At 39.1% G+C, this 72089-nt stretch overlaps 3 protein-coding genes across 3 annotated transcripts; 2 read left to right on the top strand and 1 right to left on the bottom strand.

The window, feature by feature from the left end:
* The first annotated feature begins 424 nt into the window (after positions 1-424).
* On the top strand, positions 425-4941 carry pglyrp6 (peptidoglycan recognition protein 6). Its single transcript, XM_067429032.1, has 5 exons — positions 425-540; positions 2958-3767; positions 4072-4282; positions 4387-4681; positions 4822-4941. Exons 1-5 carry the CDS (start codon positions 477-479, stop codon positions 4834-4836), a joined length of 1395 nt encoding a protein of 464 aa, XP_067285133.1. The 5' UTR covers positions 425-476; the 3' UTR covers positions 4837-4941.
* A 908-nt stretch (positions 4942-5849) lies between these two features.
* wizb (WIZ zinc finger b) lies at positions 5850-27595 on the top strand. Its single transcript, XM_067422069.1, has 17 exons — positions 5850-6141; positions 6638-6813; positions 7077-7254; positions 7532-7616; positions 7753-7922; positions 8020-9474; positions 10961-11437; positions 11598-11966; positions 14416-14559; positions 16192-16761; positions 17398-17862; positions 17983-18495; positions 18624-19145; positions 19493-19704; positions 21855-22146; positions 22239-22401; positions 22790-27595. Exons 2-17 carry the CDS (start codon positions 6709-6711, stop codon positions 23103-23105), a joined length of 6036 nt encoding a protein of 2011 aa, XP_067278170.1. The 5' UTR covers positions 5850-6141; positions 6638-6708; the 3' UTR covers positions 23106-27595.
* A 29185-nt stretch (positions 27596-56780) lies between these two features.
* Positions 56781-65744, bottom strand: LOC137049046 (uncharacterized). Its single transcript, XM_067427442.1, has 6 exons — positions 65713-65744; positions 62525-62736; positions 61248-62230; positions 61079-61148; positions 57805-57973; positions 56781-56943 (listed from the first exon to the last, which is right to left on the bottom strand). Exons 2-6 carry the CDS (start codon positions 62730-62732, stop codon positions 56781-56783), a joined length of 1593 nt encoding a protein of 530 aa, XP_067283543.1. The 5' UTR covers positions 62733-62736; positions 65713-65744.
* Between the last annotated feature and the right edge of the window lie 6345 nt (positions 65745-72089).

Genomic DNA, 72089 nt, shown 5'->3' on the forward strand with positions numbered 1-72089 from the left:
ATCATTTTTTAGTGGGAACCTTTTCAATTCACAAAAGGTTCTGTATAGTGGTAAAGGTATTAAAATGCTCTTTACACCAAGATAAAAAGGGCACATTTAAGAATTATTATACTATTCTTTCTGGGACCTAAATGGTTCTTCTATGGACTCACTGTTAAAAAAACAACAACTTTTGTAATCTTTATTTTTAAGAGTACATAATACACCTTTTTTGGCATCCATAAAGAAATTAAGATAGTTGACATATTTCTTTCTCTATCGTGTTTTTTTTGTTGTTTTTTTTACCAGTTTATCTGGGGCATACTGAAAGCAGCTGTTACTTTCACAAACCTAAATCGACCTTTATTATGGAACGCAGTTAATCAGTATGTGTTTACATAAGCATTAGCATGTATTTATAATGCGTATGAGGTGCAGGTAGACACACATCCATTCTGCCTGAACAGAGAATCTTTAGTGCTGTAAGATCCGTCCTCATGGCTTGGCACTTGGGCTTGCTTGTTTCTTTGCTTGTGGCGTTTGCCAGCCCCTTCACTGAAGGTAAGTCATATATTCAATCTTCTAGTCACTGTCCTGAATAATAAATGGCCATTTACTCTTCATCTGTGTGTACAGGCTGTTTTTTAAAGGGTTTATTCGCTTAAAAATTACATTTATTATCCTTCTTGTCATTCCAAACACCAATGACTTGTTTTGTTACGAACAACACTAAAGATGTTTGCACTTTTTTTATAAGGCCAAAAATGTTTTATTAAAAAGCGCCAGAAAAGTACAGTAAAAGTAATTTATGTGACTTGAGTTCTTTAAGTCTGCTGTAACTGTATGATTTTGCTTGAGGAAAAGACTCAAAAGTATTTGTTATTTACTTAAAATGATTTCCCGTATCGTAAGAAACTAATTTTGAAATATCAAAATCAAAACTCATCAAAATGAGTTGATTTTACAGTAACATTTTGCAATGTCTCATTTGTTAATATTAGTTAATGAAATATATATATATATATATATATATATATATATATATATATATATATATATATATATATATATATATACAGCATATATTAATATTTGTTAATTAGTTGATAAAAATCAACTAATAATTGTTCATCCATTGTTCATTCATGTTTACTTGTGTAGTTAACATGGGAAAAACACGTAAAAAACATTTTACGATTGTTCAGTATTCACTGGCTTTTAGATTGTGTTTTATCAGTTCCCGTGTTTCTTTGTTTGTATTTTAGTCACCATGTAATTAATGACAGCTGTGTCATTAATTATCTTGCTTGAGTCAGTTGCGTAGCGTTCTTCCTTCACAGTCATGCAGTGTCCGTTCACGTCTGCGTTTAGTGTGTGTTTGCCTGTCATCCTGTTTGCCTGTTCTTTGGATTATTGTTATTAAATGTTGTATTAAAACTCTATTCTTCATCTTTGTCTGTTTTCCTGCAACCACCCATGACAGATGACTGGATGTCCAAATGTGGTTTTAATAGATTTTCAGATTTCTTCCAGACAATTTTCATCTTGCAATCACCTGTTCTGGATTGGGACCAATTACCATCAGCAAGTTGCCTTGCCAGTTCTCTCTGAACTTAACTGGAGAGATGCCATCATTAAGTGGGTGTGGAGTGTTTTGCCCCAGTCCAGAGCACAGCCAGACCCAGATCCCGTATTCCTGTGAGACCCAGGATTCATGTGAGCCCCACACAGATGGAGAGCTATGGAGAGTCAGCAGAGCCTGAGGAGAACAGGACAGAGCTGACCCTCGCCCCAGAAGTGGAGTTCCATCGGGAGTCTGACCAGGGGTGTAAGCCCGTAACATCAGTGGACAAGGGAGTAGTGAGTGTGGAAAAGGAGGACTGGCTGATAGACTTTAATGAGGAAGTATTGACAGCACTAATGACTGTGAAACTGTGGTTTCCTAATTTCATTGATCTGCATGGTCTGTGTCTTACCATTGTTCTGACAAGTTTTGTGGCACCGCAAAGCTCAGCCAGTCCTCAAGCCCTGCTGCTGCCCAACGTCTGAAATGGAGTCTCTGTGACGTCGAGCTACAGGTCGTGCATCCATGCAGCGCCGGTGACAGAGGTTCCATTGTCCCACCGGACTTCTGCAACAGACCAACAGGCCGTCCTCTCAGCCCTCAGGTTCTCTGGCTCCGCCTTGGAGTTTTTTTTACAGTGCAGTGCCAACGATGTCGTTCGTTTCCATCGGCTCTTTGTCTGCACCTTTGAATCCACTGGCCTCGTCTCCTCCTGTGATCGCCCTCCAGCTGTCGTAAGCCACAACACCATCCTAACTCCTCCATCCCTCTACTTCACCGAGGAGACTGGTAAGCTCTGGGTCTGTGCCAGCTGACTATTTCCACCATGGTGGCCAGGGGATTGTCGTCCACTCACCACCATTTCAACGCCACTGCCTGCTCTCACCTTCTCCCAGTCCACCTCCAAAACCCCTTCCTCTCGGGGTCATTATTATGTTCAGTTCTCACTGACTTTCAGTTTATATTTCAAGAGTTCTTGTTTTGCTTTGTTTGTATTCCTTCCACTCTTTAGTCACTATGGTCACCGTCATTGAGTTTGTTTATATCAGATGTGTGTCATTAATTATCTTGTTTAAGTCAAGTCAAGTTCTCCCTTTAGAGTCATTCAGTGCCAAGTAACGCCTACATTTTAATGAGTGTTGCTCAACCTGTTGCCTGTTCTTTGGATTATTGCTATTATCTCTTTGTGTTGGAACTATTCTTCATCTTCGTCTATTTTCCTGTCCCCACCCATTACAAAAGTGTTTCACTAAATGTTTATGGTATTTTTTGAGGGATTATGGAGGACGTTTTGGATCTGAAATGCATATGTATTTTAGATCTTTGATTCCTCATGATAGGACTCCTTTAATAGCTGTGGTTGAATAAATATTACTATTTAAAGTGTCTGTGTTTTCTTAATTTCTTTCATTAGCCACCACCACAAGGCGCATGGATGACTTCATCAGTGCTGTGAAGAGAATTGAAGCTGAGAATCCAGGGCTTCAGATGCTCGATGTGGTCAAAGGTTTACGTAAGGCTGCTGGCTTTGAAACAGAGCTCATCAAGCGACACCTTGGCGACCTTAATGATGCACCCGACCTTGCAAGAGATCCATCAGTCATTTCATACTTAAGCAAGGTCATTATCCACGGCATATCTCAGTTGGGTGAGGAGGAAGGTGTAGTTCTGACTTTAGATGGTTCAAATGTGGCGTTGGCCCCAATGCTCCTCGGACTTGAGGCTGGGCTGCAGCGAACCATCCAAGGCCTGTACCCTTTAAGCCTGACCGAGAACCTGGTTGCCTCTTTGGTCCATCATGCCCACAATGAGCAATCAAGCGCTCCTCTGGGCACTAAAGGGTTTTGGGATAGCATTCAATCCCCAAAGGTGTACACTCTATCTGGTTTGCCCTCCTTAGCAACTGACGCCCTAATAACCGGAGGTATGGATGGGTTCATTCTTGGGTTGGCAGTTGCAACGTCTGACCTTCGTGAGGTTCCATTGAGTGACTTGCTGAAGAGTTACTACAGCCACCAGCTTGACGCCGCAGGGTTGGATGCAGCGCCTCGTCTGATTAGTCAAAATCGAAGGATGACCTTTAAAAAGTTCGTCAGCTTCTCTTTGCTGAAAAGCCAAGTGGTTCAGGCTATAACAGTTCGTCATAACTTACATGAGTCTGAGAAGAAGAGGCTGGATGATGTTGTGAACAAGGGGTTTGAGGAATTTGTCCATGTGTATGCGGGTAATTAAACCTATTTGTTAAACCTACAGACTAAAATATAAAAAAAGGATAAAATTAAATATATCTGTATAATTATATTTTTTTATACAAAATATAATACTTTTTAAAAAAATATATTGTAAATTTAAAGCTTACTTAAGTATTTAAATATTTTAACTGTTACATTATATATATTTTTACTGTTAAATTATAAATATTTTTGCAAACATATCATTTATGCACTACCAAATAAATCACTTTAATTATGACAAAATTTCAAAATTTCAATAGCAATTTTGTGCTCTCACATTTCTTCCCCCCAAAGTTTGCCCCAACATCATTACAAGGTCTCAATGGGGGGCTGCTTCTTTCATTGGTTCTCCCTCCTACCTGTCTCTCCCTGTGCCGTACCTCTTCATCCACCACACATATCAACCCTCTAAGCCTTGCACCACCTTTGAGCAATGTGCCAGTGAGATGCGGTCCATGCAGCGCTATCACCAGCAAACTAATGGATGGTCTGACATTGGATACAGGTAAGGGAAGTCCCAATGTGTATTCTGTACCATAAAGCCATTTAAACAGCTTTTCATGAGCTGTACTGACTGATTGCAATTTAACTTCTTTAACTTCCCTGAAGTTTTGTTGCAGGCTCTGATGGAAACTTGTATGAAGGTCGCGGTTGGAACTGGGTGGGTGCCCACACTTACGGGTACAACTCCAAAGGCTATGGTGTCTCCTTCATTGGAGATTATACCTCCACCCTTCCTGCAGGGAGTGCGAGGAACATGGTGCGATACGACTTCACAAGCTGTGCTGTGAACGGAGGTCGACTGTCTTCATCTTACTCCTTGTATGGACACAGGCAAGCTACTTCCACAGACTGCCCAGGAAATGCCTTCTACCGTGAAATCCAGACATGGGAGCGTTACCAGGTAACAACAAAAAGATAAACAAAAGATTAATGGGATTTATTGAACTCATGGGGTTCTGAACTTCTGACTGCTCAAAATGTATTGCTGTCCTAACAGTTCAGACCTTAACTGTGTGTGTATTTCTCTGTTTTGTCCTTTAGAGCTATTTGCCTTGATGACTGTGGCATCAACAATGGGCATCTGTTTGTGACTCTGGAACACATTACACAATGTATTCCATATATTGCTCATAATAAATGCAGAAATCATTTCAAAAATCATATCAGTTTTTTATTATTATTACACATTCATTACATTTAATCTATAGTCAATTTAAGGCAAAATCTAATTTGCCTTAAATATTTGGTCCACGCAAATTTTCTTTACAAAAATATGTTTAAGGACATTATTTTGATCACACACACACACACACACACACACACACACACACACACACACACACACACACACACACACACACACACACACACACACACACACACACACACACACGGGCCTCTCTCTCTCTCTCTCTCTCTCTCTCTCTCTCTCTCTCTCTCTCTCTCTCTCTATATATATATATATATATATATATATATATAGTATAATAACATTTCCAAACCTAGCTTATATGATTTGTTTAATATATTTACAAAACTACCTGTGCTGTTGTTAGAATTTAAACAGTATATTGCTAATAAATAGTTTGTACTCATTTTCTTGTTAAATGATCTAACTGTAGTTACACTGATGTATTAATTGTTACTGGCATGTGGAATTTTTACAATATGAGATAGATAGATAGATAGATAGATAGATAGATAGATAGATAGATAGATAGATAGATAGATAGATAGATAGATAGATAGATAGATAGATAGATAGATAGATGGATGGATGTAATAATACATTATATAGTACTTATACATTATATAAATACATGTCTTTACAAAAAGTTGCAATGTTTTCAATTTCACATATCTTGTGTATTTTAAGATGACGCGATTATTTTACAGTTTTTAAATGTAGCATTGTACTTTAATTTAATCTTTTAATTAGCGACATTTACAATAATGTCATTCAAGCACTGACAAATGTACTGAAATTTGGCAGCTTTGCGTACGCAACAGCGCCTTTATTACCGCATTGGTCAAGTGTCGTTCATTTCTCAACCTGCTGTGAAAGAGTTACACCGTGGCTGATACATAAACTCCTTTCCCCTCCCCACCAACGTCACCATCCCTCCGAAACTAACAACATGGAGTCCGGTGTTTAGAGTGCAAAGGCGGTCTTCACCGTTAGCTTAACCTATATGATTTTCCCGGTGCTTCTGAGAGAAGGCTGCGACGCTCCAGGACGCATAACGCGCAACGCTCACATGCTCTATAAGCGCCCGTGCGTTCGTGCCACTTGAATCCAAATAGGACATGGAGAAAGCGATGTGATTGGACGCAGAGGATTCCAAAGACAGGCCGCTTTCCGTGAGTGTTGCACAATTTCATCCTCACCCCACATATATCCTGAGAAATGTTTAACAGTGTCAGTTTGTGCTGCTGGGGAAGGGCAGCGTTTGCAGATGGTCCAGTTTTAGCATCGCAAGTTATAAACGCATGTGAACTACATAGACGAGCACCATATTTTCGGGAGCCGGTATATATTTTTTTCCAGTAAAAAAACGGCACCCTTTGATATTATCAACGTAGGAAATGAGGCATGATAAAATAGGTCAGAGTGATACTCCTCGGGAATTCAACACAAAGATTTAGTTATTCAAATGCACTCTTTCAAAGACTGAATAGCACAATGTATTTAACCCCACATTAACCTCCTGAATTTGAAAACATCTTGCAAATGCTCATCTGTAAAAAATAAATAAAAATACCCTATGAAATTATGAGACTTTTGTGGCTACTAGTTCATATTGCTTTTAGATGGCCAATCTTAGATCGCATCTTAGTTATGTTTGTGTTTGTCCAGAAATGGAATTGCTCTTCATAATGTAGGACAGGCAGACTGTAACTGCACACAAGCCAGTGCACCAGAGGATCATGGATCCTGAGGATGATCTGTCGATCAGGGACCCCCAAGATCTGATGTCCAACCAAGTGCTACTGCCTTCAACATCAACATCCTTACTCAACTGCACCTTCCTGGTAAAGCCAAGGCCCTAGATAATGGATCTCTTTAATGTTTTCCAATGGGGAAAAAAATGTTACTGTATGAATGAAAAAAAATATATGTGGGAGTCATTGTTTTGATAGTTAGATACCTTCTAATCATATTATTACACCGTTATTATATATATATTTTCCCAATTCCTATCTTTTATCTTTATGTGAGAAACTTGCTAAATTGTATCTTTCTCCTAAACAGAACTATGTAATGTTGGACTTGTTTCAACCCTCTGAACTCACAGGGGGGGTTATTGCATTGTGATGACGTGGAGAAGGGTGACGGAAATGGAGATTTAGAAGGTCCAAACTGCTTTTTCCCCACACTGGAGCATTGTGGTAAAGCACCGAGAAGTCCACGATCTTCAGCCTTTCCCTCATCTCTCACATGGGACTCGGACTCAGAGAAAGAAACCTTGGATGGTAATTGTCTCTCTGGTTCATTCCTACTTTTATGTCAGTAAAAAATTCACAGGGGTCTGCCTAAATCATAAATAAAAAAATAAATGACTGAGCAGTCATTTAGCTACATACAAGCTGATCTATTATGTGTTTGTACTGTGAAACTTGTCTCGCTGTGAAAAGTGTTTATGGTTTTGTTTGTCTACATGCTGTATTTATAACTGTGAGTCTACTGCTTTCTGTTAAGTCATGTGTATATTGTTTGTGTTCCTGTGTGGATTCCAATGGTTTATGTCAGAGGAAGAACTTCAGCACTTTTCTAACCCTCATGGTCTGGCTGCTCACAGCCCAGGGAGTCCCACCTCTGGACTACAACAAGACAGGTGAGATGCAGATGATTATATGGAAAAACAGGTTTACAGAAAGGTAAATACATGAGGATTTTAAATATTGAGGGGTGTGTTGGAGACAACTATAGAGCTGAAACCTATTTATCAGTCTTAATCGTTATGTTTGCAGCTTTGACATTGATTCCTGCCAAGAACCTGTGGAAACCAAGCACTTATTTCTTGATAAAAACCTACTTGCCCCCCTGGAGGTGGAAAATCAAGTAGATATTACATACAGGGAGCCAACAACTACAGTCTCCAGTCTACCGAAGCGTGCAGCAAAACGTAAAAAAATGAAAAGTACTGTACCTTAAACCATGTTTGAATTCATGTAAATACCACTATGTGTAATTTAAAAATACTCAAGTCAATAAAACCTTTACCTTTTTACTTGCAGTGGCACAAGACAAAGGGAGCCATCTAACAGATACTACACCAAAAGAGGGATGCCAAAAAGAAAAGAAAGATGAGCAGAAAGTCCTTAATCGTAGAGGGCGGGAAGAGAAGAACACCAAAGAGGCAGATGTATACACCTTCCCAGCAGACTCTGAGCCAGAGAGCCCACCACCTGGACCTTGGGCGCACTGCACCTTCATCCAACGCAGAAGGAAAAAGAGGGCCATACTGAGGCCTTTCTCTGGTTTAGGCACCTGGCAACGCACAGTGGGAGCTGGTAGAAAGACCAAGGGAAAGCCTTCTGGAATAAAGCAGCGTAAGAAAACAACAAAGGGTGGGGTAGAAATGTTTGATTTTAAAGAGGAAAAAACTGAGAAGGTAGGCAAGGTTAGGCAAAACTTAGTAGTAGACCACCAACTGGACGGAGACCTCTCCCAAGAGATTTTCACATGTGTAGAGTGTAGCATTTACTTCAAAAAACGTGCCCATCTACGTGAACACATGCAAGAGCATGGCCAGGTTGGTAGATCTGGGAAAAAATGGCAATGTGGAGAGAAAGACGCTTGGAGCAGACATCTTAATAAAAATGCATTTGAATGTATTGAGTGTGGTCAGGAGTTTGTAGACAAGGTACTGCTGCTAGATCATCACCGATGCCATGAGGAATCACGGCAGAAAATCCTTGAAGAGATTGGAAAATTAAATGAGGGGGAAAAGCGGGTGGCAGTGCAAGCCAGTTGCAGCAATTCATTGGAGCCAGTCATCCAAGAGTCAACAAAGGTCAAATGTGGCCAATTTGTGTGTCTAGAGTGCAACTTTAGCTCTGATGTACCTCAAGAGCTTTCCGAACACACCAAGACGCACACCACCCGAAAAAAGGCTGGTGTTTATCGAACTTCACCCCGCTTCCAGCAGAAATCCAGCAAGAATGAACAGGTCCAGTCCTCTGCAGATGTTACACCAACTTTAGTCACTTCTCCTCTCAACAAGAGGTACCCCATTAGAGCATCTAAAAAAACTAAAGAAACACAGCCCGACATTGCCCCTTCGCAGGAGGACTCTTGTTCATTGTCTTGTCAAAGTGCTTCTGCTATCCCAGAAGCCACAGACCAACCTGATAACGCAACCCTGCATGCAAATACAGACCATGCGGAGGAGTCGAGACAAATAGGAGAGACATCTCTGGTTAATCCTATGGAAGAGAATGTTCTAAAACCTCAGATGTCGTCTCCTCAAAATCCAAGGGCTGTTCCGCGGTGTAAGGATGTGGCATTCAAGACCATAGGAAAAAAGCGTTCAGCCCGGGCCGCAAAGAATAAACCGGGGCGCACAAGAGCGAGTACAAGACTTGATCCTAAGTCAACAAACCACCCAAACCAGACTGCAGATAAGGGCCGGAAAGAAGACAATCCAACACCAGAACCAGAGCATGATCCAAAACAAGACTCCAAAACAGGTAAATCAATAACAAGTTAAATCACCTAGACCAGTCAATGCTCAGCTGTGTAGATAAACTGGTAAGGTGGTAGCTATGGCAGGGATTCAGTTCCCAGGAAACAGATAATGTAGTCCATAAATGCTAACACTTAGCACTGTCAACAGCATTTGAGTCAAGTAAACTATACTTGTCAATGCAACACTTACATAGGCAAAATATCATAAACAAATGGTATATTTTTTGTTAAATCATTTATGCATTTTTTTTTTTTTTTTTTTAGAAATGTCTTGTTTTTATTTTCCATAATTTTCTCACCATCCACTTACAACATTGTCACATTACATAACTGTCATCAACCACCACAACAGAACAATTAGAATTTGCAGTCACAATTCTAATTTGAATAAATACCTGTACTTCTGTCTTTGGTCTTGTAGTGATGCATGCTTATATGTATGTGTACTGTATGCATTTTGTGTTATTGTGATGCATAGATTGTGTAGCGGAACATCCTGTTTGATTGACCTTTGGTTAAAGGAGTGACTCCCCCCATTCCATTGGCCAGTTATTATAGTTGTGAGGTGTAACTTTTCATGTTCCTTTGGCCAATGCTCACTGCTAGCCACTGTTGGTGGTATAGTGAGTTTCTTCCTTCAATTTTTATTGTAGGAGAGGAACAGTTAACCAAATCAGTGGCCATTGTCAGCAAGGACCAATATATGGATTGGCAGCAAATGCCAAGCCTTAAAATCCTAAAGGCACATAGTTTACACGAGTCGTGCTTGGCCATAAGCTTGGGGAAAGCCTAGGTGTCACCCTGGTCTGAACCTGGTCCCTTCCCCTGCAGACCCTGTGAAGGTGCCTGCCCTAGCCTTGCAGCTGAAGAGCAGCTTTTCAGCCAGCCTTCGAGGGGCAGCAGAGAGGCTGGGGTTGCTTGAGGGGCAGCAAGCCCAGCTAAGAATCAAGTTACCCCTCATCCTCATAGTCTCTCAGCTCTGACCTCCAAACTCCCCTCTCATACATCAGGGTGATGGGTGAGTGATGAGCAGAGCCACGGAGATCTTAAACGGTTGCAGAGTAGTCAGTAGTCAGGCCAGAATTCTGTTATTGTTTACTTACCATATTGTTGTTCCAAACCTGTGTGACTTTCTTTCCTCTGTGAAATGCAAAATGAGACATTATGAAGGGACATTCAAAATGCTTTACCTCTTTTTTGGAGCCCCTGAACCCAATATGTTTTTGTTATATAGAAAAGAGAAGCATGAACATTCTTCAAAATATCTTGTTTCATGTTTCATAGGAAGTAATTTGTGTTTGAGACAACATGAGGGTGAGTAAAAGAAAACAGAATTTCCATATTAGATCAACTATTTCTTTAACTCATTAAGCGTTGTCATTCTCATTGCATCCCACCCCATTTTGTATGCATTTAACCACCAAATTGTGCAATAATGGTCTTTTGTATAAAAATAAAACAAAATGTATAACTGCATTTTAATCTCAGGGGATGAGCCGCCTGCTTGTGCTCTGGATCTCAAAACCAGCTCCTCTCCATCAAAGAGCAGCTACAAAAAGCTTGAAGCACAGGAGGAGAAACCCAAACTAAAAAAAGACAAATCTGATAGTCTAGGGAAGAGCGGAGAAGACACACTTGTTACAGCAAAACTAGAGGATGGTGGTGATGATGATAATGATGATGAAGAGGATATTGATGAAGAGGATGAAGATGTTGTAAATCGACTTATTGGTGCTTTAACTGAGGAAGATGATGAAGATGATGATAGCGAGGGGTTGTTCAAGAGTGTGGAAAGAAAATGCCCTTATTGCCAAGATCGATTCCATAACGGCATCGGACTAGCCAATCACATTAGGGGTCACCTGAACAGAGTGGGTGTCAGTTACAATGTTAGGCACTTCATCTCCCCAGAGGAGGTTAATGCCATTGAGAAGAAATTCTCCTACCAGAAAAAGAAGAAAAAAGGTGAGGATACTTGTAAATGTAAATGCACATTTTTTTAACCTTCTATTGTTAATGTTTATGAACTTGATATCTCATGAAAGTTTATTTTCCATATTTAGGATACAGAACCAAAGGCTTGTGTAACTTGTTTTGATGTTATACTTTCCATTGCCACCTCTAGTTGCCAACTTTGACCCGTCGACCTTCAGCGTAATGAGATGTGAGTTCTGCAGTGCCGGCTTTGACACCAGGGCTGGCCTCTCCAGTCATGCCCGAGCCCATCTCAGAGACTTTGGCATCACCAATTGGGAAGTTACCGTTTCTCCTATTAATATTCTCAGAGAACTTTTTGCCAAGCATCCAGATCTTGTTCTACCCACTGCTCCCACCCATACTCTCCAGTCAAATCAAGAGCAAAACTCAGATGAAGAGCAAGAGAGCAGGGAAGATATGAAAGATGAGGAGAACATGACTGCAGATCTTGCCACTCTTTCCTCTGACTCTCCAAAACAGCACTGGAAAGAAAAGCACAATATCAGTCAACAAGAGGGTAAGTGAATGGGATTTACTCCTTGATTTCTCGAAGAACTGTAAAAAGATTAAGCCATGGTCATTACATAGATCTTATTAATTTATGTAATTTACTGCAAAAATAGCTGAGAAACAATGATGCACAAAGAAAAAATGCATGCATTTTTTCATAATAATTCTTACAGAAAACAATCAATTGATATTCTGGATTATTTCTGTCATCACTCAAATGTAAGTTTATTTGAAACAAAAAGGTCAGATGTTCTTGCTTCTATTGAAGCGCAAGGTGCTCTTAGGAACATTGTAATGACATGCTGGAAAACAAGTTGGTTTTGCACAAACTTGTGTGGTCCGTAGTTCTTGCATGCTGTCATTAAAGCTAAAGGGTGGACATTGAAATGATTGTAGCCAAAATATAATTTGCAATGGAAAATTTGCATTGCATTAGAAAAAAATACAAAGTCAACGGTCTCGGACTAGTTTAATTGTAGAGATGTCTTTTCAAAGGTTGATGTGATGATGTTATTGCTCATAAGTTAAGTTTCTTTACATTACATAAGTTACATAAATAGCCTGCCCTTTAACTCACCTGCTTTGTGGCCATAGAAGTCCAAAATACACGAAAGAGAGAAACCTCAAAAGCGTGTGGATGCCTTGGGATTTTTGTAATGCTGTCAGGGGCAGTTGTGAAATCAGTTCTAAAGATTGTTGTATGGTGGATAATTTCTTAATGCAACCTTCATTAATGTAATTGATGTCTGGTATTTAATATTTAGCTTAGTCTCCGCCTTTATTCGGCTCGTCACGCCTTGGTGCGTTAGTGCATGTGTGCGGGGCAAAATGGCTGCTTCCACCTCCCCGCAGACACAAACAATAGCGGAAAAATTGTCTGACTGTAGGTGCTGTAATAAGTCCGATGCGCTGCAGCCGCTGAATGGTGAGTGCATGCACTTCCGCGCCGTGCACAGGGATGCATGAGAGATGCATGCTCGGAGCTTCGACACTTTTCAAGCTTACATGGCATGCAATCGTGTTAACATTTAAGAAAGCTCCTGTCATACCCTATGTGTGTTTTAAATGACTGATGCCTGAAATGGTCTAGTGAGACAGCTAGAGTGCACGTACGAAAGCGACTCATCATTCCCCTGCTGTCTGACACTTTTCTTTTTATCTGAAAAGTCAAGATGTGTGTTATTGTGCGCTCAGGTAGGCTACTTAAACGCAGTTTTTGATGTCCTGTCAAAATGACGGCTTCTTTTTTCAGTGTCTGTATGATTACCGAAATTAGGCTCTCTTCGCCATTTTACTTGAGGTGCTTTTTTTAATGTTCAAATGGATCTCGCTAACGTTTTATTCTATTTCTTGATTCTTGTTTCATTTTCCCCCGCACTTTCAGAAAAAAAAACGTTTTTAAAAAGAATAATGACAACGCTGCTTTTTTGTTGTTGTCCTGAATAAGTTATTAAACGATGGATTTTCATGTTTAACTTATTAGCATTTCATGTCTTTTGTCTCTTGGTCTGGTTATTCCATGCGAGTACAGTGAATTTAAATTTTCAGTCTGAGGGGGAGAAAAAGAGCTGATGTTGCTAGAAATGTGTCTAGGACAGATCAAATGACAGAACAGAAACGCCCACCGCAGGAACGCGTTCAGAGCTTATTATATTGAATATGCTGAGAAGAGCAAGCTGCAGCAGCTTCAAAAGAAAGAAGAAAAAAACACTGTGCTGCTTGAATGTTTTAGGCATGCTGAATTTGCTTCTGGAGTGAATAAACTACTTGTATATGTTCATCAGAGACGTGAACAACTAGATTAACCAGTTGATAGTTGTAGTTAAACTAGTAAAGGCTTTTTGCTTAGCTGTACCTTATGATTTCATCTCCAAAGTTTGTCTGTTTTAAAAACACTAAATCCAAAAAATGCAATCAAAGCACTGTGAAAGCACAGGACTAAGCTTAGCAGGGTGCTGGGGTGGGCTATGTCCATTTAAGGTGCTTGTGAGACAAATAAATGAGTTCGAAATAATTGTTTAGACATATATATTTGTTACTCTTTTGCCAAAAGAAGTGGCAGACTAATGTTATGAAATCCGATCGGAAATGTTGGTGGATCTCAGAGTTTAAGAAAGAAGTTGATGTGAATTTTAAGAGCCATAAATGATTTACATTTCTTTTGTCTTTAGCTAAAATTTTCTGGAATTTTGTGATTGCCCTCTAAGTTTCTGTCCCCATAGCAAATAAATAAAAATATTTACCTGTTTGGGTTCTTTGAACAAATCTCTCAAAATCATGGTTATCCAGTTAAGCTTGAATTATTTAATTGTATTATTTATGTGCATACGGTTAAGGAAACGCTAGTTACAAGTTAGTTTGTGGTAAACATTCACTTGAGACCTTTGTGGTTGTCCTTGCAAGACTTTAATTTTTTAGCTAACTTAAACATGTTGTCTCTGTCTGTGCATATTCAGGTGGGGAGGAGGCAGAGGATGAGGACGAGGAAGAAGAGGAGGCCCATATGCCACTTTCAGATAAGTTGGACACAAGTCCAGAAGAGAAGACCCTTTTCTCTCTAGAGGAGCAGAACTCTGAATCTAAAGAGACAGATTCTCTGGGTAATTTACATTTTATTTTATTACAACTCTTTTAATCTATACTCTTAAAGGAATAGCTCACCCAAAAATCAAAATGTTTTGAATTAACTTTTTTTGTTCCACAGAAAAAAAAAGAAATTCATACAGGTTTGGAATTAGGGGTGGGCGATATACCAGTAGAAGCGATTAACCGGTAGAGATTTTGGACTATTGTCTCTATTGCGGTTACGCTCATGTGAAGTTGCTATGCTGCGCTGTCACGACTGCGGTTTAAAAACAGGTGATTTAAAGCACAATAAGCAGCGAAAGAGAACTCATTTCAGTATATGCGAAAGCTCTCTTTAAGAGACTTGCTTCATCCGAAATCGAATACTTCCCTACTATATAGTATGAGAAAAACAGTATGCCAAAATACATAGTATTAGAAAAACCGTTAGTGAAAAGTCATGTCCTTCGACACCCGTAAGACCCCTGTTTATCTACGGAACACAAATGAAGATATTTCTGTTGAAATCCGATGGCTCAGAAAGGCCTTCATTGACACCAATGTCATTTCCTCTCTCAAGACCCATAAAAGGCACTAAAGACGTCTCACTACATCTCACTACAGTGTCACTACATCTCACTACAGTGGCTCTACAATCATTTTATGAAGCAATGAAAATATTTTTTGTCCGCAAAAAAATGAAATGACTTGTATAGTGATGGGCCGATTTCAAAACACTGCTTCGTAAATCTTTGGAGCTTAATGACTCAGTGTTTTGGATCATATGTCAAACCGTCAAACTGCTGAAATCACGTGACTTTGGCAATCTGAATCATGAATTGATACACTGAATCATCATGCATTGAATCTTCAGGAAGCTGTGTTTTGAAATTGGCCATCACTATATAAGTCGTTATTTAGGGGTTTTTTGCGGCCAAAAACTATTCTCGTCGCTTCATAAAATGATTGTAGAACCATTGTAGTGAGTGGTTGAACCACTGTAGTGAGTTGAACAACATGAGGGTAAATAATTAATGACAAAATTTTGATTTTTGGGTGAACTAACCCTTTAATGCTAATCAAGCAACAAAAAAGAGAGAAAATACCTCACTGCTCTTGATAAAAATCATTATTGTGAAATAGAAATAAAATTACTCGTATTGTGATATAAGATTTTCGTCATATCTCCCACCCCTATTTGGACTTACTCGATAGTGAGTAATTGTAGACATGTTTTTTTTATTTTTGGATTAAGTATTCCTTTAAAGACACTATTGTTAATTTCATGTACATAAATATTTGAGCTGATGAAACATATCATGTATATTTGCTCTTATTAGCCTGGTCTGCCATTTGTCTTTTTATGTGACATTTATCAACTAATCAAAATTAGATTTGACTTCTACAGTGGAGTCAGTAAAGGACTATTTACAGATTTTACACTACTTTTTGATTAACTGTGCAATAATGAAAAGACCAAATGTTAATGCCCTCCAATAGTCAATTGGGAAGAAGGATAGTCTGCTCACCTCAGGAGGTGGTTTAAAATGCATACAAGATGAAACACATTCCAAGTGAAAATGCATTCAAAGTGTAAATTGGTTAAAAATCTATCAAAATTCATGAAGTGTAGATAAGTCTTGAATCACCATTTCTCTGTTTTCTAGGCTCCAACTTGTTGAAATGTGAGTTTTGTGGTGCTACCTTTGAGACACGTCGTGGTTTGTCTAGCCATGCCCGCTCTCATCTACGCCAGCTGGGTGTTGGCATGTCGGAGAACAGTGGAGCACCCATTGATCTCCTTTACCAGATCACTAAGGAACGATCCATTGATGCATGCTTCACTGGCACCTCCCCTTCTGTTGAATCATCTAAGAAGCCCCAGCACCATGCCTCTATTGTTCCTATACCTAGCCCCACAAAAGATGTTGAACCTGAAGAGGGACTGCTGGACACCAAGCCCCCTGTCCCGTTTTCTGTTGCTGGTTCTACTATTAAAGTGTCTTCTTCCCCAACTACTCCATCTGCAGCTGGCTCTCTGCCTTCCTCTCCATTTGTAAAGTCTCGCTCCCCTTCCCCAGTGCTGAGAAAGGCTCCCATCTCTTCCTTACTTCCCGTGTCTTCCCCACTGCGATCCCAAGAGCATAAGGTCTTAGGAAAGAACCAGTCTACAAACCTCTCCAGTCCAACCAAACCATTCTGGGCACCACAAGAGACAGATGCCCCTTTGAACCTTAGTAAGAATGCATTTAATGTGCTAAATACTAATAAAGAATTTCAACAAATTGTTTGCTATTTTTTATAGTGTTGGGGTCATCTATTGATCCTTGCACATTATGGGCCAGATTTACAAAACGGGACATATTAGCATGAAAACACAATTCCAAAAAAAAGTGCAGATGGGAGTGAAAAGTTCTGTATGTAATCTACTGATGACATGCAAATTAAAGAACACAGACAGTGGTGAATATTTTGCATAATGACCAACACAAACAACCAAGAGCAGCGCAAATTAGCGTCTGGTTTAAGACGTGCTTTTTTTGGGTGTTAAATAATAGTGCAAATGACAATAAATTGATTAGTGCAAAGTCCTGCAAACCTTGGTAAATAACGTTGCAGGATTAATTGAAATACTCTCCTTCCATAAATGTTTCGTCTGAAAGGGAAACTCCTACGAATGCATATGCAAGAAGGTCAGCTGCAAAAATCAACCTGTCTACCCATTTTTTAATCAATTAGGTTTTTTTTTTTTTTTTTTATTAAATCCTGACAGTTTTTTTTCTTAGCACAAGCTGTTAGTAAATCTGGCCCTTATTGTCTGTCTGTCCTTACAATCTTATCAACTTTTCTGTTCCTCTCACTTTCGTTTCTAGCAATGGACTTGGACTCTAAAGACATCATTTGCCAGTTGTGTGGTGCATGGTTTGAAACAAGAAAAGGCCTTTCGAGCCATGCTCGTGCCCATTTGCGCCATTTTGGGATTGAGTATTCAGAATCCAAGGGCTCCCCCATTGACTTACTCAACCGGTTCATCTTGACTGATGACTTTAAGCACAGAGCAAATTCTTTTCTCTCTGATGGTCCTGAAGACCTGAGGTCCCAGAAGACCAGCATGACTTCCCTCTTACCCTCCACTTCTACTTCTTCCTCGAAGAGACCTATTGCCTCCAGCCCTGTCCTATATAAAACAGCAACTTCTTCTTCGAAGACAACCATTGGCTCCAAAGCTACCTCATCTTCTGCCCACACCCTATTGGGCCCACCCCCAAAGAAGCTGAAACCCTCCTCTTTGCAGGTCCTTCGCTTCAGTGGTGGGGAAGTGATGTCCTTTCCTATAGGTAACAACTTTTACATGTTTTTGCATGTCCTTGTTTATTCTTTACTTCTTCATTTACATAAGGTAGTTTATACAAATAACTAACTTAAATCTGATGGATTGTTCTGTACACTTCTATCAGAGCCAATGAAAGATGTGGGCTGCGAATTCTGTGGAGAACTTTTTGAGAACCGCAAAGGCCTCTCCAGTCATGCTCGTTCCCATCTGCGCCAACTTGGCATCACCGAATGGTCTGTAAATGGCTCACCTATTGACACACTAAAAGAGATTATAGTTCGTAGAGGCCTACCGTCCATTATACCTCTGAAGTCCCCCAAATCCCCCTGTTCTTCCCCGGGCCTAGGGCTCCCTCGGCCCATGGCCCAGTCCTCTTCCCCACCAGGGAATGTTCTTGGGCGCCTGCCTTTCCACTTTGCCAAAACACCAAGCCACGATCAGCCTAACCGCAAAATGTCTCCTTTGACATCTGCTGCCAGTTCCCCCCCAACAGTAGAGTTGGTTAAGCCAAAACCAGAGCCTGAAATTGTAGAAGTTACCATGAAAGGATCAGACATGGGAGTAAATAAAGGCTATAGCCCAGAGCCACTACATTCCAGTTTAATTTCTTCAGATAATGTCTATCCAGTCAACTTGGGTAAGTTTTTTTTCCTTTTTCTTTTCCACACCTGTGGTGTATGTTTGTTTGTTTATTTTTATAATTTGTAATGATTTTAATGGATGACTGAATCATCTGTTCTCATTTTACTGTCGTTCCTCCTACAGTTATGACTCAGGAGAAGGAACCTTCCCGTGATATTCGCTGTGAATTCTGTGGTGAATTCTTCGAAAACCGCAAAGGCCTCTCAAGCCACGCGCGATCACACTTGAGGCATATGGGCATCACAGAGTGGTCTGTTAATGGCTCGCCAATTGACACACTGTGGGAAGTCATGAGGAGACAGGGCACAACCCCTGCATCTGTTGCCTTGGGCATAAAGGAGGAACCGGGACAGGATGGTGGTCCAGGCTATCAGACCTCTGCCCTGTCCCGCAAATCACCTCTTAATCTGCTCCACTCTGGTTCACGCCTTCATAAGCATGGGCTGGGAAGCATGGCCTTGTCCCCCACCTCACCTGTGGGGAAGATTTTTAGAGTGTCTCCGCTGAAGAAGAAGGTGCTGGTGGAGGAGGGAAAGCCAGGAGAGAAGACACTGCTCGTCCAATCTAAAAACTTCTCGCCTCCCCCACAGGACTATTCCTTAAAGGGTAAAGCCTCAACGGAGAAGCATGGAATAGGCCACATGGGTAAGCGTATTTTTTTGTAAGTCTCCTTATTTGGTTCTTCTCCATGATTTTGCTTAAACACTACAGTATTTGTAGTTCAATGTCTTTGTTGCTGCCATGTTTCCAGAATAATGACTCAAATAAACAAAAGATCCCCTCAGACTTAAAATAGTTGGTGGTTATAAGCAAAACAATGTATTTGTTTTTTATAGATGTTTCTTGTCCTATTGGGAAATATTCATTGTTTGTTTGACAGTATTATATTCTTTCCTTGTTGAATATTCTGATTTACCCAGAAATATATAAAATGCGTTGTGAATAATCTCAAAAACAGTGTGCCTTTATCTTTTTTTATTTTTCCTTTTCAGATGCTAGTTGTGAACTCTGTGGGTTCTACTTTGAGAACAGGAAGGCATTGGCCAGTCATGCTCGGGCACATTTACGACAGTTTGGCGTGACAGAGTGGTGTGTAAATGGTTCGCCTATCGAGACGCTGAGTGCCTGGATACGCAGCCGTCCACAGAAGGCAGCAGAGATGCAGCAAAGTTATGCGCAAGGAGCCCGCTATGCCCAAAAGAAAGTATGAAAGCAACTAGAACAATTTTGTGATGCTTTACCACTCTACACTAGGGGTGTCCCCGACTAAGGATTTACACATTCGAATCAGAATTGTCGAATCTTTCTATGGTCAACCGATAGTCTAATCATCTATGTGTGTGTGAATGGATTGGGAGGGGCATGACACTAGTCAGCAGGAGGGTAAAACTATTTTTATTTTCCTTTACACACTGCACACAGCAAATAATTAATAAAGCGACCAAAACTGCCTGCCAACTGACAGACAAACTGACAATGGCTTTCTTATTTAGGTTTAAATAAAAGGTAATGTGGTGGATAAACATTCGTAAAACGTTTTCTCATAACATGTTAAAGCCACGATCGAAATACAGAACATCACACAAATATATAAAAGAACATTTTGATAAATAAACCTAAAAAATACCTGCCTAGAGAGGAAAAGAACACCTTGAGTGCGTTTATATGCACGTTCTTAAGCCGATTGTGCCTAAAGGTGGTCTCACACCGGACGCGAAGCTCAGCGCCGCATCTCGGGTATCTCACACCGCCACCAGATGAGCACATTATATAAGCGCATGCTCAATTTTGAATCGACTTCTGACAAAAGAGCTGCACGATGGGTGTATCTTGTAGCACAGGGTGAAATCAGTATGTATATTGACGATTTGAGGGAAATATACAGTGCCTTGCGAAAGTATTCGGCCCCCTTGAACTTTGCGACCTTTTGCCACATTTCAGGCTTCAAACATAAAGATATAAAACTGTAATTTTTTGTGAAGAATCAACAACAAGTGGGACACAATCCTAAAGTGGAACAAAATTTATTGGATATTTCAAACTTTTTTAACAAATCAAAAACTGAAAAATTGGACGTGCAAAATTATTCGGTCCCCTTAAGTTAATACTTTGTAGCGTCACCTTTTACTGCGATTACAGCTGTAAGTCGCTTGGGGTATATCAGTTTTGCACATCGAGAGACTGAAATATTTGCCCATTTCTCCCTGCAGAACAGCTCGAGCTCAGTGAGATTGAATGGAGAGCGTTTGTGAACAGCAGTTTTCAGTTCTTTCCACAGATTGTCGATTGGATTCGGGTGTGGACTTTGACTTGGCCATTCTAACACCTGGATATGTTTATTTTTGAACCATTTCATTGTAGATTTTGCTTTATGCATCATTGTCTTGTTGGAAGACAAATCTTCGTCCCAGTCTCAGGTCTTTTGCAGACTCCATCAGGTTTTCTTCCAGAATGGTCCTGTATTTGGCTCCATCCATTTTCCCATCAATTTTAACCATCTTCCCTGTCCCTGCTGAAGAAAAGCAGGCCCAAACCATGATGCTGCCACCATGATGTTTGACAGTGGGGATGGTGTGTTCAGGGTGATGAACTGTCTTGGTAGATTTGCAGTGGTCTGATACTCCTTCCATTTCAATATTATCGCTTGCACAGTGCTCCTTGTAATGTGGGAAATCTTGGGAAATCTTTTTGTATCCAAATCTGGCTTTAAACTTCTCCACAACAGTAACTCGAACCTGCCTGGTGTGCTCCTTGTTCTTCGTGATGCTTTCTCCATGATTGTCCACTTGTTGTTGATTACTAAATTGTAATAAATAATAATACTAAATTAAAATTATTAAATTACTTTTTGTGAAAAAACATCTTTATGTTTGAAGCCTGATATGTAGCAAAAGGTCGCAAAGTTCAAGGGGGCCAAATACTTTCGCAAGGCACTGTAATATAAATTTTATATAAAACCTTGAAATGGTGCTCTGTACATGGTGCGGCAGGATTTTAAACAACTTCCTGAGTCGCCGCGGACAGGTACTGAATGCCGCCACCGGTTTGTGTACACTGTGAATTTGAATGTTGTTGAATGTGTTCGAATTTTAAAGGTGGCGCTTCGCTCCGCCCTTAAGGGGTCGCACACCGGACGCCAAGCTCAGCGCCGTGCCACTTATTTAAAATATTGAGCACCCCCATTTTGCTAAAATGGTATGATCCTTGTTTCATAATACCCGAATCCGTCTCCGCATATCGATGCATCAAATCTTCGACTATTCGGAGTCACCCCTACTCTCCAGTAATTGCAATTCTGTTGTTTAGCTGTAAAAATAGTCTTTTTATATCAAAAATGTATGTAATCTTTTACAGAGGTGCAGTTCCACTCTCTTAGCATCCTGCGACTCTGACCCTACAACTCCTGTTTCCTCAAAGCCTGCTGTGGCCAAATGGGCATCTCTCACTTTGCCTCAAAAGAGGGCAATAGGACGGGACGCCAACAGTTGTTCATGGGGGTTGTCGTCGCGGGGAACAGACGCAAAAAGCAAGAGTGGAAGTTCCGCTCAGCATGGCCTTATTCCACAGCCTGGCGGCCATCATTCCAATAATACACTTTCACATGCACAGGTGGCCCATAGCGAACTCAACGTGCGTTTGCCACGAGGTCTGAGCAAAACTACCTTAAGCTGTTCGTCTTCCTTTATAACTTATGCAATTGCAAGATTGTACCTAAGCTGCCGATTTTATTCTCTTAAGGATTTGAGAGACGGCCACTCAAACACCCGTCACATGCTGAAGGAGGGGAGGGAGAGAGTGGCCCCCCGAAGCCTCGCTCCAGTACCGTTCCTGCCCTTGTGCCAAAGCCTCCCTCCACCCCACTGGTTAGACTTGTGGGTAAAATTTACTCACTCAAGTGCCGGTAAGTTGTACTTGTATATTAAATCTTGTCCATAACCTAGTGAGCTGCCTGGATATATAGAGCCTGCTAACTAGAATGCTAACCGATTCGCAACCTAGTAAATTACTCTTGTAGAATGATCTGAAATCATAGATATAAATTGATAAATAAATTTACAACTTGTCTTGTCAAATCTTGTGTTGTGATCATGTCTATGATGTCTTAATACCTTGGTAGTCAGTTCATTTGGTTTTTGATCAGCTAGAGTACATGTGGTTTAAGATCATGTTAATGCCCTTAGTGTAGATGATGCCTTAGTGTGTCGATAGTATTTTTTAAAATAGCTCAGAATTTTCTTTTTACAAATGTGTAGGCCCACAGTACCTTATTTGTAATTAATTTCTTTTAGGTTCTGTGACATGGAGTTTCACGGCCCTCTCTCGGTACAGGAGGACTGGATCAGGCACCTGCAACAGCACATCCTCAATCTTAACTACAACAAGACTGCATCACACACAAACAACACTTCTGCCCAAAGTGACACTCCTGCTTTAAACCCCACAGTCTCAGCTGCTACTTCCACTTCCACTACAACCACAGCTCCAGCCGTGACCCCATCCACACCCTCCCCAATGCCCTCAGCCTCCACACCTACACCCACTCTCAATCAAGCCTCTGTGGGGCGGGCGGCCACAGTAGAGCCAATTCCTTCGCCTGCAAATTAGACCATGTTTCCCTCCTACATATGTATGGGATGCCATCATCTTCACCAGTTTATCCCTAATTTGTTCTTTTTAGTTTTTGTTTTGCTCATAATAATATCTCTGATCAAAGGCAGAGATTTTTTGAAAATTCTCAGCTAGCGACCTACTTACCCTGACCTACATCACAAGCATCTGTTATGATTCAGAAGCGAGGTAGGTGTGTTGCCATGACAGTTCTCATCTCCCTTTGGCTTGAAAGGATTGATAATTATTTATGAACAAAACAATTCACAGTATAATGCAACTTTTTCATGCATTTATGGTTTTGAAAAGGAGAAAGAGTATGTGGTGAGTTCAGTTCTGTAAGCTAACTGGCCCTTATCCCCAATGCCTAAAATTTGTTGTTCACGATGAACTCTACAGAAAAATCGTTTAGCTTACCAAATGTATTGTTAAATTGTCGACAAATCAGAATTACAATCAAAAAGGCACAGACACAAAACTATAAAGCACTTAAACAAAAGGCCTTGACCCTTTGAAACAAAGCTCATCTGTTTCTAGCATTTGCAAGTTCACAGTTTGTAGCTATTTTAACTGTGATAATTGAGTACAATCTTGCACTGCCATGCAGATATAAAAAGATGTGAGAAGTTTGTTTTAGGCAGACATAGGTCTTGTTTACACCTGGTATTCAAGGTGGGATTAGTGCTATCTGGTAACCGTTGTTGATATTTCAAATCACCAAAACAAACACCCCCCTACCCCCAAAAAGGGTCTTGCCCCTATTTTGATAGCTCCGCCCCACACATACGTAACCCAGGGAACGACTGTAGCAGAATCTGTTTAACTAATCCAGGTCGAATATTCAATGAAAAAGTCACCCCTTCTATCACAAAAACACAAACCGTTCTCATGAACAACTCGATAGAACACGAGCCGACGGTCTAGCTAACGACATATTACAGTTATGACAAGATTAGAGTTACAGCGATCACAAAAACACAAACCGTTCTCTTGAACAACTCGATAGAACACGAGCCGACGGTCCAACTGACGACATATTACAGTTATGACAAGATTAGAGTTATAGCGATCACAAAAACACAAACCGTTCTCATGAACAACTCGATAGAACACGAGCACGACAGTCCAACTGATGACATATTACAGTTATGACAAGATTAGAGTTACAGCGATCACAAAATCACAAACCGTTCTCATGAACAACTCGATAGAACATGAGCACGACAGTCCAACTGACGACATATTACAGTTATGACAAGATTAGAGTTATAGTGATCACAAAAACACAAACCGTTCTCATGAACAACTCGATAGAACACGAGCACGACAGTCCAGCTAACGACATATTACAGTTATGACAAGATTAGAGTTATAGCGATCACAAAAACACAAACCGTTCTCATGAACAACTCGATAGGACACGAGCACGACAGTCCAACTGATGACATATTACAGTTATGACAAGATTAGAGTTATAGCGATCACATAAACACAAACCGTTCTCATGAACAACTCGATAGAACACGAGCCGATGGTCCAGCTGACGACATATTACAGTTATGACCGGATAAGGGTTATATAGATCATGAAAAGAGGAAACAAACATATATTAGGAGTATAGTATCTTACTTGTCGGACACATTTTGTGAGCGGATGCTTGAAGCACAGTGATGAGATTTAGATGCTCCATACGGTGTGGAAATGAACGGGTCTTTATCATCGCTGAAGTGAGCCACAATACGATCACAAATGGACAAACAAGCGAACATGACACACGGCCATAGTGAAGCAAAAGCAGCATATATTAGGCTAGTTCTCGGCTAATGTCCGTCATGTGTGACCTATGTGTGTGACTCGTGTGTTTTGAATAATGACGTGCACAGAGCGAGAGCGAGCGCTCTTCTCACCATCATTAGTAGACACGCCCCTTACCTGCTGATTGGCTACAAGTTTGTTATTCCACTCGGCCCGAGGCCTTTTTCTAAAACGGTTTTAAAATAACACTTACCCCACCTTTAAGATGCATTTTGGTCGATCGGATCACAAGTGGACAAGTTTAAACGGGGTTGTAAATGGACCAAGTACATGTAATCAGAGTCTTAAATGGATTGAGCTTTTGACCACTTCCAGAGGTAGTTGAAAACGCATTCATCTGGATTGCTTTCATAGTGTAAACGCGCATATGGTCAAATGCATTCAAACAGCTGTTAAAGATGCCTACTCCGCCAACTGACCTAAAGCGTCAACATTATGGGAAACGCGCTATCCAGACAGGATTTAAACTTTGTCGGCTGAAGACCCAAGTTTTGTTTTGAAGACATAAAAAGGTACCAAGCACAATGTTCTCTCACCATTCCTGATTTCTAACACACACTCATCGCAGCGTGGTCTTGCAGTTGTCAGAGCCGAAACGAAAGCTGCTGCTCTCCATGTTTTTCAGTTGTTCATACATCAATTGCGTGAGCTTATTTTGTCAATTAAATTGAAAGAACTGAAAAAAACCCATATACATTTACCTGCCTATAGACCCTTTTTGCTCAAAGAAATTGGGACAGAAGTGGTTGAAAGTGGACAAAAGAGACCAGATGTAAACGGGAATGTGATCCGATTGACCAAAACGCATCTTAATACCAGGTTTAAACAGGGCCATAAATTGGTTCATGTCTTTTCCTTTTCTCTTAATGATCCCTCTGCAATCTAGATGTTTGTATTCTCAGTTGAATCTTGCCACTTAGAGATGATCAAATTTGTCTGGAACCATTTGCTGCTAAATATTTAAATAAGCTAAGCACACTTAGTTAAATGCATTGTTTTAGCACGTCCAACATTTGTACAAAATAAGCATGAATTCCGTCATGCCTTCCAGTTGTATTCAAACATACTGTACGTATTTATGCCTTCATTGCTCTTTCGTACGGCACATTATTTTGTAGCACGTTTGCACAAATTTATGCGATGCTTTGCATAATGCTTCTATGAATTTGATCCTAGATCGCTCCATTTTCACTACAGCTTTCTTGTTAATTCCGTGCTTGACACAATGTAAACTCCAAATGAAACAGTTGACACAGCTGTCTAAAAGACTTCTGGTTGCTTTTTAAATGTTAATGAAGCTTTCTGAGAAATTGCCTTGGAACAAGTTGATGAACTGAAGTATTTTAGTGTCATAAACGTGACTCTTTTTTTCCAGATTTCAAGAGAACCCAAATGTATGGCTCTTTTGAATGTTAAACTATTTGGCTACACTACATTGAATGTTTTACAAGAGTAAAAAGTCAATGCACTTTTATCTGCAACGAATTAGGGAGCGTTCGTGTGTTTAAACTCTTGTATATATAAATATATATATATATATTTTGTTTTTCTGAGCATAAAGTGCTAATTGCCTGTGTATGACGCTCTTTTCTTAAGAAGTTTTTCCCTGTACCAATCTGAAGGCGTTTTCACAAAACAAAAGCAAGAAATGAATTTTAAGAACTGTAAATTTGTCAGTGACAGAATGTGCCAAAGAGAACGTCACACATGTTTTGGTAGCTTTTCCAAGTTTTCAAGTCCCTGTTCTGTTTTGTCTATGAGCAGTAGACGGTGGCAGAGGATTTGCTGCTGTGCGTTTGCTTTAAAAGAAATAGACATTGACAATTGAGTATAGTCTACTATAGGTCTACTAGTATACTATACAAGTTCACCATAATTGTGGTGCCTGGTTCATTCAAGAATTGACTGTCGATTTTTACTGCAGATACAGTGACTGCCTCCCAAACATACGAGTGCTTTTGGTTATGTTTCCATATCTACACAGGGAAGCAATAACAAACCGGTCCACTATGGATGTTTGTTGCAGCTTTCACGACTTAACTCTGACTGTTAGGTTTTTAGTATTCCAAAAGGGAGTATTATTGATATATCTTACCTAACATATGTATAGACAAGAAGAAGATATTAACAGTTTAACACTTCAAATGTGATCTTTGTGAATTTATTTCAATTTTTAATGCTGTGTATTTTTTAATGAGATGTGCATTCCTTTACTTGCAGTTACATACCAGTGGAATAGATCAGTGTTTTATTTTTTATTCTGTCAGTTTCTCTTTTAAGTACATTGGTGCTCATGCGAAACGAGTGGATGTGAATGGATTTTTAATTGAAGATTGTTTTAAAGGGAGATTGTCAAGTCCTTGTGCGAGGACTCTAAAAACGTGTCTTAAATGCAACTGATATGTACGTTATGTTGTTGGTTAGTTGGGTCATTTTGTGACTGTTGCCCAGTTGGCATGTGCTTCACAGCTGATGGTGTAAGATCTCTTAAAGATCTCCGCAGCTGGTTTAGACTGCAGTCTCTGTACAAATATTTGTGTTGTGTGAGAGAGAGGAAAACATGACTTTTTGTGGCTGAAAGAGAGAAATGCCATGGAAGTGTTGACCAGAGAAAGATTCATGTGAATCTGAATCTCTTGAACGAAAATCATTAAATGTGATCTAAAATCCCAGCAAGTTGTGCACTCGTCATTTTTTTATTCATAGATGATGAACAACTCTCTGATTTCATTGGATGGAGTGGAACGTTCCTTTGCATAGTCTTATCAGTGCTCTTACTTGTAAACAGTACAATGGCAAAACAAACAGTTGGTAAATGGTTAAAGCGGATGTGATTGGAACAGTGATAACTAGCTTCCTGAACTGCTGTTGTAAATCTGTAAAATGCATGCCATTTTACATGATTATGGCACAAATCGTTGTTTTTGTAGTGAGAGTTGTAAAATAACGTTAAATTGGCATGCAAAGCAGAAAACATTGTATTCAATGTGTTGGCAAAAATCAAAATGGTCATTTGTTCTGTAGGGCTGGGGGTCAATTCCAAAAATAAATAGATTGTGAGGTGTTTGGAATTGAGAGTTCCAAAAAACATTGATTTGTCCAGCCTCTCGACTGTATTCAGTAATCATACAGCATCACAATATTGACATAATTTGTTTTAATACTTTGTTTCTTCTCATTACAGTTTTTACACAGACTGTAGGTTGATGCTGTTTATTCAATGTTTAATGCTAACACAAAATCAGACAAATCAGGCTTTTTAACATTATTTAGACGTGTTCTTAAATTGTATAGAAAATAAATGTAAAGTAAAATAAAAAGAATAGTAAAACCACTTATAATATTTAGTATAGATTATTTAATTATTATATATATATATATATATATATATATATATATATATATATATATATATATATATATATATATATATATATATATATATATATATGGTCACACTTTAGATTAGGGATTAATATAATTGATAAACAAAATCTATTCATGACATTATTTTTGAAATCATTCCCATTTTACAGTATTTTTACACTGTTCACACTACTGTAGCTTTGCAGAAGGGTTTCTTCAAGCGTCTTGGAGATGTCGCAGTTCTTGTGGATTTTGTTTCAGTTTCTTCGTGTAATCACAGATGGACTCGATGGTGAGATTAGATCTCTGTGTGGATCAAACCGCTGTTGTCAGGCTCTTTCTGCATACAAAAATCTCACTAGAATGGATTATTACAATTATTGAAAAAATAAATGTTTGAAAATGTAAACTGATATTACTTACTGACACACTATTGCAAAATGTATAAATAACTGGCTTAAAAACATTTTGAGGGGGTGAAAATACTCACGTGCTATATATATATACACACATACATACATGTACCAGTTGTAAACTCATACCAGACGAGGGTGCTATTGAGCCAATAAGCAAAACTGCAACCAACCCTGAATCATAATCATTAGACTAGAGAAATTACCTTGCCTTTGCTCGGCTGGGATTTAAAGTTAGTGTATATTTAGATATGTGTTAATCATATCTCTCCATAGTTGGATGCACTCTGGCTTTTGATGGCAGGAAGTGTGGGAAGCATCCCATGTTTGGTGATTTTGTGCAATTCACATTCTCAGATAGAACCGATAACTGAGTCAAATGGACCTTCTGTTTGGATGAAGATATATTTGAGCACATGGCATTTTAAGTATCTATTACATATGCTTTTACATAAGTTAAGCATTTTCACATAAGTTATACAAGATTCAACACATTTGTTTGAGCTAGTTTAATGTAATTTAAGGTTAGATGACTTCAAAGTTGATTGTAGTTAAATTTAAGGTAGCTACTTTTTTACAGTATTGATAGCATTTGTTTCTGGATAGGTTTGTCAGTATCAAACTATGAGGGTGTTTAATGTAGTACTCTGAGTGTGATACATTATATTCAATGTTTGTAATCATTTATAAGGTGTGAATGATCTTATGTAATTTACACAAAAGGAGGATCTCATTGGGTGACGCAGACATTTCCCAGCAACCTCGGTAAGAGAAATAGAAAGATAGATGAGCTACTGTGGATGCAGGTGCATATGTCAAACTAAAACAAACAGCTCGGACATGACTGCATCCGTAAAAGCCAAATAATACCAGACCCAGAGCAAAGGGGCGGGAACACATGCTGACATATACTATCGGAGAACTGGGGCTGACGGGATGGGGAAATAGCTGAAACATAAACTATACGGACACAATTGTGTCTCTTTTAAGTGCAGAAAAATTCCAGTCCTGTGTCTCACAGAAGGCGGAAAGACTCAAGGTGAAACCTATAAAGACATGTAAGCAACAATAGACCACGAGGCCTGATTCTGTGTATTTTACTCACAGCTTCTGAGAGTTATTAACATTATTAAAATCAAAAATTGTATCCGTTATTATTATGGTAATGTTTAACCTTAGAAGACTGACTAAAAGTAGAAACAAATGAAACAGGGAGAGAAAACTGCCTAACCAACTCAATATTAAACAGGTCAAACATAACCCTGACAATATCACTGTTTTTGGCCACCCTGCTTTTTTCTTTTATTACAAAATTAGACCTACGAGACAATCAAAAACTGAATATAATCAAAAACTAAAAATATACTGACAACAGAAATGTTCATTATAAAGTTTGTTGGTAAATTCTGGAATTGATACAAGGAGAAACTAACACTTATCTTAGTCAGCCAAGTAAGTTGGTGACTGCCTTGCAATTGAATCAGTTAAACTAACCGATTATCAAATGTTCCGTAAGTCTTTTGAACTTTAGGAAACCTTCATTTGTGATATTTATTTTATAGAAATAAACTAGGTGTGTGGATAATATAACTTGAGATGTCTAAATCTCTCACAAAAAGTGAATTTCCATCAAAAGTTGAGTTTAAAAAAGATTGTGATTGTTCTGAATTCAGGTTATGAAGTACTTTAGTACTACTTCACAGCAGTTTGTAATGGTACAGAAGGGCACTAACTCATCTAGCTCATGTCTTATGAAACAGCGATGTAAAAGGTCAATGTGCCACAATACTTCTACAGAATATTGACTGAATATAGTCTTGCTGGCTGCATATGTTTTGATCTATTTTTTGGGAAAAGTGTATGACCATGCTATTCCAAAACCTTAAACTATTTGCACATGTAGGGATTTTTATTGAGTGTGAGAGTGTGTGTGTGTGTGTGTGTGTGTGTGTGTGTGTGTGTGTGTGTGTGTGTGTGTGTGTGTGTGTGTGTGTGTGTGTGTGTGTGTGTGTGTGTGTGTGAGCCTGTTTATGTGGTTTATGAGGACACAAATTTGTATAACTACATGGGTATTACACTGGTATTACTCTATAAATGTGGTTTTTTGAGGTCATATCAAATGTCCTCATAATTCAAATGGCCTTAAAAACATACTAAATTATGTTTTTTTGAGAAAGTAAAAATGCAGCATGTTTCCTGTGATGGGTAGGTTTAGGGGCAGGGGCAGTGTAAGGGGATAGAAAATACGGTTTGTACAGTATAAAAACCATTACGCCTATGGAGAGTCCCTGTAAACCACATAGACCAACATGTGTGTGTGTGTGTGTGTGTGTGTGTGTTTGTTTGTTTGTCTGTGTCCAAGTGTGTGTGTGATTGTCTGTGTCTAGTTGTGTGAGTAAGTGTGTGTGTGTCCATGCATGTCTGTGTTCAAGTGTGTGTGTTTGTGTGTGAGAGCCTGTGTGTGTGAGTGTATTAGTGTGTGTGTGTGTGTGTGTGTGTGTGTGTGTGTAATTATATAATATATATTTTATTCCAGCTAGTTGCCATTTCTCATTTTGAAAACTAAAAATGAATATATAGACATTTAACAGCACACAGTGTATTTATCTTTTGTCAAATGAATCTGTATATAATCTATATATTTTCTTCATAGTTGTTTAGAGATGATGAGTGTGTGTCCGTGTCTGAGGACTGGCCGAGTTCTGTATAAGCCATCTCTCTAAGGGCAGCAGGATGTGTGTCTCTCCATCTCTGTCTAATCCCCCATCATTTATCTGCATCAGATCTTGGCAGCAGAACAAAGGTTTCTGAAGATCTCGCCGAGCTGCTGCTGTGATACCCTCTTGAGACATGGAGAGATTCTAGACATCTTGAAAGATGAAGTTTGCATTGATCCACCAGATTTTCCATCCGTGCCTTTATTTGAACCGTCCTATTAAATCAGAGCTGTTGTTCTGCAAGCAGACGTACATTTCCGTCAATTCCAGATAGTTTTTGTCGGCAGATCTAATTTAGATGTTATTGGGCTTTCAGCATTATATTGTCCTGTATAAGATGAATCTCTGATGGTTCATATTTAGTTTGAGTCTTATAAGTACTATGAGATGTAATATAGAGTCACCTTTCAAGTTGTATTCATAAAATGTAATGTTGTTTTTTAACTCGGGTCATACATTAGCATTCAAAAGGTTGGGGCTGGTATTATTATTTTCATGAAACAATTATTTTATGCTCACCAAGGCCGCATTTGATCAACAATAACAGTGTGAAATATTATTACAGTTTAAAATAACAATGTTTTCTATTGTAATATATTGTAAAATGTAATTTTGCTGTCATCAAAGCTGAATTTTCAGCATCATTACTGCAGTCTTCAGTGTCACATGATCCTTCAGAAATCAATCTGATATGATTTGATGCTGAAGAAACAGTTATGATTATTTTCAATGTTGAAAACAGATGTGCTGCTTCATAATTTTGTGTGAACTGAGGATTTTTGATGAAGAGAAGTCTTTACTGTCACATTTGATCAACTTAATGCACTCTCGCCGAATAAAACTATTCATTTCTCAAAAGACAATCATACTGACCCCGAACGCTTGAAGGCTATAGTATATTTTTGAATTTCATCTCAGGAAGCGGCTGTCTTTTGTGTGCATTTGCTGTTATTTGTTCACCTTGCATGCAGATGTCAGAGTTACGCTTCGTTTTCTATCAGTCTGTTTAATCACCTGTTTGCATGCTTTCCTTTATTCTTCTTTACCATGGATATTCATTTCATCATTTAGTCCATCGCCATGTGCATTTAAGTTCCTCAGCTTCACTTATTATTCGTCCAGTATTGTTTGTGCATGGAGTTGTTGACTTACGTTTAATAAAGACTCTCTTTATTTGTACCTTCTTCTTCATCTTCGGACTTAAACCGTGACAGCTGAAAGTGTCGCACCTGGGATTATTATTATTAATAAATATTTAAATATATGAAATATTAAAGAACCTTTTAAATTAATCCACATATCACCAATGCTGAAGGATAAAAGATAGTGTAAGAGTTAAATGCTTGAGTAAGAAGTTCATACATATATGATATTGTGTAAACTGGATGCAGGCGCCATCAACACATATCTGTTATTAATAATTCAATGCGGCGTTTGACCATCCATTTAACGTATGCTAATGGCCTCAAACCATTGTTATGCTAGATTGCGAGAGTGATGTTTATGTCAGACCACAGTTACCTTTTGGGTTAGTGAGTCATATTCGACTATTGCATTTGAACAAACACAGATTTCCTCTCTTCTACTGAATTGAATGTACTGATGTGGACAGTGTCTTACTGTAAGATTACTGTTAAATCTTGGCCAATTTATTCCACTTAACTCCTCTGATTTACAATATATTGTTATAGTTGGATGCTGAAGCATTCATTTATAACCATTTTTTCCCCTCAAATCCCACTACTCAAACTTTTTCATAAATCAGCTTTTGTTGATGTCCAAGGCCACAAAGTCCACATGACACGTTTCTCGTCAAAAAGTCCCAAACCTGTTGACATAAAATTGTGGTCAAGAAGCCTTCATGATGAATTCTACCATCTAAACACTGAAGTAAAGTGCAGGTCTTCTGTGCAACAAAGTGTCTTCTGTGGCTGTTTCCAGCTTTCCGAGGTCTCGTCCGTCACACAGCTGGAGAAGTGCCTCTTCCATGACTTCACCTATAGTAAACTCATCTGCTCAGCCTATTTTTCTCTTTTTTTCTTTGTCCACGTTTGAAAATCCAGACTCTACATGAGTTTGAGAGGGATTTCTATTTCCGCTTGTTGCAGGTGGCATCTGGTGACTTATGTGTTTGTAGAATAATATTTAGCTTGGCATCTGCTCATTTCTTTCCAGAAAGGATGCAGGTTAATTCCCTGGGAGTATGCTGTAGGAAAACAGAGCAACAGCTCAATGACACTGTTGTTTTGCTTTGCTTTGCTTTGTGTGCATGTTCATGTTTTTCTCTCCCGGTAGGGTACTTCTGAATGCACACTAATTCATGGGGACTATCACCGTGGGTGTGAGGGCTGGATGGAAGAACAGAACCCAAGAGCAGATCAGTTCAAAATATTTATTAGGACAAAAAGCAAAGTAAAAGAAAACAATATTTAACTGGGCAGCCGAGCTGCCACGTCAGGGGAAATAGCTGTAGACACAATCCAAGAACAGGCAGAAGTCAGCAACAGGTAGACAGTCCAGTGAGGCAGTAATGCAAGAGGGCAAGCCAGGAGAGTGATCGAGGGACAGGTAGGTTCAGGGCCAACAAAATGACACAGCAAGGTGCAGGGCAGGGAAAAGTCCAAGAACTGGCACAGACTCAATAACAAAAAGCCAATCCCCAAAATGGAGATGGCAACACCGAGCTGCAGGGCTGGACCAGACTAGGGAAAAACAAAACAGCATCAAAACTTGACAGGACAGAAAATAGATTTGACATCTAAGAGGCTGGAGCATGACAAAAAAGCAGTCAAAACACTCTGGCAGGGAAGGCAGATAAGAGTGGAAGCTAAATAGTGTGAGAAATTAAACGAAAGGAGAAACAGGTGAGAAGTGTGCAAGAGCCCTGATTATAATGCAGCACAGCTGCCTCCAAAATCAAGAGCGGGAAACTCAAATGAGGGACAGGTGAGAGAGTGGTGTGCAGTAGTGCTGATTAAGAATACAGCACAGCTGTGGTGCAATGGAAAAATACAGGGAAACAACTGAGAGAGCAGGAAAAGCAATGATCAAACCCGAGTCCTGACAGTGGGGACCTAAATTGAGTTCCCCATGAGGAAACAAGCTTATAAATAATTCAGAATGAGTTTTTGTGAAAATGTAAATGCTGAAAGCTTTGTGTGGTGGGTCGGTTTAGGGAAGGGATGTTTTAAGGGGATAGAATATACAGTTTGTATAGTATAAAAAGCATTATGTCTATGGAGAGTCCACCACAAGGATAATAAACCGTACACGTGTGTGTGTGTGTGTTTGCGTGTGTAGTAGTTGTCCAGGAAATAGCCGAAGACCTTTCATGCAATTTTGAGCTTTTGAAGGTTTTGCTGTTGACTGTTTTGCTATACATAAACAATACATGCCTTTATAACTACATCTAAAAATCTATATGCAAACATTTTCTAAATCATGAGGCACCATGTTAATTTTTTTAATATGATGCTACATGTTTGCCATGAACGTTATCGGAACTTTGGCAAGATACTGAACAAACATTCTTTCAGGAATGTTAATAGAATGTTTATTCAAAGTTATCTGGTCTTTAACAACATTCTCCAAATGTTAGCGCAAAAAACTATTATGTATGCATCATTAATGGATTGATTTATTTATTTTTAGTTGGATGTTCGTCTAAAGGTAAACCGATTTTTACCACTTCATAGAACATTCGAAAGATAACGTTCTCCTAATGTTTGAAAATTATAAAATGCAATTATTCCTTAATGGTTTCTCTGACAATTACTTGAAAAAAAATGACCTTAAATGGTTAGTTCACCCAAAAATGAAAATTATGTCAATAATTACTTACCCTCATGTCATTGGACACCCGTAAGACCTGTGTTCAGGACACAAATGAAGATATTTGAGTCCGATGGCTCAGAAAAGCCTTCATTGACACCAATGTCACATTCTACCTTAACTTTGCAACTAGGTCAACCCAAATACTAACCTTATAGTCTACAAATATTAATTTTGAACACATTGCATTGTGGGATATTACATGGAGGTTACTCTCTGTTCATTCTGGCAAAAGGTAAAAAAAAGCATGTTGTGCACATTATAGGCAACATATAATGCAGATATAGTTAAAGTATATTGCAGTTTGCTTTCCAAACTTAAAGGGTTACTTCAGCGATTAGCATATGGCTTTGTATCAGTAGAAACCCTAGAGTATATTCAAATGATTGTGCTTTCCCCCTCATATCCCCCTGAGACAAGAGATTTATGCATTTTATTTCTGGAAAAATTCCTCCCGTGACGCAAATTGACGATATTTGCGTCATCTTTGGGAATGGCCTCACAGGGCAGCGAAGCACTCTGGGAATTGTAGTCCTTCATCCCCATGAGACAAAAATACATTTGGGGTGCGTCTCAAACAGCTCCCTTGTTCAGTTGTCAGGGCACTGATCAGGGAGTCAGCCCATTGACTTATGTCCTGATCAGTGCCCTGACTAGTGAATTAGGGAGCTGATTGAGACGCAGGGTTAGTCTTTTCTCAGTCTAGAAGGCACCAAATTCAAAAATAATTTCACATTTCTACTACAATAATGACCCAGTTTAAATACAAATTCATCTTCCAAACACTGAAGTACCCCTTTAACTTGCTAATCATGGCTATGCATCTGTTTCACAGATGAATGGAGTTCAGGTTTGCACTTTTCACTATTGAAATGTGTTTTTTTCCTCAACAGTGTAATCCAGAAAATAAATCCAAGATCAAACCTCTGCTTATTAACGCATTCCTGAAAACCATCAAGCTATGAAATGCATAAAATGGGAATCAAACCGTTATAGTTTATGCTGAACGTCCAGCTCTAGTTTCAGCCCAGGATTCCCTCTTGAGTGTTGTGCAATGGATATTTCCATGATAACTCATTGTAATATGAAGGTGGTGACTGCTTCTCTGTCACCCATGAGCCTTTAAAGCTCAAACTCCAAACTAGAAGCCAAGCCAGAGTTATTCATACACAAATGTAACTTTTAAACAAAGAACAGGAGCACGTCCAACAGAGCATTCGTCAGTGTTATCGTCCCTGATGAATCTGACTTTCTTACATTTATGCATGCATCTTCTCTGCTAAGATTCACACCAGCACAAAGTCTTACTCATACGCCTACACAAAGCCTTCTTTCACAATGTCCCAAAGATTTAAACAGTTACTTGCCAAGATATAAACTGTTGGACTCAAGTTGTTCCAAACAAGGTTGACTTTCTTCTGTGATGAATGCTCTTTTCCATACATAAAGCGTTCTAGGCACAGTCAAGCTCTATAAAGGACAAAAACAGAACTATTTAAAACCTATAAAAGTATTAAATATAGCGTGTGCTATTTTTCTATCATCTGTATATCTCATTCATGTGTAGGGAAGCTATTCAACTAATAGCACCATTATACATTTATCTCTGTTCCTCAAAAAATAATAATACTGATTCCGAAGTCTATAGTTATAGTACTTTTATAGTGCTTTTTTGTTGTTTTTGGAGCTTGACGGCTCTTCTTCACTACACCGTGTAGAAAATAGCAGTATGAACAATATGCTAAAATGTATTTTACAATGTAACAACATGAGAGTATGTCAATTTTGGCAGACTTGCCCATTTAAAAAATAAACTTTTTGTTACGATCTCACTGAATGCATTTTTAGTTTGCTTTAAGAAATTTACTACATGGCCCTTTGGGGTTAAATGTCTTGCTCGTTGTAATAAAAGATGAAAGCCAAGGACAGAAATCCTTACAGAACAGACATTCCCCTTCCTGCATATGGGACCTTAGAGACAAACTTTCCTGCCAAAAATACTGTACACCAGATGCAGCTGTGTTAGAAGAACACCGGTGCATCTACCAAAGAACTAACCACATATTCAGAACCGGTAAAGGGAAAAATGTAAATTATTTTGAATTAAATAGATAGTTCACCTAAAAATGACCTTTCTGTCATTTTTTACTGGCATGTTATAGTTTTCTGTGGAACATAAAAGTGACATTTTTGAGCATTTATTCAAACAGTGACAATAGTGAGAAAAAAAACACAATGCATCTATATTCAAAGTTATACTATAGATCTATGAAACGAACACATCGAAATTTAAGTGCACAAATGAACTACTAAATTTGTTCTTTTGTGTTACATACTGTTTTTTTAAAGTTTTTTTTTGTGTGGAAATAAATTCATTTCTTAATAATATGAATAATAAAAAAAATATTTTAAATAAACTGTGTTCTTTTGACCCCTTTTTTTTACAGTATTTTTTTTTTTCATTAAACAAATATAGTCTTGGTGAGAATAAAAGAAAACTTTTAAAAATCTTAACTTTTTGAATGCAGTGCACATTTTTATTGTGGACTATTTTGTTTAGCCATTGAAAGACACATTGGTCAATATTTATCGGAATGTTTGTGTATATATGGTGGTTACGGCCGTTGACGTCTTAGGCTTGTTGTGTTGTTGTATTTTCTGTGTTGTTCACACTCTTTCTCCAAGACTTGCTAAGTGGGTTAGTGTTTATGTTGGCCAAGAGCTACGTTTCTGATGCAATTACGATAAAAACATGATGGAAAGTGAGTTTTTCTGAGCAAAACATGTGTTTAGAGAAGATTTGCCAGTGTCTAAACAGACATGACAAAGATAAAGTATCTCCACTGCTCTGAAAGTCTCAAAGGACCATCCCTGTTTTTTTTTCTTTCTGAAGTGTTTTATTTCTGTCAGTTTATTTCCCCATCATGTCGTTTACTCTATTCCTTCCTTCTCTTTAGAGGTTTGCAGCCAGATGTGATGATAGAGATCTGTGGTAGCCTAAATTAAATACGATTAAATAAGCAACAGCCTTAGACAGTTTTGGATGCGACTGTACACTCTTTGAAAAAATATTCGGTAACACTTTACTTGAAGGGGTGTGCATAAGACTGACATGACACCTTCATAATCATGACATGACATGTGTCATGAATATGAAGGAGTTTTTGTGCATGTTTATGACAACTGTCATTAAGTGTCATTCGCTTAATTATGTCATTTTTAATGCAATGATGACATTTCAGAGTTGTCTTTGTTATGACAACTTGACATAAACCAATACATCATAACCTGTCAGTGTCTTTGTCATGACAACTTGACATTACCAAGACAACATAACCTGTCATAAACATGACATAACAGATTATCAAATTTAAGAAACTACTTATCTTATAGGGTTAACCTTAAACTGCCATGTGGTTGGTAATGATGTTGACTGAGGCCATTATAATGTCATACATTTTTTTCAGTGGCACAAGTTTAATTTGTCATTAAAATGTAATTAGGTGTTAATACGCTGTCAAATAATTTTTTAATAACAGCATCGTTAATATTTTTCAGTTCATAATGTTTTATTTTATTTATTAAGTTTAAAAATAAAACCACCAGCTTCAACAGAAGGTTAGATAATAGACAATTTCAAATGTCTTAAAAATATGAAAAGGAGTTCGAGAAATAAAATCAATCATTTAATTTTTAAGACCTGCCCTCTCACAGAACTGACTCTTAAAAACACAAAGCATGAATTTATAGGTGACCAGCACCAATTAACGCAAAAAGGGGAAAACACGTACACAAATAATGGCCATTACACAAAATAAACATATATATATCAACATCATATGCACACATAAACAAACACAGAAAAATAACACTTTGTCAAATTACTTCACTTTATAAATTATCTTCCGATGTATAAAAATAAGAGGAATAGTCTTTAGAGCCCCACCCCGGGCTGAACAAGGAATTGTTGCCGCTACAGCCTAGGCGGAACATTATATCTATGGCCAACGTTTCCGCCCGAGCCCCTTTTGACGGTGCACCAGCACACGGGACTCCGACATAACAAACAGACAAACAAAGAAATGGTAAGAATAAACTCAAACTATTCGTTAAAGAGTGAGCGAAAGTTTAAATAAAGTATATTAAACCCAAAATAACGTTGTTGTGAATTGTTTTTACTTACTGCAAACTGAATTGACATTAAACACCTAAACAAACTAACCTGACTGAGTCTCTGCCAACATCTGTTACAGCGTACACATAACCAGTGGTGCCACCATAGACATCATCATATAGGTGTATGTCTATGCCACTCTATCATTTTGAGTTATATTAATAGTTTTTAATGACTCTGTACGATTTCCTCCATGATGCCTTATTTCAGGTCAAGCTAAATATTCATGACACTGTTATAAAATAATTTGACAGAGTATTGACACTTAATGACATGTTAATGACAAATTCAACTTGTACCACTGTAGTTTAGGTCAAGAAATATATTCATGACAATGTTATAAAATAATTTGACAGAGTATTGACACTTAATGACATGTAAATGACAAATTCAACTTGTACCACTGTAGTTTAGGTCAGGAAATATATTCATGACAATGTTATGAAATAATTTGACACGGTATTGACACTTAATGACATGTTAATGACAAATTCAACTTGTACCACTGTAGTTTAGGTCAGGAAATATATTCATGACAATGTTATGAAATAATTTGACACAGTATTGACACTTAATGACATGTTAATGACAAATTCAACTTGTACCACTGTAGTTTAGGTCAGGAAATATATTCATGACAATGTTATAAAATAATTTGACAGAGTATTGACACTTAATGACATGTAATTGACAAATTAAATTTATAAAAAAATCATGACATGATAGCCTAATGACAGCCAACGTCAAAACCAACCACATGACAGTTTAATAATAATAATAATAATAATAATAATAGATTTTATTTATAACGCACTTTTCATTCCGAAGAATCTCAAAGTGCAACAAAGGGAAAAAATAACAATACATGAATAACAAGTAAAAATTACATCTCAACATCATGCCGGATGCTGATGACGCTAGCCTGGTGCAAACTTCAGCCACCATGCAGTTCAAGCCCGAGGGAGACCACCAGTGAGCAGCCGACACCCAGAAGAGAGAGCAGCCGCAGCGAGCAACATCAAATGTCCTTCAAACCAAAACCATCCACAAATTCAAACAAAAACAGAAGAGAAGCGGTGAAAAAACGGCAAATAACGTCCTCTGAGTGGCTGCCAGCAATCAGCAACAGTCCCAATTGTAGCTCTGTTAGACTACTCACAAAAATAAGAAAATAAAATCTAAATTTAATAGTAAAGTTAACATGATTTGTGGGTGGAGAAGCGGCGAACAGACAACGCCAGCGTCCTCTCCCCCACGTTGCCTAGCAACTAATGTAATGTAAACCCAAAAAGCTAAGTAGTTTCTTAAATTTGATAATTAATCTGCTATGTCATTTCATGTCTGTTTATGACAGGTTATGTTGTCTTGGTAATGTCAAGTTGTCATGACAAAGACACTGACAGGTTATGATGTATTGGTTTATGTCAAGTTGTCATAACAAAGACATCTCCGAAATGTCATCATTGCATTAAAAATGACATAATTAAGCGAATGACACTTAATGACAGTTGTTATAAACGTGCATAAAAACTCCTTCATATTCATGACACGTGTCATGACATGATTATGAAGGTGTCATGTCAGTCTTATGCACACCCCTTCAAGTAAAGTGTTACCAAATATTCAATGGGGTTATATGTAGAACCCTTGTGTTCTTCAATGCTTTATGTCAAAAAGTTAAGTTAAGTTATCTTAACATCATAGTGATAAAGGATGTTTGCTAGCTGCTTAATTCATATAATTTCATTAAAATTAAAACTGAATTAAAACTAAATCCATAAGATGATCCCATGATGAAACCCAACAAAATATAAAGCACCTGCCAGAACCTTTATAGAACATTTTCTTCTGTCGTGAATGCGCTTTACACTGAATATGAATGTGTCAATCTAAATGCATGATCCTAATGAGGCTATTTGTTTATGCTCATTTGATATTTTCTTCCTTTATGGCATCTGACACTCATTTGTGCCCTCAAAGTGGGATGTTGGCACAAAGCGTTTGCATCTACAAACATGCGTTTATTGGTATGGAAATTGTCGTGTGTTTCTCAGCAGTCTCTGGAGGCGAGTGCAGATTGTGATTGGCTTTCTCGTAACTCTGATTCATAGTTTGGCCCTGATCTTGAGGGACATGGAAAGCTGCTTTCCTTGATAACCAGTTTTCACAGGCTTTTTCTTAAACCATTAGCTTATTTTACATGCATGGAAAGCCTTTGCTTTATATTGTAAGTGGAATTTGCTTGTGTTCTTGGTTGACAGGCACAATCGTGCAGCTGTGAGAGGATTAGGTCTGTTCTTCATGCTAGATGTAGGTTTTTAATGTTAACTGTAACAACTTATTTTAGTTTATTGGTTTCGAGGAGTCTGACATTGACAAAATGCAGCTGTGGGTGAAGAAGTTTTGTCTTGTTACTATCAGCAATATGTAAAGTCAGACAACTATGAATGTGGAATGTGCTGGACAATCCTGCTGAAACCAATTTAAGGTGGTAGCAGTGTTCCTTTCGAAAGGGAACTCGAGCTGCGTCAGCTGACGCTATGGGGAACGCCTCCAGCGTGACCGGTGTCTGAACTACTATCAAACCACAGCAATCCTATTGACCGGCGACAGCCTATGATGTCATCAAGGTGCGACCAGGAAGTATATAAGGGCGCCTTGCAAACATGACACCAGCATCTTCGTCTTCAGGGACTGTTTTTGTCTGAATGCTTCAAGTCAAAGGTAATCCAGATTCATTTATTTTCTGCCTGGGATTAAGAGCATGCACAGTCAAGCTCTTGTGGAGTCATTTGTTCGATTGTGTGTAATGTGAGCGAAGTTTTCAATCCGAAATCGCTCCGTTCTCGTCTAGCGCTCTTCCTGAGGGAAGAGCGTTTTTGCATCTGAGATTAGTGATGTGATCCCCGCTCACGCTGAGGCTGAGCGCGGATGCGCGTCACAGTCCCTCGGATGGGGTCGCCGATCGCCGCGAGGGGATGTTTCCCTCCGGCGATCTAGCGACTGACGAGACTAATCACGAATGCTCGGGGGGATGGCTGGTGAGAAGGGAAATTAATTTCTCAGCCATCCTGACTGTGTATGCTGAGCCGATGGCTGTTATGAGCGCGCTGCATGCAGGCTGCGGCCGTCATGTGGGCGCATTAAAGGAGAGATCGCTCGTTTAAACGGAACGATCGATTTCTCCCCGGCCATAAAACCGTCGGCTCAGTTGAGCTTTTCCATTCCTTCCTGATCTCCTGACTGAGATCGTGAGGGTATGGAAGAACCCATGTTCAGTGTATTCACGGACATCAGCGGGTGTTAAATGCTGATGTTTGGAGGATGGGTGGATATGGGTATGTGTTCTAGCTCCAACCCTGCCATCTGAGCTTCTTTCAACTATGTTTCAAGAAGTTTAGATGGCGGGGCATACACGGCAGCGGGTCAGCCTGGTGCTACTTTTACGCCGTGTCGGTGTTGCAAGTGTACTGGGAAGACCTGCTGAGGGATCTCAATCAGGGAAAATACCCTGACCCGCGGCGCAGCTGTGCGCCATATCAGCGATAGCAGGGCCTGAGGGCCAGTGTCACAGAAGCGCGGGTGGTGGTGTCCGAGGACCCTCACACCGCTGAGATCCGGGTCCCAGGCAGGCGGGAGGCGTCACGGTATACGGACCAGTGACGGGGCCTGAGTGCCAACATCGCCTCTCATGCTCCCCGCGGTTAAGGGCGGGGCGCAAAGAGGCGGACTCCCACATAAGAGGAATAGTATCACAACGCTGTTGGCGTGAATGAAATATCCCTCCCTTAGGTGGGTGAGTTAAGAATTACATCTCATTTACTGCTCTTCTTCATTTTTTCCCCAGGCGCTTCTTACATCCGGCCCTGAGGGGGGCCATGACGATGATACTCTAGACCCCGCCTGGCTGGGCCGTGAGAAGCGCACCCTCAGGCGGTTGCGCTCCTAAACATGCATACTGTGAGTAAAACTTATGTGTGGATATCGTCGCGCAGGAGGCGAGCTGGTAAGTCCCCCTTGCGAGGGAAACATTTATTATTTATGTTGTGTGAGACTTCATGCTCCCCGCCAAGGGTTTGGGGGTCACGGTATCGATGGAGGACACCATAGGGCCCTGTAGTTCCCCTGTCCGGTGGCTAGAACGATTTTTTAGATGCCGTTATGTGGTATGTCTGGAGCTAGCTTTGCTAGGAGAGAATAGCCGCCATTGTATGTACAGCTGTGCGAACAGTTTTTTTACCTTCTCTCTGTGTGATGAAGCAGTATTGAGGCAACCGCTCATTCTTGTAGGAATGTGCTGTTGTTTTAGGCGAGTGTGCTCTCCTAGTCAAACAGGAAGCTCTTAGCCACCCCAGGGTAAAGCGGTCAACGTTGCCCCTCGTGGAATTTCATAGACGGGAGGGTGAGTTTAGGCTTACGCACGAACTACAGATTTATGTCTAGCCTCGCAGGGCTTGGACGGAGTATTATTGAGGTTTTTTCGCTCCCCCGAGCCGCGTATAATACTCTTATGTAGGCTGGCCCTCTCCGGGCCACTGCATCGGTTGGCCTAGGCTTTTGCGGGATGGGGGGCATTTCTTTCCAAAGAAGGAAAGTAATTATCGCCCGAGGCCCTCGGTTTGAATATTGCAGGGCATTTTCTTTCGCATCCCTAGTCAGCCTCCTCTTACATTAGAGTCGTCCGGCAAAGGCCCACCCCCTTCTCTGCGTTTTGGGGTTTTTTAGTAATGCAGGTTGGTGTGAAGCAGAATGAACAGCGACTTAGCCAGTGGTCGTGGGGCGGGGTTTGGCGTCCCACGCTTGTACGCAGGTGGGCTAGTTTTGCTTAAACCCCGCTTTCCAGAGCTTGTTGTGGCTGCCACCTTCTGGCGGCCCCTGGCCCCATCCTGGAGGATGTTGGGCCAGTGGGTAGCATATTTGTGAATATTTTTTGCCCTCTGCTCTGTGTCTTCTGCTCCACCTTTTAGGGCTCGGGTTGAGCTGCACTCGCAACCTGCGTGCTTCGTAATGGTTCGGTCGGATGCTCCCCTGGAAGCCGAAGCATTGCCATGGCTGACGCCCTAGCGTGAACGGTAGGCCGCTGCATGAAGGAAGAGCGGCCGCCCTGACGCAGGTGACGTAAGTTGTACTCCCCTCGCTTTGAGGGTCTAGGTACTTTCTGCTGAGTACACTGCTTTTGGCAATGTGTTTAGGCTATGTCTGTAGGCACTGCCGGATGGGACTGCGTCATCGCATGGAGGACCCCGTGAGCCTCCGGGATGAAGCCAGCCCCGGGAGGGGCATGGGCTACCAGCTGGCTGTGAGCAGCCAGCTTGGGCAGTCCTGGCAGTGGACTCTGAGCAGGAGGCCTCAGCAGGCCTCCTTGCGGGTGAGTCGCGACATCGGGCCAATGTGCGCCTGGGAGGAATATCCCCGACGATGTCGGCTTCAGCAGTACCTCGTCGACAAGCAGGACCATCATGGCCTCCCTGGGGTGATTCCCCAGGTGGTAACTGGATGTCTAGGTCTTCGTCAGCCAAGCAGACAGCCACTGTCAGCCCGACTTGGAGCGGCCAGCATTCATCCGACCTGCCAGCGAGCATTTGTCGCTGGCATGGCTACAAGCCCAGTTAGTAGGCCTCCCTAGGCCTCCCTGAGGGCCTGCTGGGGTGCAGCAGGCCTTGCCGGGCTTCCCTTGAGGGGGTTTTCCCGTGCTTCAGGTGTTAGACGGCAGGTAGTAGGCCTCACCAGGCCTCCCTGAGGGCCTGCTGTGGTAGCAGTAAGCCTCGTCTGGCTTCCCCCAAGGGGTCGTTCCTGGGCTTCAGTCACTGGATGATAGGTAGTAGGCCTCGCGGGGCCTCCCTGAGGGCCTGCTGGGATGCAGCAGGCCTCATCTGGCTTCCCCTGAGGGGGTACTCCAGGGAACTAGCGCTGGATAACAGTTCCTGGGCTCCAGTCACCAGATGGCAGGTAGCAGGCCTCACCAGGCCTCCCGGAGGGCCTGCGGGGTTGCAGCAGGCCTCATCTGGCTTCCCCTGAGGGGGTGGTCCAGGGCCTCGGCCACTGGGTGACAGGGATTAGGCCTCGCTAGGCCTCCCGGAGGATGAGCCCCGGTTCCCGGTTCCTATGACAGTGAGCATGGTTGCTAGCCAGGGCGGCTAGCATGATCTGCTATCAGGTAGCAGGCCTCACCAGGCCTCCCTGAGGTCGTTCCCTGGTCTCAGTGCCGGCTACGAGTAGCCTGGCAAGTAGTAGGCCCTGCGGGGCCTCCCAGGGGGAAGGAGTTCCTTGGACGGAGACACATAACTGGCTCAAGCTGACAGCTAGTGGTTCCTGCCATCAGGCTTCGGCACCTGATGGCGGGCGCATACTCTAGCACGACGAGTTTACACTGCTGCTATGCGGTCCCTACAGGACAGGGACCTGCATAGGTTGCCTACAGCATGGTACCTACTAGGCAGGCTTAAGAGCTCCCCTCTTATAAGGGGTTGTCTGTGAGCTTACGGCCGCCTGGGCCTGGTCAGTTGGTCGTAGGCCCCTCGGGGCCTCCCTGTGAGATCAGCCTGTAGGCCTTCTCAGGCCTCCTGAGCACCCCTGTAATGTATGTGCTCGGTAGATCCTAGGATCGAGCAGCTGACTCCCCTCGCTAGCAAGGGTGGGAAAGCACTACGCTGAGCGCTGTTCTCCAGGATAGCCCGTCTCTGAGTTCCGGCCTGAGGCGGACACTGCCAGTTCGCAGTCCCTCAGCTTGATGCCTCTCCAGAGGCGAGTTTCCAGAGGCTCTGTTGTTAACAGACTGGGCTGGCAGACGGAAGCGTCCCGCATAGTGACGCCAGGTCAAGCCTCCCTGGTGGCATTCGGTGAAGTTCTTCCCGAATAGTGACTGGCTGGGGCGTCCTCGGGTCCCCTAGCCACATTCCCTTAAAGGAACCCCTTCTGTCGAACAGGTTGGTTCCAGGCCTTTGAGCGGCCGGGGTAGGGTACATGAAGGTGCCCCAAGGCCACAGCTCGGGCTATGACCGTAGGGAATGCTGTCACTGACAGCCTAATGTGACCAGAGGGGGAGTGGTTCAGGCATTTCAGTTGAATTTGCTTGTCCTGACAGTTGGCACTGCCAGTAGGCATGCACTCCCCTCGGCATGGCGGCGTGGGTATATCGTTCCCCATAGCGTCAGCTGACGCAACTCGAGTTCCCTTTCGAAAGGGAACGTCCCCGGTTACGAATGTAACCTTAGTTCCCTGAGAACAGGGAACGAGACGCTGCGTCACTTTTGCCATGCCTCGGGGCCTGCCTGCGAACAGTCCCTTCAGACGAAGAAGCTGGTGTCATGTTTGCAAGGCGCCCTTATATACTTCCTGGTCGCACCTTGATTACATCATAGGCTGTCGCCGGTCAATAGGATTGCTGTGGTTTGATAGTAGTTCAGACACCGGTCACGCTGGAGGCGTTCCCCATGGCGTCAGCTGACGCAGCGTCTCGTTCCCTGTTCTCAGGGAACTAAGGTTACATTCGTAACCGGGGACGTTTTTTTACTTGGTCAAAACTGGGCTAAATTGGTCATTAGTTGATCCAATTTGGCCCAAACTGGTGATTAGTTTCATTCTGTTCCAAGATGATACAAACTGGCTATTAGCCGGTCCAAGTGAACAGAATTAGAAGAAAATTAAAGATGTCTTACTCCTGATAATATCAGTTCCCCACAGAGCTTTGCCAAAAACTCCTCTGCATTTAAGCGTTTACAAAGAAGGTACCAAGCCTTGCTCAGAGACCAATATATTATTATTATTATTATTATTATTATTATTATTATTATTAATTTAACTATTCATGTTTATATTTCCATTTTTAATATGATGGGTACTAACTGATTAATCACCCTGTAGGCCAAGACTGGTCTCCCACTGAAGCTAAGCAGGGTTGAGTCTGGTCAGTGCCTGGATGGGAGACCAACTGGGAAAACCAGGAGCTGCTGGTAGAGGTGTTAGTGAGGCCAGCAGGGGGTGCTCACCCTTTGGTCTGTGTGGGTCCTAACGCCCCAGTATAGTGATGGGGACAATATACTGTCAAAGAGCACCTTCGTATGAGACTTTAAACTGAGGTTCTGACTCTGTGCTCAATAAAATCCCAGGATGTCCTTCGGAAAAAGAGTAGGGGTGTAACCCCGGCATCCTGACCAAATCTGCCCATTGGCCTCTGTCCATCATGGCCTCCTAATCATCCCCCTCTCCTGATTGGCTTCATCACTCGGTCTCCTCTCCACCAATCAGCTGGTGTGTGTTTGGTGTTTTGGCGCAATATGGCTGCCGTCGCATCATCCAGGTGAATACTGCAAATTGGTGGTGGTTGAGGAGATTTCCCTCTTCTATATGTTAAGCGCTGTGAGTGCCTTGAAAAGCGATATATAAATGTAACAGATTATTATTATTAACTTAATACTAGAACAGGTATTAGTGTCAGACAGCATGTTCAAATGTCAAGTCTCTACAAGACTTTTTTTAAGTTCAGTTCTAAAGAAAATATTAGACAATGTATGACCTTCTCCCAGTATACTCCTCACATTACGTCACACAGACCCTCACTCATGATTTTCTGAAAGCCCCTGCTGATGCTGACTTAGACGCTAATACGCTTCCTTCCTCTGCTTTTGCCGTTCAGTGTCCTGTTTAATGGTCATCTGGGGCAGATGAAAATGAAGTGGCATCTTTTATTTATAGTCTTCCTTTCTTCCTGGCTCTGATGGACAATCAATGTCGGAAAGATTCGCACAGTGCATTAGGAGGCTTTAGTGTTTCTTGTGTCGTCAGAATTATTCCGACATCTGCTGACCTCCTCATCAAAACAATATGGATTTAAATTATGGAGCTGTCAGACCAGGTATTTGGGGGTGTGCTGATATTATGACTTAGGTAGTATTGGTTATTGGTAGTTTAACTGTTCTGAAAAATATGCTCCACAAACTTTTTTCTTTTTTGGATTGTATATATATATATTACTGTCACTTTTCCATGTGTCTCTGTGTTCAAGGACTTTTATTTTGATGTTTTTGTTATCAGTTCCTGTTTCCATTGTTATCTTGTTTGTTTGTCAAATAATAACCAACACCTGTCCTTCATTTAGCCTTTTGTTATCTTGTTTAAACCCTCAGTCATCGCCTGTTCATTGCCTTGTGTTAACGTTTCGTGTTGGTGTTTCTATGTATTGTTCCTGATGTTTATTACAATTATAATGTTCCTTAAAATCGTAATTAAAATGGTCAAGTCAAGCCAGTGCCTGTCAGAATACAAGTGAAAGGAGCTGCACCGAGGAGAAATTATGCTCCATCTATCAGAAAGGGATGGAGTGTTTTGTGGAAGAGTGACTCTCTTATAGCAGTATGGCTTTCTGGGACTGTTACACTTATAGAATATAGAGTGGTCTATAAGACTGTTACACTTATAGAATATAGAGTGGTCTATAAGACTGTTACACTTATAGAATATAGAGTGGTCTATAAGACTGTTACACTTATAGAATATAGAGTGGTCTATAACACTGTTACACTTATAGAATATAGAGTGGTCTATAACACTGTTACACTTATAGAATATAGAGTGGTCTATAACACTGTTACACTTATAGAATATAGAGTGGTCTATAAGACTGTTACACTTATAGAATATAGAGTGGTCTATAAGACTGTTACACTTATAGAATATAGAGTGGTCTATAACACTGTTACACTTATAGAATATAGAGTGGTCTATAAGACTGTTACACTTATAGAATATAGAGTGGTCTATAAGACTGTTACACTTATAGAATATAGAGTGGTCTATAACACTGTTACACTTATAGAATATAGAGTGGTCTATAAGACTGTTACACTTATAGAATATAGAGTGGTCTATAAGACTGTTACACTTATAGAATATAGAGTGGTCTATAAGACTGTTACACTTATAGAATATAGAGTGGTCTATAAGACTGTTACACTTATAGAATATAGAGTGGTCTATAAGACTGTTACACTTATAGAATATAGAGTGGTCTATAAGACTGTTACACTTATAGAATATAGAGTGGTCTATAAGACTGTTACACTTATAGAATATAGAGTGGTCTATAAGACTGTTACACTTATAGAATATAGAGTGGTCTATAACACTGTTACACTTATAGAATATAGAGTGGTCTATAAGACTGTTACACTTATAGAATATAGAGTGGTCTATAACACTGTTACACTTATAGAATATAGAGTGGTCTATAAGACTGTTACACTTATAGAATATAGAGTGGTCTATAAGACTGTTACACTTATAGAATATAGAGTGGTCTATAAGACTGTTACACTTATAGAATATAGAGTGGTCTATAAGACTGTTACACTTATAGAATATAGAGTGGTCTATAAGACTGTTACACTTATAGAATATAGAGTGGTCTATAAGACTGTTACACTTATAGAATATAGAGTGGTCTATAAGACTGTTACACTTATAGAATATAGAGTGGTCTATAAGACTGTTACACTTATAGAATAGAGTGGTCTATAAGACTGTTACACTTATAGAATATAGAGTGGTCTATAACACTGTTACACTTATAGAATATAGAGTGGTCTATAACACTGTTACACTTATAGAATATAGAGTGGTCTATAACACTGTTACACTTATAGAATATAGAGTGGTCTATAAGACTGTTACACTTATAGAATATAGAGTGGTCTATAAGACTGTTACACTTATAGAATATAGAGTGGTCTATAACACTGTTACACTTATAGAATATAGAGTGGTCTATAAGACTGTTACACTTATAGAATATAGAGTGGTCTATAACACTGTTACACTTATAGAATATAGAGTGGTCTATAAGACTGTTACACTTATAGAATATAGAGTGGTCTATAAGACTGTTACACTTATAGAATATAGAGTGGTCTATAAGACTGTTACACTTATAGAATATAGAGTGGTCTATAAGACTGTTACACTTATAGAATATAGAGTGGTCTATAAGACTGTTACACTTATAGAATATAGAGTGGTCTATAAGACTGTTACACTTATAGAATATAGAGTGGTCTATAAGACTGTTACACTTATAGAATATAGAGTGGTCTATAAGACTGTTACACTTATAGAATATAGAGTGGTCTATAAGACTGTTACACTTATAGAATATAGAGTGGTCTATAACACTGTTACACTTATAGAATATAGAGTGGTCTATAAGACTGTTACACTTATAGAATATAGAGTGGTCTATAACACTGTTACACTTATAGAATATAGAGTGGTCTATAAGACTGTTACACTTATAGAATATAGAGTGGTCTATAAGACTGTTACACTTATAGAATATAGAGTGGTCTATAAGACTGTTACACTTATAGAATATAGAGTGGTCTATAAGACTGTTACACTTATAGAATATAGAGTGGTCTATAAGACTGTTACACTTATAGAATATAGAGTGGTCTATAAGACTGTTACACTTATAGAATATAGAGTGGTCTATAAGACTGTTACACTTATAGAATATAGAGTGGTCTATAAGACTGTTACACTTATAGAATATAGAGTGGTCTATAAGACTGTTACACTTATAGAATATAGAGTGGTCTATAAGACTGTTACACTTATAGAATATAGAGTGGTCTATAACACTGTTACACTTATAGAATATAGAGTGGTCTATAAGACTGTTACACTTATAGACTACTTATAGACATGGCTCGGACTATGATTTTAGATGTTTGATGCCAGAGGGTGCTTACAAATGGTTCTTGGCACAGTACATACACTGTCATAGCTTGTCTTTGTGTCTGTTCATTTACTGTGGGAATTGTGAATTAGGAATCCTGCAGTCTCACAGCAACCATCATATTAACGGCCACTGCAGCGGAGTCTCGTCATGTCATAGCTGCGATATAAGCGACTCGTTAGTTATGGCCGCCACGGCAGAGTAACATAGCACCCATGGCGCCAGAGTCTCATCACGTAATGGCCGCCACGTCGTGGCTTGTTAATCCCACTGTCGACTGCCCTGTATGTGATGGCTACTGTCATCTTGTCTCTTTGGGCCATACAAAATCTGAAATCTCTCTGCCCTGTCACAATCAAGGATGCGTCATTTTAACTCTTTGAACTTCCTGTCAATGACGCTGAATTAAAACTCTCTGAGCTCCCTTTTATGGCCATTGAGGACAAAAATCTTCCGTCACGATTCCCTGTGAGAGTCACAGACACCTCTCCTTTCCATAATTCCTCTTACAAAACATTCCTTACAATGAGTTCCTCAACTAGCCTCAATCAATCTAAAGCTCATCTCACCCTTATGTCTGCATATAACAGGTTGTTTGTCACAGAATTTCATCTGGCATATCTTCAAAAGTCTGCCTTATTTACATTAATGGGTTAGTCCACCAAAAAATGAATATTATGTCAGTAATGACTCACCTCTAATGTTGTTCCACACCCGTAAGACCTCCGTTCATCTTCGGAACACAGTTAAATATATTTTATATTGGTAACACTTTACAATAACAGGACATGAATAAGCATGTATTTATACATGAATTAATAGATAATTCAACATGAACTCATGATTAGTTAAGATATGAACTGATCATGAACAAATGAGGAGCTATCATGAACTAAGACATGAGTCATAATGATTCATGCATTAATACAGCAGCATTAATTACATGTTAGTACATGTTTGGTAATTAATGCATTAATTAACATGTATGAGTAAACTAAATCAAACAAGTTCCTTAAAATAAATAAGAAGTACTCTGACTTTTAATTAAATGTGATTTAATACTGTCATAATTTAAACTGTAAACTGTATTAAAATCTGCCATCTGCAGCTTTGTGACAAATAACATGATTATTTAGCCATCACTTTCACAGATTTGTCTAATCAAATGTGGAAAATAGACTAATAACTACCACTAATAATTTTCATTTGATATATAAACCGTTTTCTGATTTTTATAGTTCAATTACATTTCACATGTAACTAGTATAACTAGTATTCAGCCCAGTTAAGAGAACGGAGGTACCGAATCATCATGGCCTGTGTCTGGGTGGAGAGAACTGTACGGATCCCGGCAGACGTTCCCTCACTTCCGGACATAACTGCTTGTTTCCTGTATGGTGATTTTTGGGGACTGATTCCTCAGAAACTGTTATAAGTCACAGTAGGTTTAGTTTGATGGGAAAGAGATCACAAAATAGACTTAAGACCTTTTGAGATGAAATATAGCAGATTTAGATGATCAGTGAAAATAATGAAAAACTAATCTTGGCTTTCAGTAATATTTATGATGAAGCTTCTGATAAAAAAGGGTTTAAATTATGACAATAATTCATTTGAAAATGTATTTCAAAGTCAAAATATTTGTTATTCCTTCTTAGAGAGCCTGTTTGATTTAGTTTACCCATACATGTTAATTAATGCATTAATTACCAAACATGTACTAACATGTAATTAATGCTGCTGTATTAATGCATGAATCATTATGACTCATGTCTTAGTTCATGATAGCTCCTCATTTGTTCATGATTAGTTCATATCTTAACTAATCATGAATTCATGTTGAATTAACTATTAATTCATGTATTAATACATGCTTATTCATGTCCTGTTATTGTAAAGTGTTACCTTTATATTAAGTCCGAGAGCGTATGCACACTATACTGTCTACGAATGTATTTTCGATGCTTCAAGAGATTCTAATTAACCATAACTGATGTTGTCACATATGGACTACTCTGATGATGCTCTCGGACTAAATATAAAATATCTTAAACTGTGTTCACCCAAAAAAATATGGGTGAACTAACCCTTTAAGTCAAGAAGTCATTATATCAAATGAATATCTGTTCCACATCAAATATTGAATTAGTCACTCTAGATTACTGTTTTAGATTAACCAGCATGTTTTAAAGTGATAGTTTACCCAAAAATAAAAATGTGATGTTTATCTGCTTACTTTCAGTGTATCCAACATGTAGGTGTGTTTGTTTCTTCAGTAGAACACAAATGAAGATTTTTAACTCCAACTGTTGCAGTATGCCAGTCATATAATGCATGTGAATGGGTAACAATTGTATGAGAGGAAAAAAAAACATGCTTAGACAACATGCACAAAGAGCCCTGTGGCTCATGATGACACATTGATATCTTAAGACACAAAACAATCAGTTTGTGTGAGAAATCAAGCTGTATTTCTATACTTTTTTACCTCAAATACAACGCTATATCCAACAGCCTGGAACAAGCTTCACTTCCGGTAGGGTCAATATACACGCTCTGGCGTCGTGTACATGTAAAGACATCACTTCCGGTATACACGATCTGGCGTTTACGCCAACGCCAGAAATGAATCTCGTACACGACGCCAGAGTGAGAGGAAGTGCTTAGGGAAGTTTGCAAGTGCGTGTCTAAAAGTGGAGTGGAACGCAGCACTAGTTTTCCCCAGTCTATCTAATTAGTTATGTCGTTCACCTGTGTCTTATTAATCACCTTGTTTTCATCTCATTTGCTCTGTGTATTTAGCCTTCAGTTATCCCAGTGTTTAGCCCTGTTCAAATTATTGTTTTTCACGTCCGTAAAAATACATTTGCATGCCACCTCAGTGATAAAACTTGTGCATTTGGATGGTGATTTATTCACGGTGGAGATACGAGTTATGTGATCCTGCGAATTGTCTGATCCTGAAACTTGAGAACACTGCTCACATGGTCAGTTTAAAGGACAACTCCGGTGAGAAATGAACCTAGGGATAATTAACAGATGGTTACAGAGTAGATCGTTCTCTGGGATGCGTTTTCTTGAAAATCGAATGTGAAGAGTTTTATCTCTAAAAACAGATCAGCTTATAATGCTTGTCTATGGGGCACAGGGTAGACACAGGGTGGTAAAATTAAATCGCTAGTTAATACCACTAACAAGGCTCAAAATAGCCTCACACTAACACGGTAGCATAACGAGGGTCCCTACATGCAAACCGAAGCATTGAGAACTTTGTAAGAGTACAAACAGTTTAATAAGAAGACAGTTTATAGACATACTGCATTACGCGTTCACGGACAGGCGCCATCTTGGAAAACAGTCTCGACTCATCGAGCCACGAGAGCTCTGCTAAGTGATGAACTGTGACTTGGAATCTCATATGGTCCGTTGATTCCGGAAGAAAACACTGAACACAACAGAGAAAATAAATAAATAAAAATAAAAACGTCCATGTTATTACGTTTCACAAACTTAATTCCTATCGACCAGCTCACTTAGAACAGCGCTCGTAGATTGATTCATCGAGACTGTTTTTCGAGATGGTGCCTGTCCGTGAAAGCGTAAGGCACTATGTTTACAACGTATCTTCTTATTAAACTGTTTGTACTCTTACAAAGTTCTCAATGCTGCGGTTTGCATGTAGGGACCCTCATTATGCTACCGTGTTAGTGTGAGGCTTGAGCCTTGTTAGTGGTATTAACTAGCGATTTAATTTTACCACCCTGTGTACCACTTTCATCACCACGTTACGTAACATTGCTATGGGTAACTGGGATTTATAAGAGTAAATTTGAGACACTTTTGGGTTCAGGGCTCTTTCTGAGAACTTTTTCTTCTCTAAAAAGGAGTTTAATGTTATTTTACACCATGATGAGTCCTCTTTAAAGAGTATGTTCTCATGCAAAGGACCTCTGGTTGTGTTTGCAAGTCTTTATAGGCAAGAGATTGTGGAGATTATGGATAACACATCACTTAAACATAATCAAGGCTAATGCACCAGCCGCCATGTTCTAAATGTCTGCTTTATGAACTTAAACAGGGAGGGATTGATTCAAACAAGAGGCCTAAAGGCTTGATTAAAGTTTCAGTGCCTGAAATGCTTCTTCTAAACACTGTATTTTTAGCTGTTTATGCAGAGGTAGTGTGACATACCAGACAGAGTACAAATATTTAGGGACTATAATTGACGACAAGTTAAAATTTGAAGCAAATACTGATAACAATAGAGGAAAAGCTCTTAAACGTATGTATTTTTTGAGGAAACTCCGAACTTTTAATATGGATGTTTCTTTTATGAGAATGTTCTACTCCTGTTTTATCTCTATTATTTGCTGGTAATTTGAATGTTAGGAATAGGAGTAAGTTGAATAGTATTGTTAAAATGTGTAGCAAGATCATCGGGACTGATATAAGGACCATTAAACAAATTTATGATTACAGGGTGACTAGGAAGGCACAGTTAGTCCATTCAGATGTTACCCACCCATTAAGTACTGAATTTCAAATGCTTCTATCGGGTCGGAGATTTAAACTCCCCCTGTGTAAATCTAACAGACACAAAAACTCCTTTATACCTGCTGCTATTGCTTTTCTTAATGATTTGTTATGAATGTGTGTTATTATACTGTGTTGCTATATGAACATGTATGTATGCTGCTATCTGCACTGTAAAACTTTTCGTTGTAAATTTACAGTAAAATACTGGCAGCTGGGTTGCCAGCCACTTACTGTTTATTTACAGAACTAGTGCTGTAAAACTTATTTACAGTACTGTACTGTAAAATGTTGGGCTGTAAATTTACAGTAAAATACTGGCAGCTGGGTTGCCAGCCACTTACTGTTTATTTACAGAACTAGTGCTGTAAAAATTATTTACAGTACTGTACTGTAAAATGTTGGGCTGTAAATTTACAGTAAAATACTGGCAGCTGGGTTGCCAGCCACTTACTGTTTATTTACAGAACTAGTGCTGTAAAAATTATTTACAGTACTGTACTGTAAAATGTTGGGCTGTAAATTTACAGTAAAATACTGGCAGCTGGGTTGCCAGCCACTTACTGTTTATTTACAGTACTGTACTGTAATTATCAAATACAGTATCCTACTATTATATCATGTAATTTTACAGTATTAAACTGTTCTCTACAAGCAATAAAAAATATTTTACATAATTAAAAATGTTGTACTTTTAAGTTGCATAATAGTACTCATAATAGAAAAAAAGAAACCAACATTCTCTGGGTTTTAAAACATTTATTTTAGTTCAAAGTAAAGACTAGAAAACTGCCTGAAATGCCAACTGTATTTTATTAAAACATAAAATGCAAGTTAACAAACAGTTCACAATAAGCACTTGATGCAGTATAATGCAGTAATCTTGTATAATTTCAACAAATTTACAGTTTTTTTTAGGAAATGTAAAGTGACCCAAGAAAGAGTCATAAAAAAACAAAAATATTTGAAAAACAAATATAAACATGTTGACTGAAATGCCACTTGTATTTTTATAAGTGCAATTCTCAAATAACAGAACATTCACAGTGCCATTTACAAAAAAAAAAAAAAGAGTCTGAAAGAGTCTGAAATCTAAACAAAATCCCATTGAAAGTCTGCAAGTTTTCGCAGAAGTGAGGAAACCTGTGGGTGTACAGTGGTGTTCTTTTTTTGCACAACTTTGCCAGTTTTTTTTGAAATTACTTTTCCTTTCTTTGTTTTTGATCCACGTTCTGGATTGATGTCAAGAAAGCGTCTAAAAAAAACAGAAGAAGGAAAAAAATAAACAATTGTTACAGAAAAATGCAATGTTGGATGTTGTGATTAATTAACATTTTTTCTGCATTCATTACACTGTACAGCTTAAAACTATCATCCCCTCATCAGTTCCTATATCAGGTCTAGTCTGAGTATCAGTGGAAATGCAGCCACATAAAAATGCAGCACATTGACAGAATCCAGTCCAAACCCTTATGTCATCAATACTTTAACTCAATTGCAAGCCTTGCAATGTGATTATGACTGCATGATAATGTTAAACATCATTTAAAATGCGTGTTTGAGCTGTCTAATCTGAAATCTTTTTTTACAAGACGTTTTTAGGGAAGCTGCTTAAATACCTTAATTTTACTGAAGCCTACACCTGGCATAAAATAATAGGTCAGTCAAAACTCAAAATGAGACCATGATTTACTCACCCTCAAGACATGTGTATATGATGTGTATATGACTTCTTTTAGATGAATACAATCAGAGTTACATTTAAATAATACTCTGACTCTTACAAGCACAATGGCAGTGTCAACTTTGAACCAGCCATTCGCTGCCATTATAAAGCTTGGATTTGCCAGGACATTATTTCATTTAACTATGATTTTCTTTGTCTAAAATTCATATAAACCTAGGATGGCTTAAAGGTGAGTAAATCATGGGTGGATTTTAAAAATATCCCTTTAAACTAAGCCCTGTCTGAAACCAGGGCCATGTTGTTCATCCCTGTAGTCAGCTGTACAAAATGTTTGTCAACAAAAAATGAAGTCCTTAAAAAATGCAATCAAGACAAGGTTAGTGACAATTAGGCTAAAATATATGAATGGCAAAAATGCTAATGACTAACCTCTGAACAAACTCAAGGGTGCATGCTGCTTCTTCCTGGTACTGCAAGTTGAAGTTATAGAAGGAGGCAAACAGCGCTGCCAGGCCAGTGATGAAATTGGGCTGTGCTCCTTCACACACAACTTCACCTTCCAAGCTTAACATCCACCGCTGGTTGCTTAGAGATTGACCTGTAAATGAAAAATGAAATAAATAAATAAATAATAATATTTAAAATTCAATATTGTGGGTTGCACAGTTGTTCTATGTAGTTGTCTCTTCACAGCTCAACATAACTATTAAAATAACTCTAAAAATACCCTTTCCAGGGTTCACCATTTAGTTCTGTTTTAGTAGTATTTTTGGGTAGTGTTCATTAAAGGTCCCGTTCTTCGCGATTCCATCTTTCAAACTTTAGTTACTGTGTAATGTTGCTGTTAGAGCATAAATAATACCTGTAAAATTATAAAGCTCAAAGTTCAATGTCAAGCGAGATATTTTATTTAACAGAAGTTCCCTGTCAAATCCTACAGCGAACGGCCGGTTTGGTCTACACCGCTGCACTTCCTGCTGTGATGACGTCACTAGAACCGTTTGTTGACTAACCCTCCGCCCACAAGAACACGCAAAATAGGGGGCGTGGTCTTGTTGCTCTCCCACGTGGAGAAGAGCGCACATTCAGCGCTTGCATTTCCCCGTTATGGTAAGAGGCGGGACCTTTCCGGGCAAAGAGCGCTAAGCTGCTGTCCAATCACAACACGGGAAGCGCGGGCCCAATCAGAACTCGTTACGTATTTCTGAAGGAGGGACTTCATAGAACAAGGAAATCATCAGGCCGTTTTTAGGACAGAGAAAACAGCGCTGTACAGATAAGTAAATTGTGTGAAAAATACTGTGTTTTTACACACGAAACATGAACTCATGTTATATTGCACACTGTAAACACAATCAAAGCTTCGAAAACACGCGAAGAACGGGACCTTTAATACAGGAATACTTTAATTTTTTTTTATAGCAGTGAGCAATCTCTTAATTAAAGGAATACTCTCCCTTGTGAAATGAAAGTAGTGTAGTCTATTTTAAATTTCTTAAACCATAACCAATTTCTGCCTGCCTGTCTGTTTGTGACTAAGCACCTGTCTAATCACACACAAGAACCCATGATTGCAGTAATGTGCTGTAAACATTTGCATTTGTAAAATTTACTTTTCAGACAAAATTTGAACTTTCTGCTAGTAAACCACTTAAATTTATGATTAAGAATTCAATGTGTAGTAAACTGCACATTTTTATAAACCAGGACAGGTTTTTACAGCATGCGAATGTGCTCCTGGATGTTTGTGACAGTAAGGGGCAGAGTTGTGTTGTAACATTCTTTTTTTTTTTTAAAAAGAACTCTTCATAACTACTTTAAATGACTAATTGCATGCATTGGGCTGAGACAGATGAAAACCCTTAAAAGATTAGTTCACCCAAAAATGAAAATAATGTAATTTACTCATTTACTAGTAAATGTCATAGCTGTTCCACAACCCTTAGACCTCCATTCATCTTCGGAACATAAATGAAGATATTTTTGTTGAAATCTGAAGGCTCAGTGAGGCCTCAATAGGGGGACAATGAAATTGTCCATTAATGAGATCCATTAAAGTCCTCGCAAGATCCATTAATGTACTAAAACCATATTTAAATCAGTTCATGTGATTACAGTGGTTCAATAGTAATATTATAAAGCAACGAGAATAACGGCAAAAAAAAAAAAAAAAAAAAAACTTATATAGTGATAACTGATTTCAAAACACTGCTTCATGAAGCTTTGGAGCATATCAAATCAACGAGTCGATTCAGTGGTTCGGAGACAGTCATGTGATTTCAGCAGTTTGGCGGTTTGACACACGATCCAAATCATGATTCGACTCGCTGATTCATTATGTTTAGAAGCTTAATGAAGCAGTGTTTTGAAAATCGGCCATCACTATTTAAGTCGTTATTTTTTATTTTTTTTTGCTGCACCAAAAATATTATTGTTGCTTTATAATATTAATATTGAACCACTGTACTCACATAAACTGATTTAAATATGTTTTTAGTACATTAATGGATCTTGCGAGTGTAAATTTCATTGCCCCCTATTGAGGCCTGACTGAGCCTTCAGATTTCAACAAAAATATCTTCATTTGTGTTCCCAGAATGAATGGAGGTCTTACGGGTGTGGAACGGCATGAGGGTGAGTAATACATTTCATTATTTTTATTTTTGTGTGAACTAACCCTTTAAAGCAGGTCACCCATAGTAAGTTCACTTTTGTTTTATTACATAACAGTTTACTCATCCGCTGTTGTTCTAATGCAGTATACCGCTCTTTTTCCTTTTTTGGACCACAAAAGAAAAATGTCCAGCTTGCGCTCATCCATATAAAAGGCAGTGAATAGGAACCAGCATCAAGTTTGTAAAAAAATTGGCAAAATTATCACAGAATGGATGGTATGTAACACGTGCCATATATTTCAAATGTTTGGGGGGAGGGGGAAAATGTAATATTGAATGAAAATCCTGACCTTGGCTATTGGTCTTCTGTATTTGACAGATTTGAATGTGAAAAATTACTGTTACAACAAACACAATGGATATTTTAATCTAATAGAAGAATGTACATGGATTTTATAAAAAAAAATTACATTTCTCACAACTGCAGTAGCCTACCATTAGCCTCATGAACATGCATCCAAGCACCGAAGACCAACAGTCAATGTCAGGATTTTCATTAAAAAATATATATTACATTACATTTTCTTTTTTTATTAAACCCTATTGTATACCCACACTTGTGGCACATTGCATGGAATCATTCTATGATACTTTTGCATCCTTTTTTTAAATCTTAATGCTGCTTACTATTCACTGATATTATATGGGGGAGCACAAGCAGGACATTTTTTTTTTGTATTCTCCTTTGGTGGTCAGATGCGAAAAAAGTACCGCACTGCAAAAAAAAAAAAAATCTTCCTGAGAATTTTATTTCCCAGCTGAAATATATAAAAATTCTTCGAAAAATGTTTTCTTCTTTTCTAAAAGAAATATTATTTTGCTTGTTTTATGCATAAACTCACTTAATTTTGACTTCTTTTTTCTTTCTCCTTACTTCAGAAAAAAAGATATATACTTGAATTTTTAGATAGCTGGACTGTAAACAATACAAAAATAATATTTTATAAAAACATTTCTTGAAGTGAAGTGATTAAATGATAACTTCATTTTCAATTTAGGGTGAAATTACCACTGTAATGTTTACATACCAAGAAATATAAGGCGTGGACTCTCTGGCAAATGTACAGATTCCTGGACATCAGATGGAGTTGCAAATTCCTGGAACAATTTTTAAAAAGGACATCACAACTATGATAAAAAGAACCAAAACATAAAACATTATAGATAAATGAGATTTGTTTAATAATCTCTACTTACATCTGCTTGAAGGATAAGACCATCTAACTTCTCTTTGAAGTGTGCAAGAAGTAGTAGTAGGACCATGGCACCCACATCATTTTCTTCTCTGGAGAGTATGCTCCGAACATCATCGTTGGTTGGTTTGCTTTTGAAAAACTCAATTATGATTTTTCCACACTCCTGAATAGACAATTCCAAAAGTCTGAGCACTTTTTTGTCAGTAAGCTGTTCAAAATGTCCATATACATGCCTCTGTGTGAAGAGATATGGCCATTTGGATTTTAGATCTGAAATTGTAGGGGACGGGGTTGCATTTATCATGTAACGCTGAAGCCAATAGGTCTCCTCCATGAGCTTGTAAACGTCTCCTCTCTCAACTCCAGAAATTCCTTCATGAAGGTGGATCTCCTCCAGCTTCTGACGTTTAATTTCAAGACTGTCGTGACTCTCACCAGGTGGAAGAGCAGGCTGCCATCTTGTGCAACCATACGAGTCAGTTGAATTTCGTTTTCTAGTAGTTCCAATGTCACTTCTAAGGGTCATATGTTGACTTAGTGTACTTCTTCGATTAAGATGCTCTATCCGCACTTTCAGCTGTGAAAGAACCGATTCGTAACCACCCCCAACCTGCTTGTCACCCATCATGTCTGCAAACGACTTTGGATATTGGCTCACAATTTGACGAGCAACAGTAAGGCACTGTGATCTGCTGGGGTTTGTGTCAATTTTTCTAATTTCATCAGCAAGAATTCTTATCATTTGTCGTCGGTCAGAAGGAGAAGGTCTCAGGCCATTCTCAATAGCACTCTTTATACCGGCTGGCATTAAGTTCCACGGAACTTTGAAATTTTCAGGCCATGAATGTGATGCACTGGTTGATGCAACAATGCTTGATGTTGGCGTTGAGGAGCTTGATGAACCAAGAGTAGCATTTGTTTCGGGGGGAACCAAGGGGAGAACCTCGGCAGGCTGCAGTACCACTGTGTAGTTTTGAAACAGTACTGAAATGCATTGTAATGCAGTTTAAAAGGGTTAATTCACCTAAAAATGTGCATTGTGTTATTAATTACTCATCCTCACGTCATTCCAAACCCATTAGAATTTTGTTCAACTTTGGTAAACAATTTTTTTTTTTTTTTTATGAACTAGAGATTTCTGTCCCTCTATAGACAGTATATGCAGTATGTGGAACGACATGAGGGTGCGTAATTAATTACAAGTTTTAATTTTTTGGTGAACTAACCCTTTAATTATCACATCCTCTCTTAGTTTTATTTAATCAACCTTATCTTTACCTTGATTTTTCCAGGCACTAAGAAGTTTTCGGCATTGGATAGGTCGTATAAACTCCAAAATGTCATCATCTTTTACATAAACCAAATCATCCAAACCCTCGACACCTTGATCCATGAGCTTTTCAACCAGCTGGTTGATTACCTCTGGAGAGAGGCTTGGCAACACCGACAATACAGCATCTTTCAGGACTTCTTTCATTTCAGACATTATTCTAGAATTGGAAAGGAATGATGGAGAACAATTACTGACAAGCCGCACAATGAGTATTCAGGTAGAGGATAGTAATCCAGTAGGCTGTCTTGATTAATACACAAGTAACCTTGATCTTGTGATGTCAAGCAATGAACTCCCTGGTCAACAAGACAGAAAGACTGACATTTTTTTGTGACAAAATACACATTGCAATTGTCATGTACAAGAATTAACTGAATGTTCCCAAACACAATTCCCTCATCATTCTTCTGCAAAACAATGAACATGTTTTTTTTGTAAAGTGTTCCCTTTACAGTCACTTCATTGCATGCCACAGTATTCCCTGGCTGAAAATTAAGACAGGCAACAGATCCTTGAATGTCATCATTGTAGTCATTAACATGAAACTCTATTCCCCTCTCTGCCACAACATTTTCAGGGAAAGGGCTTCCGGCATGTAGGTAAGCCTGCAGAAGTTGATGCCTTTCTGCCAATGTAGCACTCAGGTTCTTGAAATTGTGCAATTTTCTTGCACACTGTTTAAAATATGAGTGCTTACTTTCAAAGCGTAGCGTCCATAGGCGAATAAGTGGACCAAAACGATCAATGAGCTCAGGATAATGACACAGGTAGTGGTGTTTTGGCTTAAGTGGATGATTTGGAAAAGCCACCTTTCGAGTCTCAATATACTCCTCTATTAAAACTGATAAATAAGCATTCTGACCAATATTAATGGAAGGAGCACAGATGAGCTCTGCTACCTGTCTGAGTTGAAGTATTAACTGCCATACCTCATTTTCAGTTGGACTGACAATCTTTTCCCCTACCAAAAGAGGTAAAAGCCGGAGCAGGCACCAATTCTGAACTGCATGTCCACTTAATTTTCCAGTACCAGGAGTCACCTCAACTGGTTTATCCCGTGCATCATTCCCAAGATACTTAAACTGGTCAATGCGACGATTTAGTTCAGTGTATGTGAACTGTTTCTCCTGATTCACAAGATGATCAATATACAAAGCAAGGTCAAATGACACAACACCTTCAAAAAGGTCGTGTCCAAGACAGGGAGGTAATCCTGGCTGGCAAACGTGAAAATATTTCAGGTCATTAAAGGGAGAATTACATTTGACACCAGTTACACTTTCAGCTCGGCCAGCATCCAAATCCTTAAGATTTTGCTCATACGACTCAATAGTTCTTGTTACTGCCTTTGTTAGGGGAGCGGAGTGAAATGTCTGGCGGTCTATTTCACAAAATCTGCAAAAGTATGTACTTTTACTGAAATTTTCAATAAAGCCACCAATGTAATGCGATCCAAGGTTGTCTCCAGCTATAGCACACAATGTACCTTTGTGCACCTTTCCATCAGCTAATTCAACACCATTTTCCTCAAGGTCTTTAAGGTCTTTTACTAGAGTGGCAAAGACCAAATCTTGTCCAAAAAATCTAAAATCTTGCTCCCTGCACAGCAGAACTAGCTGCATGGGGTCAATGCCTGACCGACAGTGAGGCAACAGGTTTGCAAGTGTCATGTAAACGGCAAGAATTTTGTGCTTTTTTTTACCAGACCCAAGTGGATTGGCAACTTCAAAAGCATCTTCATACAAGATTAAAGCTAATGAATCTGTATCAGCTTTAAACAGCACATTGTCATCAATATTTTTGCCATCCCATACATCAGAGAGGATATCTTTTGCTCTGACTTCAGTTCTTGAATTCTTATGTTGTTCTATCACTGATTTACAGCAGAACAGTGCTTCTAAGCTTTGCTTAATAGGAATATATTGAGCAAAACTTTCCTTCCCAGATTCATTTTGACCAAGACAGATTGGGACCGGATCCACAAACTTAAATTTGTCTTTATAAAAGGATTTTCTCCTCTTATCAGTGCTAAGTGCATTGATATTTGACTTCCGAAAAAGATCATCAGTTTGCAAGACATCAATAACGCTCTTTATATCATTTTCAGAAATACCAAGTGCAGTCAATTTTTCAGTTAGCTTGTGCAGCAAATGACACTGGCTAATATCATGGATGTCCTGCACCCCATCAATTACCGACTGAATCACAGATGATGGGAGAATATGCTTTGCCTGTAATTTGAGATAAAACAGAGCCATGTTCTTTAAAAAAAGAGATTCATCTGCATTATCTGGCAAAAGTGTAATATTCAATTGTTCTTCTCCATCACAACAATCAAATGATTCAGACTGTGGATTTGAGTGTTCAGCTATGTCGGATACCTCACCATGCAGCCTCTGACCTGAAACATTTGACTGCATTAAATTATGACGCAACCTCTCTGCTGAAGAGTTTCGATGATTCCTGGATAAATGTGAGGTCAATGTAGATGCTACAGAAAAGCTTTTATTACATGTAAATGGACATGGCACTCTGGTGCCTTCTTTGATATGAGATTTCAAGTGTAAAACAAAGGTTTTCAAATCACTGCACTTTTCTTGACAGACACCAATGTCACAGACTAAAGCATCAATTCCTAACTGCTCAACAGATGTCTTTGAGGGCCTCTCTTTGTGATCCCTGAATACGTGAGCCTTGAAAGCAGTGAACTTTTTAAATGTTCTGGAGCAATCAGGAATACCACATTTGAAAAAGGTATTAGGAACATGACTATGGATTTTCATGTGCTGGCAAAATGCTGACAACGATTCAAAAGCACGATCACAGAACTTACACATTAGCATTTTTGTTGACAAATGGACTATAACAAACAATGTTAACTTACTAATCACTTAATTTGCTTGTTTACTGTCTTCGGTTTCTAATCCAAGCCTGAAACGAATATATATAGATAGATCAAAAGCAGGCCATACAAATGAAATGGTACATGTTCAAAATTATCCTGTGAAATATCTCATAATCTTGGTAAAGATGTGAGAACAGATTGTTTTCGCGGTAGCAAACCGCGATCACAAACTCAAAACATTCATGTAAACAATGTCGAAATGCGAACGCAAAACATAGATTGGCTTACCGTATCAATACTGAGTCGAACAAATTTCCATCACAAACTCCTCATTCTTCTACAGGTGACAAATTCTTCCGCCGCGCCGTGTTAAGTCCTCCCTTTCTGATGCGTCACAGGCAAGTTTTTTTTTTTTTTTTTTTTTTTTTTTTTTGCGTGACAGGCAACTATACGTAATGTTTTTAAAACGCGAACTGAATCAACCGAAGCACAGAAAGCTTAAAAACTGCTCACAAATTCACGATACAGTGTTTTAACATGGTAGCATGAATAATGATTCTGTTAAGTTCAGTGCCGCTGACAAGTCGAGTTTGCTGTTTGTTTATAATGGTGCCAGAATGGTGACTTTAAAATTTGGCATCACAAATTAAAATTTATTATTTTTTCAGTGCCAATACTTGTTTCAATGCCAATACAACTGTTTTCAATGCAAATGTTTCAATGCCAATGTTTCCTTTTTCAGTTCTGCTTTTGTTTTCAATGACAATTTTAATTTGTGATGCCAAATTTTAAAGTCACCATTCTGGCTCCATATTTGTTCTGTTGCATCTGATCTGCAATGAACGCTAATGAAATCAATCCCACAATGCAATGTTTTTACAGTGTGATACTGTATTACGAATTTAGCTGGGTTAAAACAGAAAAGTGCTGTATATTTACAGATGTTCTGTAAAAGATACAGTATATCACTGCTTTATGGAAATACAGTACAATACTGTTAGAAATTCCCTGTAAATTTACAGTAAAGGGTTACAGTGTGCACAAGAATTGCCTTTAGGACAATAAAGTTATAAAGTAAGTAAAGTAAAGTAATTTAAAGACAGGATAAATCTTACATCCATCTCCATCAAACTCTCTATCTACCGAGTCTTTCTCCTTAAGTGCACCATCAGAGCCGTCTGAAAAGCTGTTTTATTTTATAAAATTTTTCATTCAATTGTCTTTTTTTCCTATAAAAGCATTTTCTAGATATTCAATGTCTTTTTTGTTGTTTTCTGTAAAAATCCTATTTAATCATTATTTTATCTATGTTTGTCTTTTTCTATAAAAACATATTTTTAAAAAAAAAAATTTTTTGTCTTTTTTTGTAAAAAACTTTAAATCAGATTTTTTGTATTTTGTATATATTTTGGCTCTTTTTCTGTAAAAAGGTCAGGTTTTTTTCTCTTATCTTTTTCTGTAAAGGTTTCTTTTTTGTGTGTTTTTTTCTGTTAAAATATCAGTATTTTTCTTTTCTGTCTTTTATAATCACTTAAAATCTCTTTTTTCTATATTTCTTTCTATAAATATCTTAATTTTTACACAAGATTTATTTAAAAATAATTACAAATGAAAATATTTAAACATTCTTAAAACAATTTTTCCTAACAAACAAAATTGCACTTGCTACATTTAAAGTAGGGTAGACAATTTTCATTTAGTGAGTAGCTAGCAATAGCAAGCTTGCTTTGAAAGCATGAGATCATGAGAGACACTCCATCAAAACCAACACAGTCTCACTCCTATTCATCACATATTGACGCCTTTTCAGGACCCGTCTACGTCCTTTTTTTAACGCCCAGGCTATCCCTTTAGCGTAGGTTTCCAATGCGCAGGTACCTAATACATCAACATTTATAGGCTACTTTTATATTTAGAACAATTAATCCCACTCCAACTTTAAACCTACCCACTTCTCAACAATACAAACACGTAACAGGTAAATAAAAGTAGAAACGTCAAAGCTGACATAATGACACACAATTGATCACGAGACATACGACGTCAAAGCTGATATAAATGTTTCATCGAAAGCACATTTTTGAAAAGTGTTCATGATCTTTTTGGGATTTTCTTCACACAAATCAATCGTTTGGCCTCACCAGGAGTCTTGGAATATTTGTGCTTTTTGAATAAATTGTGCCTGCAGTCGTATCTGCCTGTTATATCCTGTGTTTTATAATGGCTACACAAATGGGTAGGTTTAGGGATGGGATTGGGTTGGGTCTGAATAGCGTAAATAAAAATAACGTTAAATGTAAATAAAAATTATGCTGTTCATTAAATTGAGAATCACACTCCATGTCATAATGGCAAAGTAATAACCCAATTCATCAAAACGATAACCATGCCCAACGTATGATGTACGCCTCTATATGACGCCAAAGATCTCTAATTAAAATCAATGGAGTACCTGCGCATCGAAAAACAACGCTAAAGGGGTACCCTCTGCGTTAAAAAGTGACGGCGAAGGGAACTGACCAAGCATCAATATGTGACAAATAGGAGTGAGACCGTGTTGTCAAAACACATAAATCTGAGTCTTTGAAGAGCTGAATGCAATGATTGGACGGACATTTTTTGGTCCTGAGACATCCACAAAAGATATGTAAATGTTTTCCTATTTAGATCACTTCTATTATTTACTGCTATAAGGATGTGAAGAAAATAACAATATAACCATCAAAAGAAATAAAATGTTAGCCGGTGATTACTAAAGATGTGGCCCATGACCGCCGACGCAGTTTGTTCAGACAGAAGCTTGGGATGAAATAAACGAAAAGCGCTAATGACCCTTGACAAATGTGTGGTTCAGAAACCTCTCCGATTTCATAAAGACAAAAAAATAAATAAATAAAACTGTTCCGAAGATAAATGAAAGTCTTACAGGTTTGGAAGAACATGAGGGTGAAATAATGGTGACAAAATTGCCCATTTTGGGTAAACTAATACTTTAACACTTGATTTCAGCAATGCAATATAAATGCAGGACCCCAGTTCACATTATAGCTCTGTGTATGCAAAGTCACTTGGACCCTGTAAACCATGCAGCTTTTCATTTGCATGCTCTTTTAATTGAGCCAAGAGGTCAGTCTGTGACATTTAGACCCTCTAAAAAGAGCTGTTCTGCCTTGATGTGAATTTGCACGAAAGCCTGAAAGGTTAATTTGCCATGGCATCCCTTAGGAATTTTCTATGGGGTTTTGTAATGAGCTTTTTCAATTTATAAGTAAAATGATCTGAAGTAAACTTTAAATGAAGATAACAAGCTGAGATAACTTGGACAAGTACAGCACTTTTAGAAATACATCTGAGGTGATCTTTTGAAGGCGCATCTTCAAAATTAAGATTTGATATATATTGTGTGTGATTTATGTTGTAAAACAAGGCATCCAAGTATCTGCAGGTCATGTTAACCAAAAACCTTATTTCACTCATAATTTGAACATTTAAAAAAAATCTAAAAAATAAACATCCAGGAAATTCCAAAGGAAAATCTTAGCATGAAAATGCTAGTTCTAAAAAGAAAAACAAAGAATACATCGAGAAAGATGAAGAAATACTGTTTGTGTGTATTTTTGTTTATGACTACCAAAATATAAACAAATAATAATAATAACAGTGTTTCTTCACTGTCTCTTTTGAATATCTGCAGACTGAAGTGACACATCTTCTTCCCGGAGCCAAAGCAGAAGATCAAAGTCATAAATCCTCCAGCGCTGCTTAAGAACTGAGTCTCTCTGCCTCTAATTATATGGTTTTTGTGGGAGACAGTAAATTTAAGGTCTCTTGGCTCGATTCATTGCACACTGGAGCATTAGAGGAACACTGTGTTCAAGTTGCATATTAGGCAGAGTCTAAATGGTGTGTACCCTTGACATTACCTCTCAGACAACTCAAGGCTTTTATTAACTCTATGAAACAAATTGATCATCGCTATATTTGGCTGTACAGGAAGCGTCTGCAGCTGTTGAAATGAGTGGGCTTGATTATGTTTGTGTATGTTGTCAACACACACATTCTGAGTAAGTTAGTCTTACCATTGTATAAAACAGGCCTCCTTTCTGGCTTCTGGTGAAATACCGTGTAATCAGTTCAAACTGCAGTCAGTCAGGTGATAAGATGATATGTTGCCAGCTGTGTGTTTGTGTGTGCGTGTGTGTGTGTGTGTGTGTGTGTGTGTGTGTGCACAGTAGAAAACAAAGGGTTGTTAAGTTAATCAGAGAGTTTGTCTGTTATCTAAGAGATCTGATTCATGGTCAAGTCAATCTCAATTCAGTTATTTTGATCACAGTGTTTTATTTTAAGCCATGTCATTTCTTCATTCAAGACATCGCCATGTCATTTCTCATTCAAGACATCACCTACGTCAACATTATAACGTAAAGTGTCTATATTTATATATATTTTATGTTTTCCATGTTTTTCCGTTTTGGATTTTGGTGTGGTGTGAATTCATTGCCTGTTATGTCTCAGGTAGTGACAAAATTTTCAATACATGTATCATTCTTTATTTAATCTAAAACAACCTGTTGAAGAAGCAAATATGTTTTTTAACAAGACATCTAAATTACCCATAAGCCATTGCTCGATACGTGTTGTGCTTTCAAGATTTAATAAAAACAAGAAGAAATACAAAATTAAAGGCCAACTACGGCAAATTTTTAAGTTTATCTTGACTGTTATATCTTTGTGAGTACAGTCTATAGAAAAAAAACGAACCGGATTGGTGCTTGCAACACAGAGTTATTACAGTTAATGCCCAGAGCCCCCCCTCAGCTAAAACGGCAGTTATGGGGGCATAAACGTAAAGGGTGTCTTTGTGCCTCTTAACAGACACAAAATCCAATTAAAATGTCTGTCCAACATGAACAGGGCCCTTACATGACAAAGAGATAAGTTTAGCCACTTAGCCATTGTTTAAATTCACCTTTTTTAGCCGGCTAGCTGTGTCTCGCGCTGAAGTCCCGTGGGAACTCTGTTGTAGCCGGAAAAATAGTCCAGTGGGGAAGAGCGTCGTGTGTATGAAGAGGCTCTGCTCATCGGCTCGACTGTTCTCAGTATTGAACATGTTCCAGAGAAACGGTTTTCGATTCTGTCCTGCTGATCCGATGAGAACCGCTGCTCGTTCAGTTACACGCGCATGCTTAGTATCAGCTGCTCACGAGTTCATCAGATCTCTCAGCAAAACATGTTTCAGTTCATTAGTTTATTTCTATTCGGAGAGACGGTCACTCATGTCAGAAAGTGAGTAACTAAAGTAACTTGTGTGATCAGCGCTGATTTGAGACGCAAACCGTTTAGAACCGTTTCACCGTTTCAACCGGTTCACTAAAAAGAAACCGTTAAAAAGAATGATGCGTTCGTGAACCGGACATCACTAGAGTGATGATCAGATCGGGCTCACAAGTAAAGAAGATATGGTTCGCGTTCGTGCCTTTCTCAATTGCGAAAATTTGCAGCGAACACTTCACTAACTTACACAGACACAACACAGCGGGCCGTTTGAAGAAAAATGCCATTCCGTGGTCAAAGGTGGGTGCAACCACTGTGGAGGTAATGTACACTTTATTTATCCTTCTGTAACGAAGTTCTTAACTGGGCAGGAAGGAGGCGGGAATTGGCGAACGTTCATAAACTTTAATTCAAAATAAATAAACAAAACGAAAGTAAAACCGCGGGCAGCCCCTCATGGACGACTGCCCACACACATAATAAAACGTAAACAAAACATAACATAAATCCAGGCCTGGTCCTCTCTTGTCTTCTTCTGCCTTTGCTCCTCCTTTTATGCTCCCGTCACATGGCCGCGAGACGAGACCGGTGTGTCATGCAGCTGGCACTCATTAACACTAGTCACCGGCCCGCTCTCGTGGTCCCTCGCCCCGCTGCCTGCCACACCTTCCATTTGGGCACACACAACTTGAGGAAAGATGTGCAGTAGCCTAATAAAATAATTGTCCTTTACACACACACAATGCTCTTCCCAACTGGACTGCCTTTTTTCCGGCTACCGCTGAGTTCCCACGGGACTTCAGCGCGAGACACAGCTAGCCTTCTAACACACTGTTTAGATTAATTTAAACAATTAATTTAAACAAGTGGCTAAACTCATCTCTTTGTCATGTAAGGGCCCTGTTCATGTTGGACAGACATTTTAATTGGATTTTGTGTCTGTTAAGAGGCACAAAGACACCCTTTACGTTTATGCCCCCATAACTGCCGTTTTAGCTGAGGGGGGGCTCTGGGCATTAACTGTAACAGCTCCGTGTTGCAAGCACCAATCCGGTTCGTTTTTTTTTTCTATAGACTGTACTCACAAAGATATAATGATCAAGCTAAACTTAAAAATTTCCCGGAGTTGTCCTTTAAGACTAAAATAATGACTATAATTTACTACCTTTGTCAGGGTTCCTAGATTGCTCACACTCTAAAAAATGCTGGGTTAAAAACAACCCAAGTTGGGTTGAAAATGCACCAACCCAACAATTGGGTTGTTTTAACCCAATGGTTGAGTTGTTTTAACCCAGTGGTTGGGTTAAATGTTGCTTAAGACAACCCAAAAAGAACAACTCAACCATTGGGTTAAAACAACCCAATTGTTGGGTCGGTGCATTTTCAACCCA

This window comes from Pseudorasbora parva, chromosome 2, assembly GCF_024679245.1.
Source record: "Pseudorasbora parva isolate DD20220531a chromosome 2, ASM2467924v1, whole genome shotgun sequence".
NCBI classification, from domain to species: Eukaryota; Metazoa; Chordata; class Actinopteri; order Cypriniformes; family Gobionidae; genus Pseudorasbora; species Pseudorasbora parva.

Coding starts and splice junctions, on each gene's coding strand:
- LOC137049046 (XM_067427442.1), bottom strand. CDS start 62,732: ATGTCTGAAATGAAAGAAGTCCTGAAAGATGCTGTATTGTCGGTGTTG. Junction 61,149..61,247: donor GTCTTATCCTTCAAGCAGAT/GTAAGTAGAGAT, acceptor AAATTGTTCCAG/GAATTTGCAACTCCATCTGA. Junction 57,974..61,078: donor TCCACGCCTTATATTTCTTG/GTATGTAAACAT, acceptor TTTCATTTACAG/GTCAATCTCTAAGCAACCAG.
- pglyrp6 (XM_067429032.1), top strand. CDS start 477: ATGGCTTGGCACTTGGGCTTGCTTGTTTCTTTGCTTGTGGCGTTTGCC. Junction 541..2,957: donor TGCCAGCCCCTTCACTGAAG/GTAAGTCATATA, acceptor TTCTTTCATTAG/CCACCACCACAAGGCGCATG. Junction 4,283..4,386: donor TGGTCTGACATTGGATACAG/GTAAGGGAAGTC, acceptor ACTTCCCTGAAG/TTTTGTTGCAGGCTCTGATG.
- wizb (XM_067422069.1), top strand. CDS start 6,709: ATGGATCCTGAGGATGATCTGTCGATCAGGGACCCCCAAGATCTGATG. Junction 14,560..16,191: donor TAAAGAGACAGATTCTCTGG/GTAATTTACATT, acceptor TCTGTTTTCTAG/GCTCCAACTTGTTGAAATGT. Junction 22,402..22,789: donor ATTTACTCACTCAAGTGCCG/GTAAGTTGTACT, acceptor AATTTCTTTTAG/GTTCTGTGACATGGAGTTTC.